At 34.2% G+C, this 72,089-nt stretch overlaps 7 protein-coding genes across 7 annotated transcripts; 6 read left to right on the forward strand and 1 right to left on the reverse strand.

Annotated features, from left to right (window-relative positions):
• The first annotated feature begins 14,172 nt into the window (after nucleotides 1–14,172).
• LOC132294350 (E3 ubiquitin-protein ligase RZF1-like) lies at nucleotides 14,173–16,092 on the forward strand. Its single transcript, XM_059792171.1, has 2 exons — nucleotides 14,173–15,061; nucleotides 15,345–16,092. Exons 1-2 carry the CDS (start codon nucleotides 14,203–14,205, stop codon nucleotides 15,377–15,379), a joined length of 894 nt encoding a protein of 297 aa, XP_059648154.1. The 5' UTR covers nucleotides 14,173–14,202; the 3' UTR covers nucleotides 15,380–16,092.
• A 680-nt stretch (nucleotides 16,093–16,772) lies between these two features.
• On the forward strand, nucleotides 16,773–22,370 carry LOC132294349 (RHOMBOID-like protein 10, chloroplastic). Its single transcript, XM_059792170.1, has 9 exons — nucleotides 16,773–17,010; nucleotides 19,263–19,519; nucleotides 19,779–19,833; nucleotides 19,941–20,021; nucleotides 20,102–20,198; nucleotides 20,303–20,370; nucleotides 21,160–21,258; nucleotides 21,541–21,582; nucleotides 22,132–22,370. The coding sequence occupies exons 1-9, from the start codon at nucleotides 16,828–16,830 to the stop codon at nucleotides 22,282–22,284; spliced, it is 1,035 nt and encodes a 344-aa protein (XP_059648153.1). The 5' UTR covers nucleotides 16,773–16,827; the 3' UTR covers nucleotides 22,285–22,370.
• Nucleotides 22,371–26,171: 3,801 nt separating this feature from the next.
• LOC132294352 (E3 ubiquitin-protein ligase CIP8-like) lies at nucleotides 26,172–27,525 on the forward strand. Its single transcript, XM_059792174.1, has one exon. It carries the CDS (start codon nucleotides 26,689–26,691, stop codon nucleotides 27,403–27,405), a length of 717 nt encoding a protein of 238 aa, XP_059648157.1. The 5' UTR covers nucleotides 26,172–26,688; the 3' UTR covers nucleotides 27,406–27,525.
• Nucleotides 27,526–27,811: 286 nt separating this feature from the next.
• LOC132294351 (uncharacterized) lies at nucleotides 27,812–38,517 on the reverse strand. Its single transcript, XM_059792173.1, has 5 exons — nucleotides 38,059–38,517; nucleotides 32,111–32,220; nucleotides 31,638–32,012; nucleotides 30,233–30,998; nucleotides 27,812–28,611 (listed from the first exon to the last, which is right to left on the reverse strand). Exons 1-5 carry the CDS (start codon nucleotides 38,300–38,302, stop codon nucleotides 28,532–28,534), a joined length of 1,575 nt encoding a protein of 524 aa, XP_059648156.1. The 5' UTR covers nucleotides 38,303–38,517; the 3' UTR covers nucleotides 27,812–28,531.
• Nucleotides 38,518–44,649: 6,132 nt separating this feature from the next.
• Nucleotides 44,650–48,107, forward strand: LOC132294353 (receptor-like protein EIX2). Its single transcript, XM_059792175.1, has 2 exons — nucleotides 44,650–47,743; nucleotides 47,885–48,107. The coding sequence occupies exon 1, from the start codon at nucleotides 44,711–44,713 to the stop codon at nucleotides 47,729–47,731; it is 3,021 nt and encodes a 1,006-aa protein (XP_059648158.1). The 5' UTR covers nucleotides 44,650–44,710; the 3' UTR covers nucleotides 47,732–47,743; nucleotides 47,885–48,107.
• A 4,116-nt stretch (nucleotides 48,108–52,223) lies between these two features.
• Nucleotides 52,224–54,860, forward strand: LOC132295880 (receptor-like protein EIX1). The gene has a single exon (XM_059794144.1). It carries the CDS (start codon nucleotides 52,224–52,226, stop codon nucleotides 54,858–54,860), a length of 2,637 nt encoding a protein of 878 aa, XP_059650127.1.
• Nucleotides 54,861–60,515: 5,655 nt separating this feature from the next.
• Nucleotides 60,516–64,825, forward strand: LOC132294354 (receptor-like protein EIX2). Its single transcript, XM_059792176.1, has 2 exons — nucleotides 60,516–63,841; nucleotides 64,470–64,825. The coding sequence occupies exon 1, from the start codon at nucleotides 60,995–60,997 to the stop codon at nucleotides 63,833–63,835; it is 2,841 nt and encodes a 946-aa protein (XP_059648159.1). The 5' UTR covers nucleotides 60,516–60,994; the 3' UTR covers nucleotides 63,836–63,841; nucleotides 64,470–64,825.
• The last annotated feature ends 7,264 nt before the right edge of the window (nucleotides 64,826–72,089 follow it).

Consider the following 72,089-nt stretch of genomic DNA (forward strand, 5'->3'; position numbering starts at 1 on the left):
GTGATACGAGCTTGAGTCTCCTGATCACGGTTAGGGTGCGTATATTGTAAAGGTTGAGTAGCTAGATATAGCTGATGTTCCCTGGTAGGTCTAGGTACTTGGCCGCTGAAAAGCGTGTTTTATATGTCACCTTCTACCCAGGCTGAACTATGTTATAGGCTAGTGAGCATCCTATAGTGTGTATTTATATATCTATGGACTATTGTAGCTATTATTGAGCTATCTAGGATGTATCTGCGTATCGGGTTTATGTACGGATTGTAGTAGGATGGAACTTGCATGTGGGCCTGACCCACCTTTATTTTTCAGGTGTTCGTGAGTACCAGGCTTAGGGTTTGATCGTGGTTATGCAGATACAGTCACTCACTCTTTCGACTAAATAGGATTTTTCTTTCTGGTTTTAGTTTTGGATTTTATTCTGTAAAGTTTTATCAGTTGAGATTATTAGGGGTCCACTAGTTGGATTCCCGAGTTGTACGGATTTAAATTATATTAATTTATTATTTAAGGTTCGAGGATTTTTATTTTAGAATTCTTTCAGCGTTTTGTTATTTTATTCTTAATTCAAATTTTATTCCTGCTTGTTTACATATTAATTGTCTGATATCCCTCGGATCTGTGCTCGGACTTGATCACCCGTGGCTCTAGAATCGAGGGATATCACAGTTGGTATCAGAGCACTCCAGGTTCTAGTATCCTTAAGAGTGTCTTTTGTTAGAAGTCTTCCGCGTTGCGTCACTTAAAAACTTAGAGCCATATTAGGATTCGTTGTACTCTTTTACGGTTCATTAGGAGGAGCTCCTGATGTCAATTATATTCCATAATTATGGAATGGTTGACACTAGAAGGAGGATGGGGTCTGGGGCGACAGCAAATTAGACCGAAGGAGTAGAGTAGTACGTTATCGAGTTCTCTATCAGAAGCAGAACTTGGGATTTAAGGTTTATTTCCGGTTGGCACTACTTTTAGAAGTATAAGCCAATGAGGGATGTAGGAGTGTGTTTTAGGTCCCCGTATAAAGGGACTAACACGATTTTAGTTATTCTCATAAAGGAGACAACCGAGGAATAGGAGTCCAAAGAGAATTCTAGTGGAGGAGATTTCAACAAACCCAAGATAGAGGGTATTAAATGTTGAAAATCAAGGATCACGTGAAAGTGATCTTGTTTGCTAATAGTATAGTGAACGATACTCATAGAGTTGAGGTGGATAGTTAACCTTGTGTATTACCTTTAAATGAGGTAGATAAAGGGAACTCTTCAGGGGTTTGGGAATCGGATGAAGTTCTTCTCAGAACGAAGCAAAGATTATATAGCACGTTCCGGGGAGTATGGGGATTAGGTTTTGACGTTCTAAGTTGCCTTATAAAGCTACATTAGACTGTTTATATTCCGTGTATAAGGAGGATGAAGGTTAAGCCTTTGGAATTTGCTGAGGCAAATGGATTTAGTTTGGAGCTGTGGTTGGAGCTTATGTTTTGAGGTTGGTTGATTACCTCCAAAACTTAAAAAGGAGATTATAAACCAATCAGGCACAGTTGATCTCTAAAAGAGATTTTCTTTGCAAGGAGGAACGATGTTTTACGTAGATTTTATTGTGTTCTATTGTGTGTGCATTATGTGTTTCCTTTTTGTTAAATGTTCAGGAGGGGGAATGTGGTTTAGTTAGGGACACGAGTATGTGATCAACCAACTATCATTTTGGAGGAATAGCGATAACTACGCTAGGATTGTAGGCATGTGATCATAGGATTTGGTTAGTATATCTAACTTTAGTCAATCAAATGAACCTAGACATGCGTGGTTGTAGTATGTGTTCAGGATGGGATAAGAAAAAAACCAGCAGTTTTGAGTCAAATGATATAGATTCATTGGATAAGCTGTAACGTCATGCTGGTTTATTGAAGGAACTGGCTTGACTGAATATCTTTTAGGAATATTTTAAACAGGTGTTCCTAAGTCAGTAAGAGGATTTTGGTACTGGTTTAAGTACTTGTTGGAATGACACCGACTGAGGATAGTAGACGAATTTACTAGTCACCAGTCAATTCTTAATCAAGAATTTTATTCTCATCAGGGGGTGTCATTAGGAGGAGGTGCTGGCGATGCATATCAAGGAGGAGGCAGAGTCACTCATTTGCACAAATAATATGGAAATTTTTTTTAGTTTACTGTTCGCAACAAATAGTTGTTGCTCAGAAATTGTTGACTATTTGGAGGATAAAAAGATTTCCATATGCAGTTACAGTTAGACAGGATATCTAATAGACACTTACTTATGTTAGAAAAGTAAGATGTCAAAGACTTGAAGATGAGACCGAACATCTAATATCCGTCTCAAAGTTTGATATCTGGTAAATAATCTAGATGGACCGTCAGAGATCATTCGATCCTTGCGGCCACTTCTCATGCTAGAGCGGGACTAACAGAGTAGTTTTCACGGATCTAGATGAGAGATTACTGATCTTACACAAGGGTCAGGATCCTGGTTGGGATATCGTTGACTGATAAAATTAAGTCAGCTTCACTTTGTCTATTTTGGAACTGGTAAGATATCAGTTCCTACAAATAGCACGGATCACGAGACAACTTAGATGGATAGATGTGGTGATTCACATTTGCATTAAGCTTCGTCTGGTGAAAGTAACAGGGAGGATGATGATCTTCTTAACCGATATGGAAATTGAACCTTCGGTGGTTATTGCGCAATCCGTTGTGGTTTAGCATGTGAAAATAATACCACTTGCTATTACCAGGGAAATAGAAGTAGTCAACTTAGAATGTTTGAGCTGACCCCACAGGAGGTAGTACCTTACTCAGATGAGTTTAAGGTACTGAAGGAAGATTGGTAGTTATCTTTCTGCTTCTAGGAAGGTTGGAGTGACTGAGCCGTAAAATTCATAAATTTTACGGTGCAGTCAACTGGTTATGGTTTGCATCCCGACATACAATGTTAGTTTTGGTGCGGTACGGGTAGGGACATGTACATAACTGTCTCCAAGAGTATCATCTATTAGTAAGGTGGAAAATTAATACTTGGATATCACTGGAGGTTTTAGTCCTTTCTTATATCGAAATAGGAGTAGGACTAATCAGGAGGGGATGGTTAGTAGAAATTACTAACATTTGTTGGAATTTTAATTCCATATGGTTTAAGAGTAGTGGATAGAGCAAGTTCGCTTGTGGACTACACTTTAGTGGAGTTTACTTTGGCATTTCTTATCAGTTGTACATTGCGCTGATAACGGAGTTATAGCAAGTGGTTATTCAATATAGAAGATAATCGGTGCTATGTCAAATGAGCTTTCTGAAGGTGTTGGAGCAACAACTATGCTTCGCATCTCTAGACGGGAAATGGGATCGTGATATTCTATTTAATCATGGCAAATATGCTTAGGATATATATCCTAGGTTGGCATGGGTAATTGAAAGCGTTACTTACCGTTTCAGATATTATCTGTGCTATTGTTGGCACAAGGAGTTTCGTGCGACAATGTTTGGGATTTTAGATAGTCGGGTTGTGTCGATCTCTTACTGGTTGGTCCGACATGGAAGCAAGGTTATCTAATAAGACCTTGACTTTATGTAAGGATACATTGGAGAACCATGCTCTCTTTTGGTAATGAGTGCTCACGGTTTGGAGGCGACAGTCGGATTTTGTAGCTAGTTGAACTCGTACATGGGAGTTTTCTATCAGGGAAGGGTTGTTTGAGCGGTTTTCCGTATCGGAAGCAATGTGTTTTGGAGGAAAGTCAGTTTTATGTATCGCACTGACTCTTCACGGGTTTTGGTTATTAGTTTCGGCAGTAGCCTATTGTTTAGCGTTACCAACTTGTTAAGCGCTGGATGCATAGGACTTTTATGTGTTAGTTCTATGGAATTAGAAGGACGAGGGATGGTTGCCCTTCATTAAATATTGGGTAGGATTGGATCGTTGCTAGATACAATCTAGGAGTTGCACATTTATGCTATTTCTTAAACATAGGAATCTTGTATATGGTTGGATGTGTTGGAATTTGGGTGGCGCTCATTTAAAGGGGCTGTGCCACACGAAAACGGAAATGAATTTTGCAAAGACATTAATTCAGATTTTTGTGAATTCCGAGGACGGAATTACTTTTGTTAGGGGGGTAGAATGTAATACCCTAATTTTTAAAAGGATATAACTGGAATTTCTTTATTTATTTTATGTGCATTTTATTGATTTATTGATTAGTTGATTTATGTGCATTTAAATATGATTTATCTGGTTATATGTTTAAGGGTTTTATTTGCTTAATTGATAATTGTGTTTGTTTAAATTCATTGTAATTGTTTTTAATTTAATTATTGGTTAATTTAAAGTTTTGATTATTAGTGACTTAATTGACGTGTAATTTTTGGTAGCTTATATAATTTAGGTGTGTTGTATTTATGGTTTAGATTTAGGGTTTTATTTTCGTGTAGTCGCCAACTTAAATTAGGTTTTACGTAAATCTTATAAATATACGGTTATATAATTTGACTTAAGGTTGGGACGTATATATATAAACCTTATACGTCTACTAGGGTGAGGAAATTAAAACTCAATTCACGTAAGGGTTTATGAGAGGAAAAACAGAGAGGTTTCTTGAGAAAGAAAAACAGAGGGAAATTGAGAGAATCAATTAGGATTGCAGCCATGGATTGAAGGTGGGATCAAGGAAGAAATAGTCGATGGCTTGTGGAATAAAACTGGAACAGTGGGAGAGTTGCAGGTAGTCTACATTCGTTGCAGAATTTAGCAACGGTGATGAAGGTTTCAAACCAGAATCTTAAGGCAAGTTCCATTCTCTCCTTCCTGTAAACTTGTGTTCTGTGCATTCTAAATAGACTCCAGGAATTTAATTAAAACTTTTAAAACAAATTTTATGCATACTAGTTTAGTCTGAAATTTGGTTAACGTATAATAACTGAAGATGGTTTTCCTTGCATAAATTGTTAGATTATGTATTAAACCTCTGTAAATTAATTCATAATGGAATATGAGGTCTTGTTAGGATGGTTAGGAAGTTAATTAACCTTTAAAATGGAATTATGACACATGTGATCAGACTTTAGATTGTTCATATGTTCAGTTAACTGTGATTGGCGTTTTTGGATACGGTTTTGTTTTTGTTTTAGATTTTTGTCAATTAATGCATGATGGATGGTGAGAAGTTTCTAGGGCTTTAAGAATTTAAATTGAACCCTAGGAATGTTAAAATACTTGGGACAAGAACGTCGGACTTCGCCGGAAACGCAGAAAATCGTCGGACGAAGTAGAGACGAGGCAGAGGGGCTCTCAGGGGGGAGAGCCGGCTCCCGAATGGTGGGAGCCGGCTCCCATGAAGAGAGAGCCGGCTCTAGAAGCCTAGGAGCCGGCTCCAATAAAGGGGAGCCAGCTCCCATGAAAAAAAAACCCCTACGGGTGTTTTCTGAAATTTTTCTGAAGTTCAGGGGCTTAAAGGTAATTACTGGAAAGTGATGGGGGGTTTTAAATGATTAAAATTAACTTGTTAAAGCCTTCAAATAGTTGGTTTATGCTAAGGTGCTAAACCTAAATGCATGTCATAAAACATAAGCTTATAATAGGCCTACTGTTAAGGAAGGAGGAATGCTTGTTTTGCTAAGTTGTTCTGACAACTTAATTTGGACTAACATTGTAATTATTGTTAGAATTTATATCAATGATATATTTAGCATAGTTCAGTTCCAGGAATGTTGGTTATGACATCATGTACTCGTATCTAATAAGTTGTATATTGTCGGGAGTAGTGAAAGGTTAGTTGCTAGTTTCGTGTTAGCAAATTAAATGAAACTGGTATAAAATACTTTTGAAGTTTCATATGATGTACTTAAACTTTGGAGTGTCATTATATCCGACACATAATTTATAATGGGGAATTACATAAATGCCATGAGATTTAATTATAAATTTGCATGCCGTAAAGGATATGGGAGGATTTAGATGCTAGTCATCATTTTAACATTTTAAACGAACTAGTATGGATGTGTTGTTTTGGAATTCTAGTATAATGTGCAGTTTAAAATTCTGATATTCATTATATTATGTTATAAAGGATAATTGCTGAACTGTCTTAATTTCTGTTCTGTCAATTACATGGAAATGGATGGTTTAAATTGTTTATTCTTATTTTAACAATTTAAAAGGAGGATCTATGAATATAATCATATACTGGATGCATGATAGGAGCTTATCTATATCTGATTTCTATTATGTTGGTTTTGGATATACTTGATGTTCATTTTGAGTGTGCATCATGTGTGGATCATATGCATTATATGTACCGGTATGGGACGGTGACATATCAGGGATGAATTAGATCAAAAAGCTAAGTCCTACCCCTTTCATACATACGGAATGGATTAACTAAAATAGTTAAATCCTACATGGATGCATGTCATGTCAACTAAAACAGTTGAACGACATAATGGATGGTTGCTTTACTTTTCTGTATTAGGAAGAGATTTAAATATATATTTATGGAACCGTGATACGAGCTTGAGTCTCCTGATCACGGTTAGGGTGCGTATATTGTAAAGGTTGAGTAGTTAGATATAGCTGATGTTCTCTGGTAGGTCTAGGTACTTGGCCGCTGAAAAGCGTATTTTATATGTCACCTTCTACCCAGGCTGAACTATGTTATAGGCTAGTGAGCATCCTATAGTGTGTATTTATATATCTATGGACTATTGTAGCTATTGTTGAGCTATCTAGGATGTATCTGCGTATCGGGTTTATGTACGGATTGTAGTAGGATGGAACTTACATGTGGGCCTGACCCACCTTTATTTTTCAGGTGTTCGTGAGTACCAGGCTTAGGGTTTGATCGTGGTGATGCAGATACAGTCACTCACTATTCCGACTAAATAGGATTTTTCTTTCTGGTTTTAGTTTTGGATTTTATTCTGTAAAGTTTTATCAGTTGAGATTATTAGGGGTCCACTAGTTGGATTCCCGAGTTGTACGGATTTAAATTATATTAATTTATTATTTAAGGTTCGAGGATTTTTATTTTAGAATTCTTTCAGCGTTTTGTTATTTTATTCTTAATTCAAATTTTATTTCCTGCTTGTTTACATATTAATTGTCTGATATCCCTCGGATCTGTGCTCGGACTTGATCACCCGTGGCTCTAGAATCGAGAGGTATCACATATATGCACTTTTATAAAGGCAGAGAGAGGACCAGTTTTCCTTATAGTAACATAATTATACTTTCCATCAAAGTAAGGAATACGAAAGGAAAACACTTCTCCAATAAGTAATTACCAAAAAGGTAATTATAAGTTGACCAAAAATAAATAATATTAATTGATATCTATTTACTTACCCACCAAGTAATATGTCACATGTCCAAATCATGTGGGCCACAATTAAATAAATAATCTTACATTCTCCCACTTGGCACATATGATAATTTCTGTAGTGGTTTAGTAAAATAGTCATTAATGTGCACCATAAATCAGATTAATTCATTAAATTGGTCATCATAAATACCATGGTAAATAAATTACCAATGCGAGTTATGGCGGTTATATATCCTTAAATGACACAGTCCCTTCCATGTACCACAACACTAGTAATCTATTCAACATAGTCTATAAATGAAAAGTATCAATAATGATCTAACAATAATGTCTTTTCCAAGACTATTCCTATTATCACTTATTAAAGCAATACGTACATGTACATTAATTAATAGGAAATATCAGAAATACATTTAATCAGCGCAAAATGTCAAATATATATAAGCACTATTTAAGCAATCCACAATTAAAAAATAATCATCATTGACTACATTTAAGACCCATTCTTTCAACATGTTCCATAAATGTCTTGGATAGTAGTCCATTCATTAATGGATTGCAATCATAAGTTGTGTGCTTATAATTTCAATAGACATTTGTTGTTTCTAAATATCTTCTTCAATGATATAGTATTTCAACTTTAGAATACCTATCATTTTTCATACAAGTAGATCAACAATTGCAGCATAAATTTTCAGCAATCTGAAAACGGTACCCATAACTCCAAGTCCTGAAATAAATTCTGCAACCATAAATTATAGCCTCAAAGCATGCTACAAATTAAAATTTCATAATAGAAAAAGTAATCATAAATTACTTTGCACTTTTTTATAATATTGTTCCTCCAACCAAATCTTCTAGAACTCTTTTAATATATGCTTTATGAGACAATTTTAAAAACAAATCAATGTGATCTATAATGAAATATTTCTATTCCTATCACATTGGATGCCTCATCCGTATATTTCATTTCAAAGTTCTTAGAGATAACTTTTAGTTTCATATAATAAACTAAGATCACTACTAACAAATAAAATATTATTAATATATAGAATCAGAAATATAAACTTACTCCCACTAACCTTCTAGTATATACACTGATCAACAGTGTTTTTCTTAAAACCAAAAGAAATAATGGTATCATTAAACTTAATATATCATTGTTAGGAAGCTTGTTTAAATCCATATATTGACATCTTAAATTTACGGATCATGAATTTTTTACCCTCTAATATGAAGTTTTCAAGTTGTTCCATATGGACTTCCTCTTATAAACTCCTATTCATAAAAATTGTATTCACATCCAATTGATGTAACTTTAAATCATAATAAGCTACTAATGCCATGATATTTTAAAAGATTCCTTCTTAAATACTAGAGAGAAGATTTCTTTATAATCTCTTCATTCATGACACTAATCCATTTAGGAAAATCATTACTGTTAATGGCTTGTGAATATGTAACCGGATCCGTATATATCTTACTATATATCAAAATCAGATTCTTGCAGATATATCACATGGTCATCTGGAATAACAGATCTTCTTTCTCTTTGAGATCGTCTTAATGTTATTCCTTATGATTTTTCTACAATCTATTCATTGGTGACAATCTCATTATAGAGTTGTTGATCATTTAATTATTCTTCGTTGTTATACGGTTCAACAACTGAAGGAGCAATTATTTCCTTATAAGTTATGGATAAAGATATTTGTACCCTAACTTCTGAAATGATCAAATTCTTATTTTTATCACTCCCACTGATTTCACCATTCTTAATGAATCTGACATTACCGGTTTCAATAATTATCGTACTATGTTTCGGATAGTAAAACTTGTACCATTTAGATTACTTAATATCCACAACATTATGGGTAACGAGGAATTACTTAACATACTCCTGACCAATTCCATAAGAGTACGATTACGCCTTACAGCTACACGCTTCTACTGTGGCATATATAACAAAGTATATTGAACACAAATGGCATACATTTCAAGGAGTTTAACAAACGGTTAGAGTATTAACCTGTTTTATCATACTTTACATAATATTCACCACCTCTATATGACCTTATGATTTTCACTTTCTATCTAGTTGTTTTTCAACCTCATTTATGTATACTTCAAGAGTACCCACTGCTTGAGATTTTTCATACAACAAATAGATATATCCATATCGTGAAAAATTAACTATAAAGGCGATAAAATACTTTTCTCCTCCAAAAGATGGAACATCAGAAGGTCTACAAATAATTTCAAGAAGCTATGTACTTATTGTGGCTCATTTCTTTGTGCGTTTAGTTTGTCTACCCTTAATACAATCTACACACACATCAAAATCAGTAAAGTTTAGATTCAGAAGAATCACATCCTTTACTAATTTTCCTAACCTTTCACTAGATATTGACTTAGTCTTTTATGCCAAAGATAAATTTTCTATTAATTGAGCTACGCTTAATTCTAAAATTATGATACAAGATTAAAAGGATTTTAATAAATAAACCATCAAATTTGAATTTACAGAAATCATCAACAATAATGCCATAACTCACAAATTATAATTTCTTAAATAAATATCATTACCAAATTTAAATGAAAAACCATTAACATAAAGTTTTTGAAATAAAATCAAATTATGGGAAATTGAATAAACATAAAAATTTTAAAATAATTTAAATAAAATCCATTGTCTAACATTAAACATAGTGTCACAATGGTTTTAACAAAACTTTTTCCTCATTATCATAAATAAGAAATTCTTATTTGAATTTGTGGTTTAGGCCATAAAAAATTCTTGCATCTATTAGAAACATAAATATTAGTACTTAAGTCAACCTATCATGTATTAAAAAGAATTTCAACAAGTAATTCGCAATATACAAAAACCAAAAGCGTACTTTTCTTTTTCGAATCATTCTTTATATGTCGTGTAATCTTTCTAAAAGTGTTCAATACATTAATGACATTTTTTCATTATTACATTACTTTCTTTTAGTAGATTGACCTAAATCTTTTAATTTTGGGTGTTGCTCACTTATTGCCTTTTCTGACTTATTCCCAAATTTCTTTCTAACTTCTTGAATCGTCAGATGAACATAATGATTACCTTGCTACTTAAGTTTTGTCTCCTCATAAATTAACATAATGGTCAATTAAATCACTTTCCACTTGTCTTAATAGTGTTAATTCGAAATGACCCATACTAAATAGACAAGAAATTGAGAATAAATTGAATAAGAAAATTCCCATTCACAATCATCCATAAGGTTCTCAATTTTGCAGCAACATTAGTCATCTAAAAATACGATCATACATGGTACGAGTACAACAAAAAATCCATAGTAGTTATATCAATTAATAATTTTCGTTTTAGATATTTATCTACAACACGAAAACATTCTTATAATCAAATATTCCTTAGCACTATCACTATGAGGAACAATTATTCGCATAACCATAATGCTTAATCTGTTCGATCTCTCCCAAGCTTTATGGAGAATCTTTTCTTCCTCACTGTTTTTATCAGTAATAACAGTAAGTTTCTCAATTTAAAATGTTAAATTAAGATTTAATATATTTAAATTTTGAACTCAACTTACTCATTTCATTATGAGAAGTTAGTCATATTGAGAATCAGAACAGATGTAGCATGCGCATTAAGGGATGTAATAAAACAAATATAATAAGATAAAATCTTAACAACAATAATGCTTTGAGTTAACAACACGTATGTATAACTTAAAAATATAAATACAATGTATAACTATAGTACCCCTTTGGGTGGCAACTATAAAATACTAATAATGATGCTTATATGTATTTATACGTATACCTTTATTGGTGATGCATTATTTAATTAAACAAATAAGTTACCTTTGGATATCCTATATTTACCTAATAAAAAAAAAATACATAGACCCTTTAATTTTTATTTAATCACTTGAAAATCAATTCCCTTTGAGGAATTATTTCTCATAATTAAATAAAATCAATATTCATAAATATCACAAAAAATTATAAGCATCATAATTCATGAAATATTGCAATTATGTTTACTACTAAAATTAATATTCATCAACTATTATGGTTAGGCCACTTTGGTAGCTACCAACCTTTACATAATATGAATATTAAATTAGATAGTAATTAATTTATGATTAATTATGTCTATTACAAAAATTAATATTCACCAATCATTATGATTGGGCCACTTTAGTAGCTATCAATCTTCACATAATATGAATATTAAATTAGACAGTAATTAATTCATCATTAAGTTATATTTACTACTAAAATCAATATTCATCGATTATTATGGTTAGGCCACTTTGGTAGCTACTAACCCACACATAATATGAATATTAAATTAAGTAGTAATTAATTAATTATTAATTTACCCATTTAACATTATACACACATACTCATAATTATCAATTAAAGTTTAAGCAACTTCGATCTCAAAAACTTAATAGTCCGAAATTTCATAGAAAATATCTTTTTATTTTATATACATAATAAAATATATTATTTTATTTTCGGACTTAAAGATCATAATTGAATCAATTTAAAATTGATTCTACAATATGTATGTATGTTTAGGTACGAAACAACAAGTTATTTGCATGTCTAATTTATTAGATTAAATTTCTAAACTCACAAATTATTCTAGAAATTCAAATTCCTAAAATAAATAAATCAATACATATATTTTATATATTCAATAACTTTAATTTTAATTTATTTTAAATTAAAATCAGAATCTTCAAATCATTGGACAAATACTTATAACAATAATTTAAACCTCTTTAATAAAATAAATAAATACACAAACTTTATGTATTTATTAATTTTTAAATAATAATAATAATGAGTTTTTGTAATCCTTTCACAACTGACTGTTTCTATAAAACAATAGCAAGACAAATGCTATTATTATTATTATTATTATTATTATTATTTTAATTCAATGTTCTTTATTAGTCATGCACGAAAATTAGTAACCTAAAGCATTGAAGTTGTTTGTCTTACACACATTATGCATACATTTGTACTATTACACATATGTAAACTATGTATCAGTAATCAACTTTCATAATTCAATTTTGGCTCGGAAATTGAGGTACCCAAACCCAAAAACCACACGGACTGATCTAAACATACGATTCTAAAATAATGGATTATACAATCATTTAATTTTAAACTTATACATATTATTTATGCAACTTTAATGAAAAATAATGAGTTCCTAAACCGTTAGCTCTGATACCACATGTAAACTATAATTATTCGTGTTAAACCATTCATCACAAATAAACATGAATCCCATAATCTTAGAACTTCATGATTTTCACATATCTATAATGCATAAATAAATAGTTAGATATAAATACCTCGATTCATGATGTCAAACCTTGTTGAGATTAAATCCAACTTCTAGATCCTTTAACCACGAACTAATCTGCAACTCTGATCAACAGACAAAGGTGGAAACTGGTTTCTCTCTCTTGGCCTTTTGTACACATAAAACTTTTACGTGTTGTATCATTAATTGTACATAATTGATGGAGTATATGCACTTTTATAAAGGCAGAGAGAGGACTAGTTTTCCTTATAGTAACATAATTATACTTTCCATTAAAGTAAGGAATAAGAAAGGAAAACACTTCTCCAATAAGTAATTACCAAAAAGGTAATTATAAGTTGACCAAAAATAAATAATATTAATTAATATCTATTTACTTACCCACCAAGTAATATGTCACATGTCCAAATCATGTGGGCCACAATTAAATAAATAATCTTATATGTTACTGTTAACTTTTTCAAATCCGGGACATTTTTGAAAAAATAAAAGAGCAAAATAAATATTATAGCACTAATTTATGTCAGATCTCATAAAATTTAATAAAATAGTAAAACGGATATTATAACACTAATTTATGTCAGGTCTTATAAAATTTATTAACCTATGGCACATGCAAGAATTGAGAAAAAAAAAATGTTACTTTCCTTTTTATCACCAAAAGTTGTAACTTATTATTTGGTTCGAAGTGAAAGATTAAAGGTTAAATAATTTGCTATAGCCAAACTCAATTATTGAGCTCAAACTTTAGGTCAAAATTAATAAAGAGCAATTCAATTATAAAACATATAAATTCTATTAAATGAATAATATTCACTAGTTTTGTCTGTTTTAATTCATGAATTTCGACCAATGAACATTTTTTCACGAGCTCTCATCCTTTCTGAAGTTTCGATGAAAAAAGATTCTTCTAACAACACAACTTAGTCAACTCCACATGTTAGAACAGCTTCCATTGAGTCTCTGCACCTATCCCTTTTTTGATTTTCGCTTTCCGAACCTTCGTTTGTTTTTGGAAAACAGGATTTGGCTCAGGATTGCCCATTTTTATTAATTCCAGGGTTTCTAGGAACGAAGCCATGAATTATTCAGTTTAACAAAGGAATGCCAATAGTTCCAATTTGTTTGCAACCCTAGTGAAGATTTTTTAAATTTTTTTATTTATTTAAAATATTCAGAAAATTAGGAAATAAATAGAAAGTGAAACATATTTCAATTAAAACTTCTAAACCTGCATTACCATCTGTATAACATAACTTTAGCATCTTCTCTCACTCATCCTTTTCTTTGTTAAAAGGAGATCGACATGATGGACTAAGCAAAGAAACCAAACAAGTCAGGCAACAGTTTTTCTAAAAAGATAGAATCTCAGTATACAACTCCTAAAAGCCATTCCTTTCTTTCTTCTATTCACAAACCCATACATATAAAACCTTCCATCATTTTCTTTCCTTTTCCACCTTAAATCAATCTCCAAAAACCCACTCAAATTCCAACCTCCATAGCCATGTCTCTGATCAATCGCCCTCGGGTTAGGGTCAATGGAGTCCAGAGAATGAGAACTCACCATTACTATTGGTGTAGGCAATGCCAAAGAACTGTCAGGATAGCCTCAACCAACCCATCTCAAACTTTGTGTCCCCATTGTTTAGGCCTACTCGGCTCTGAACTCGACATGTCAAGGCCAATGCTCTTGAGTGGCCTCGAACTATCCCCTGCATCGCGGTTACTTGATGCCATGGCTGCAATGTTTGATCCCCCCTCAGCAACAAGCCAAACTAGTGATGAAAACTGGCGTGCTCGCGAAGCTTGGATAGTCCTCCATTTGGCACGCCCTATTCGTCCCCCAGGAGCCCTCTCTCCACCTGAAAGCGCGGTTCCTGAGGCCATGGACTCGATGGAAGTCTCTCCCGGTAATGGGATTGAAGAGGTGATTCAGGAGCTGACACAGAATGATAGGCCCCGACCACCTCCTGCACTTGTTTCAGCCATTGAGGCTTTGCCTACGGTGATACTCACATCGGGACATTTGAGCACTGACTCCTACTGTCCAGTCTGCAAGGATGAGTTTGAGGTTGGAGTGGAAGTGAGAGAGCTGCCTTGCAAACATTTTTATCACCCTGATTGCATCATTCCTTGGTTGAGCATCCACAATACATGTCCAGTGTGTCGGTACCAGCTAAAAGTTGACGATGATTCGGATCAAATTGACAATATTGCTGAAAATTTTGGTGTGGAAGAGGTAGCAGATCAACTCAACAGGTGGTGGACTCAACTGCATTCTTTGTGGCCAATCAGTCTATTGTCAAATTGGAGGTCATGGTACCTCAATGTCAGAGGCAATAGAATAAACTCTTCCTCCGAAGGTACTTTATTTGTTTTGTTTAAAACTATGGTTTAATTCAAATTTCACACACAAAATTAACATTTCATATCCTACATTCTTGTTCATTCATATTATGCTAAAATGAAAGCTATCTAGCTAGTCCATCTCTATCATCATTAATATTGCGGTCATACTAATTTATCTGGTAACATTTTACAGACAGACATGGATTAAGCTGTAACATTCATTGTATAAACTCATAACTCTTGGAGCTGCTAACTCTCTTGAAGTAAAATGTAACAGAAATGTGTTATTTTCTACAGATGGTCCGTGGTGGCGCTCTTGGCTCATTTTCTAGATTTTTGTCCAAATTGCAGTCCTGTAGAAGCGAGAAGAAAGTGGTTTGTATAAACAATTTATGATTGAATCATCTCTTCGGTAGGTATGTGTTTATATATAATTTTTTTTAGAGATTGCTCTGATGCAAATGAAAAGGTATCAAGGGCTGGCAGGTATGTCTATTTCTTTGATGCATATGCTTCATTTAATTGTTCATCCAATGTATGAATTGAATGATCTCATTCACTTTTACATTGATTTAAAGGTAGAAATCCATCATCCAAAATAGACCTTTTCAGAAAAATGAGTCATTTTAGATATGATTTTTAAAATCATAAATTTGTTGTGGGAGAAAAATGGTATGCTCTAAGCTTTTAAGCTCCCCCTCCCTCCCTCCCTCTCTCTCCCTATATATATGTGTATATATATAATATGTAATTCCTTTATTTTTAACTCAAATCTTATTTTGCAGTTAACTTGATAAAAGGGGCAAAGTACTAATCAATTGTTGATCAGCTGGGTGGACTACAGGTTTTGGAAAGGTTTTTGATTTGAAGAAGCCTTGAAGAAAAAAAATGTTCATATTTTAACTATTTAGCACTATGATTACGATTTTATATGACAATACATATATATATATATATATATATATATATATATTATAATGATATTCGGGGTGTCAATAATATATGGTTGTGTACGTTTTTGTTTCATGGGATGTAGACATTGTTTTATTACCTAACCTCTTAATTTATTAAGTTGGATTACATGCTCCATTGTAACTATTTATTTTTAAATGAGTGGTTTCAGTTACACAAAATTTCTCTAGTTATTCTTAGCATTAGAAAATCTACCTTTCATTTTTCTTAGAGATATTGTGCATATTGAGATATTTTAAATAAATAATTTGCACTTGGGAGTTGAATATTAGTTATATGCGACACAAACCACGAGATCATTTGAGCCAACCAATTGGAATTAGATATTAGGTATAGATATAAATAATACTCTACAATTAATCAAAAGACTTATATCCAATTTTCAAAAATCTTTTTTTTTTATTATTTATTATCATATATTTATTTTGTTTTGCTTGTTTGGTTTTATTTTTAGATATGCGGGATGAAAAAATTATACATAAACCTTTTTTGTTTCAATTTTTTTTTAAATTATTTTCTAAGAACTCAATAAAAAAAATTAATTTTTCTATAATTGTCGTTTAGAATTTTCTCTAAATATTTTTATTTACTTTTTAAACTAAAGTTTAAATATTTTATTACCTTTTTGTAATTAATAAATATTAATTTTAAAGTTTAAATATTATTTCACCTTTTGTAATTAGTCATTATTACTTTTAATCACATGGACTAAATTGGTCGTCGAACAAGTGGTCCATTTCGAGTGGTTCAATAGGTAGACTCTCTCTCTCTCTCTCTCTCTCTCTCTCTCTCTTAGCGGAGCAGAGTGATGGTCGGTTCAGCAGTGCCTCGGCCTCACCCACCGGGGTTTCCCTTCCCAAATTTCAGAGTGGGTCCCACACCAAGCCACCTAGTCACCACCGCCACTGCACACCACCTCGGCCACTTCCTCCGCCGTCGCTTCCTCTGCCACCGTTTTCATCTAGGGTTTCTTCTTCCATCGTCTTTCAGGGTATTCCTCTCTCTATATATCTTGCCAAGAGACAAAAAAAAAAAAAAAAAAAAACATTTTATTACATTGAATACAGCGATTTTGTATGACTAAATTGGGTAATATGAGTTCTGATATAACTATTTTTTTGTTCATTTGATGAACTCTTATCATTTGTTCCATAATTTTTCCGCTACATGTAGAGTGTATTGGTATGAATTGGTCATGATGTTGATCAAATTTAGGCTTTCTGGTTGCATCTCAGTATGGCAGATAGGAATTTGGTTAAGCATATGGAAGTTAGATCAAAGCATTGGGATGATCAAGTACAATATCATGTGGTCCAACAATGTACATAAGTTGAACCTATTTTACTGCAAACTTGAGCTGTTGAATGAGTCATGGTCCATTTCCTATAAATGTTTACCTGAAAAGCCTATCTTATTAATTTTCAATTAGATTTTTGGAATTTTTTCTTTATTAAATTTATTTCTTACGAAGAAAAATAAGATTTTAAGTAAAGGAAAAAAATTAAGAAGAAATTATAGATCACTGAATTCAGTTCATGTTCGAAGCACGGATCTCGAACTGTAAATTGCTTGGATATCAACACTTTTGGTGAATTTGGAATCAATGGCTGTGTTTATCATTATATATTGTTGTTTTTGGGTAAATCCAATGTTCAACATGCATTATCAGTATTCTCTGTTACCTTTTTATTGAAAGCCTTGTAATACTTATTTTCTAATTCCATTAACTTGTGTGCTACTTATCCCAATATGCTTGTTTTGGGAAATCTTGAATTACCTAAATTCTCTTCACTTTTGGGTGACCTGCATAAGATCCTTGCAATAACTGAAACTTGGACGTATATGTGAACTTTCATGGATGCTTACATAATAAAATCAATGGCCATTATGATTTGTAAATTTTGAAGTATAAACTCCGTAAAGGGAGCAATGTGTGGGATATCAACTAGCATACATGTAGTATAATTTGCTTAAATACTGTAAAGGTATGTTGCTAATATTATAATTTGCTTGACATAAGCTGTATTGATTGTCATATCCAGATTCTAATAGGTTTATATTGGTTTTACTGGTTGAAGTCTCTTTGTTTCTAGATATAGAATCCAGGTCTCATTAGAATTGGCTATCTAGAAGTCTGATAATTATTTTCAATTTGAAAATTTTACAGCTTTTTGGTAGTAAGATGCAATAATGTTACCTAGGTGTGATGCCTAAGAAACTGAGAAATGATTCCTAGAGTCTTCTTCTCTTTGATTTATTTTTAATCACAATGAGTTCATAATTTTCACTGATTCTTCTAGCAAAAGCCTACCTCCAAAATACTAGTACTATCTTAATGCTTGATGTCTAGTTGATAGGAGTTGCCTAGATATTCTAGCAACCTTTTTCCTAAAAATCAAGCAACCTATCACCTTGATGAACAACCTCAATTCCAATCATTCAATTCTGGCACATTAAGCAATACCAGCTATCCTTAGTGACTTTTCGTGGATACTGTTGTAACAAAAAATAGGAGCGTAAAGAGCAGCCACAGTAAGACGGGGCTAAGCAAACTTCATTCCTTGACTAGTTAAAACAGCAAAACTTAGCCCTTTCCTACACACTTTACAAACTGTCAACCCGGATTTATTTACCAACCTTTTGCCACCAAAAATAATAATATAATCAACGTGAAGGAAACCCTTTTAATGCTACCTACATCAAGCTTTACACTAGAGCTTGTAGGAGAGTGTTCTTTGCACTTATCATACATCACTTTACGTGTATACCAACTCACTATGAGCTGATTATAATTATGGTACTATGTAGAAAGCTTTTCACTCCTCAAACTATCTATTTGGTACTTGTGCAATCAATAGTTGTTGCACTTTCAAATGAATCGTGTCACTGAAGTAATGGCAAATAAAAATTGCTTGGGCATTCTAATTTGTAATAATTTGGCAGCCCTCCAATTTGAGCCTTGGCTACCCATCTGATCCAATTGGTTTGAGGAGTAAACAGCAGTTCAATAATGCCATATCTTCGAAAAAAGGCAAGAAACGCTGAATGGCAAAACCCAAATCATAATCAGATGCCCAATAATAGAATCGCAATTGGGTGTTTGAAATTGATTCACCTAGAAAAGGAAGCTACATTTGAATCCTGCCATTACACTTAATAATTTATGTTATGCCGAAAGAAATTTTCTTCAGGCTGATTATATAATTTAGAAAAGACCTTAACTGTGATTTTCTTGTTCAACAGAAAATCTCTCGTCTGGGACACGTGCCTTCTTTTAAGGATGCATGGCATGAAAGAGCCCTTGATTTTAAAGGAATGAACATACTTCAATGGTCATGTGATGCTTTCTCAGCAACATGCTTGTCTTGCTTATATTTCTTTGATGGAGAAGAAAGAAGAAACGATTCTGGAGATGCAAGGAAGTCATACTTGGGGACATCAAGAGATGTCTCATTTAATGGAAGGCAATGGACCAATATCCTCCTTGCGATTAATGTGTTGTGAGTACCAGCTTCCCAAACAAGGACAAAATAAAATCATTATATCGCATTGTTTAAGGGTATCAACATCTCTTACGCAGTGTCTTCCATTCTTGTTTGGTTTCGTCATCTCATACGCAGTCTCTTCCATTCTTGTTTTCTTTTTCTTCCCCAACACATTCCCTTAAATCATAGTAGGTTCATTTTCTACTTCCCAGCTTTCTGAATTGTTTCTGTACAGACCAGTGAGAGTCTTTTATCCAGTAGTTTCTTTGTGCAGAGTCTATATTGCACAAACTGCAACACAAGGGAAGCTATTGCTATGGGGAGCTAAGGTTAGACATGAAAAAAATGAAAATAAAAATTGATACGGATGTGTATTATCTTTTATATCCGAAAATTTATGTTTTTGGCTCATCTCCCACTGGTTGATGTAGTGCAGATTAATAGTCTCATTGACAAAGGACAGCTATGGAGGCTTGCTACATCATCTTTCTTGCATGCAAATATTGGGCACCTAATGGTCTGGTTTGAATGTTACTTCTTGGAAATTCTTGACTGATTTTCAGTTTGGTTGTTTAAGCGCAGATTTGACCATTTCAGGTTAATTGTTACTCTTTGAACTCTGTTGGTCCTACTATGGAGAATATTAGTGGTCCTAGAAGATATATTGCAGTTTATTTCACCTCTGCAATTGCAAGTAACAGCTCATAATCCTACTACAATAGACAATGCAGTTCCTTATTTTCAAAGAAACAAGTGGCACTTCATTATTATTCTAATTTGATGGTTTCAAGAAATCAGGTTCCGCAATGAGTTATTGGCTCTGCAAAGCACCTGCGGTTGGTGCATCTGGTGCAATTTTTGGATTAGTAAGTTTTTTGAACTCTATGATCACAAAGTACTTACTTTCTTAAACTCACGTTTGAATAAAGAGAACCAAAAGTGAGGAAAAAAAGGGGCCTAGTATCCAGCATTCACATGTTCACAGAAGCTTCTAGAATAGTTGAATATGGAAGTCAACCCCTATATATATATATATGGTAGGTAGGCAACTCACACACAATTTTTTCCCCAATTGGAGCTTGACCCTCAACCTTCCCTTTAGGGAGGTGGAGATACGACCCAAGCTTGGTGGTGAATGCATAAGTTCTATGTACTTATTTTTCGCAAGGCTTAATATGTAATTCTCTTATTTTAATTTTTTACTCTCTCCTATTTTACTATGTCAATTATAGACATTCTTTACCACCCAGGCCTAGAGGTATTTCCTCTCATTTCAAAGTGAAAGGTGTTGTGTTTGAGTCTCCCCCAAGTGCATTATGGGAGTTAATTGCCAGCACCAAAAAAATAATAATAATTTTATAGACATTCTTTTTTGTTTTTTTCTGCCTGTAGTTGGTAAATGTTGATTTAAACACTGTTTAATGAAGGTTATAGATTTCAATCTTTAAAAATGAACTTTGGAATAAGCCTTGATCAATTCTCATATTTCTATATGCCATCCTGTTATAAAGCTCTGGGACTTGTATTTTGTCAATGTGTACATTGTCTCTAAAGTGAAAAAAGAAAAAAAAAAAAAAAAAGAAAAAAAAAATGCTTCTCTTTCCCTTTTTCTTGTGTTTTATATTTCTATATTTATAGAATCAGTTTGTGGTCAGGTTGGAGCCTTTGCAGTGTTTGTCTTGAGGCACAGGGACCTGGTTAAAGGTAGTAAGAGAGACTTGCAGCATATAGCGCGTGTGATTGTTCTAAATATGGTATGCCCTTCACAACCTTACTTAAATCCTTGCACTATATGGTGGAAAACTAGGGAAATCTTATTGAAGTTATTGTGATTCAGCTGAGTTATGCCATATATTAATTCTATTGAATGAAGTCTAGTGGTCTGTGGTAGTTTAAAAGTGCTCTCACTCACATAAATTATGTTTGCGTCTGAGTCTTTCTTCATCTTACTGCATTTTTCACAATGATCTTTGTTATTTTATGCTTTTTATAGCTTATAATGATTCAAATAATGGCAATTATCGTCTATCATGCAGGCTATTGGTATTTTGTCTAAAGGCATTGATAACTGGGGACATGTAAGTATAACAGTGTATTTGTTGCATTTTATGTTATAATTCATTTTTTTATTCAAGGGAGCTCTTTCGAGAAAGCCCTCCAATTGTAGAGCAGGGTATATGAATTTGTCTCCTTCAGTATAGGCTGTCCTGGCTCATAAGGTCCCAATGCAGCAACGGGATAAAAGCTGGATAGAGTAGAGCCTTTTTTTAGGACCCGAAACCCCAAAATTCTTTCCCAAAGATTCAAGCAAATGTATGAGCTATGGTAACCGCGACACTTAATAAAAGAGGAAAGAGTGGGGTTAGAAGAGTGTGTGAGGAAATGCAGATGCAGCAGCAGGTCTTTCCTATCCCGCCATACTCGCATCCTCTCATTCCCCGTTATTGTACTTCCAAACCGCTGGTGCCACTGACCCCTGAAAACCAACCCCCCCCCCCCCCCCCCCAACACACACACACCAAAACATCCCTATAAAGTGATTTTTCAAGTGTGCTGATAATGATTCTATTTGAATTTATTTATTTGGGTGGATTTTGATTGCTTTTATGTTATGTTGAAAACTTCAGGTAGGAGGCTTAGTAGGTGGAGCTGCCACTGCATGGCTTATTGGTCCTGCATGGAGGTACGAGTCCCCATCTAGTGATGGACGAAGAAGAGTTTTTGCTGACAAGGCGCCAATTTTCTCCATCATCAATACGAAAAGAACACCACCTCGGTAGCCCACTTTAATATGTTGATTTATGACAAATACTTCCCTTATTAACACATTTGTGTACATTCATTTAACAAAGTTATTTTTACATTTCATGTTTTTGTAATTTATTGTCTTCGAGTCTCTTTGTCCCCTGATACATGTTCGGGAGGAGGGTTTTATTATACACAAATTCTCTTGCAAGCATTATAACAAAAAGCAAGAAATGCCCATAAGAAAACGAAAAATAATAAGTACTTAGAAAATGAGACACGGGCCACATTTATTAGAATAGAATACACTGTCCGATTCTTGTTGGGTCCTTCTTGCTCACGGATTGTTTGGATTGGGTCCTTCTTGCTCAAGGATTGTTTGGATGGCGAAAGAAGTAAAAGCCTGATAAAAAAGAAGGAAGTAAAAATCAGTTGCTTGCGGATTGCTTGGACGACCAGTTCTTCTTCTCCTCGTTTGCCCGATCAAAAGAAAGAAGTAAAAGAAAGAAGTAAAAATCATTTGCTCGCGGATTCTTTGTTTTTCTCTGTCGACCCACCGTTTGATTATATTGCTTAAGAAGTAAAAGCCTGATAAAAAAGAAGGAAGTAAAAATCAGTTGCTTGCGGATTGTTTGGACGACGAGTTGTTCTTCTCCTCGTTTGCCCGATCAAAAGAAAGAAGTAAAAATCATTTGCTCGCGGATTCTTTGCTTTTCTCTGTCGACACACTGTTTGATTATATTGCTTAAATATAATTTATTATACATTGTTTTAATATACCCACGCTCCGCACAGTAGCTTGTGACTCTTACCTTATTTATAGATACCATGCATATTGTCTAGAACCGTCCAGATAAATGTTCTAGACATTTGCAACAATACAAAACTCCGGCACTTTTAGAATCTTCTCTACACGTCTAAAACCTCTCCAATAGCCTAAAATCTTCAACTCTTTCTAATATTTCACAAGATCTACACATGTAAAAGACCTTAGAACATCAGTCTTGTCATGTCCGCGTAGCATCTCTGCAGATAGATGGGGCGTGACATTAAGCATCAAGTTGATTACCAAAATTCGATGAGCAAAATTAGGGACCCCAAAATGTCTTATAGCTTCTTTCACTCTGTGAGGGATAAAGGAATACTCTTTAACTTGAGAGAGATGGTGGTGGCGGCACGGTTTAGAGCTAGTTTAGAATTACGGTTTAGAGCTCGTTTATATATATATATATATATATATATATATATATATATATTATACAAGTCGGAGCTGCCACTACATGGCTTATTTGTTCTGCATGGAGGTACGAGTCCCAGTCTAGTGATGGACGAAGAAGAGTTTTTGCTGACAGGGCGCCAATTTTCTCCATCATCAATACGAAAAGAACACCTCGATAGCCCACTTTAATATGTTGATTTATGACAAATACTACCCTTATTAACACATTTGTGTACATTCATTTAACAAAGTTATTTTTACATTACATGTTTTTTTTGTAATTTATTGTCTTTGAGTCTCTTTGTCCCGTGCATGTTCGGAAGGAGGGTTTTGTTATACACAAACTCTCTTGCGAGCGTGGAAAATGATAAGTAGTCCGAGAATGAGACACAGGCTACATTTATTAGAATAAAAGATAATGTTTTGAATGTAAGCGTGTTTTGAAACATCACAATCAATAGCCCCTCACTATTTATTTAGTATTTGTTTTTCTGCAATTTGCTCAATTTAAATATTGTATATCCTATATACACAATTAAGGCAAGAACACAATTTCATTAAATATTTGATTTTTATATATTTTTGTTTGTTTCTAGTGTTCCTAAATATTATTTCGGGATAAAATGAATTTCGCTGCTGGATCCGAAATTACACCGCATCTCCAAGAGATATATATCTATATATATATATATATATATAGTTAGTAAGACAAGAAGAGAGAGAGAGAGGGTTTAATTTTGGGACAATGAGTTATATAAGTAATTATGTCATTTTGTACCTAAAACACCATTTTTGCCCATATAAAATTTGACCTAATCTAAAGCGGTGTCAGTATAATTTGTTCTATTACTTTTACTTATTTTTAGAAGTAAAACTACTCTTTTTTTCTTTTTCTTTTTTTAATTACTTTTACTTGTTTTTAGAAGTAAAACCACTCTTTTTTTTTCTTTCTTTAAAAAAAAAAAAAAAAATCAAAGCCAGTGGAAGTCTCAATCTATCAAACCTTTTCTTAAAAAAGTTAGTTGCAAAATTTTTTGTTTATTTTTATTTATAAATATACCAAAATTTGGTCAAATATATTTTTGTCTGCAATCTAATAAATAATAAAATATTTTTTACTTATAAAAGTATATTTTAAATTGTTTTGAATTATTATTATTATTTTTTAAGAAGAATAATTACTAAATCACCTTACCATATTATGAAAGTATTCAAAAGGATGAAGATATTTTTGAACACGTGCGTCATACCGCCATGACATCTGGAAGAAAAAGTGTACCCGCTTCCAAAACGCATAACATCTTTTGTTTCCTTGTAAAAGGCCCATAACATTCACATGCTACTGAAAATAAAATTAAAAATTTAATAATAATAAAATAAAAAAAACCATCACAAAGATTTCTTAATTTCACAATGTCATATACTTGACGCTTCCAAGACCTTTTCATTCAATCACTGTCTCTATAAATGTAATATTGGAAGACTGTTAATAGTTTATCGCTAATACGAAGATAATTAACAATATATCATGTATGAATGATTTTCGAAAAAAACTAGTCAATAAAAGCCAAAGAATTTTCTATATTGAAAATTTTGACTACAATTCGATTCTTTGCAAAATCACCATGACAGATGTCATCTATATACCATTCTATTTTAAGGCTCCGAATGTAAAATATTTTTTGAAAAATATATTGAAAATTTGGACTAAAATTTTATTATGTGCAAAATCACTGTGACATATGTCATATGTATCACCATTCATTTTAAGGCTATGAGAGTAAAATATTTTTTGAAATTTTTTTTTTGTATTTTTCGGTGTTTGGTTATCGTAAAATATTTACAAATAAAAAAATATTAAAACCTAATAAAAATAATTTATTCATTAATTTTTAAAAGATATTTTTTTATGTTTTCTGTTATTTAGTTGTCCTAGAAAGATTTTTTTTAAATTTAGGATTACCAAATACCGAAAAACATAAATAAATAAATTTTAAAAAATATTTTACACTAAAGAGATTTAAGGCATAAATTTGAGCATACCCAATCACTTTTACATCCGGATCCGATCCGATGTGGGACAAATGACCCTTGTCCTAAAAAGCGTTGCTCAAGTCACTTGGGCTGCAAACTCGAACGCCCTTCGGAAGGGTAGTTTAGCGTGACGCTGGATCAAGGATTAAGTCTGGTTCAAATACTAATTGTAATGGGTGGGTACTTGCCCATTTACTAAAAAATTCAAGTTGTTGGGTAGTGTTGCATACCTACCTATTATCTGATGTGGGACAAATGACCCTCGTTACACTAGCCATGTTTGTATATGAAATTAAACTTTGGTCAAATCCTTTTCTAAAGAGTTGTGAAATAAGTTGTGAAATATTTGTTCACATCGTTTAAACATTTTTTACCGTAGAATTTGGCTATGAAAATCTGTGTTGTGAAACCCACTTGGATGACCTTTTCAAAAGGAGCTGTTATTTTATTTTAATCCATATTTTAAGAATGATGTCTTATTATGAAACTTTTATTACAGAAGTTAGCAATAATATGAAGGATTTAATACTATAATTTTATTACTAATTATACACTTTCTGGAATTTTTTTTAGGAATTTATTTGATTTATATTCATATTTTTGGAATATATATATATATATATATATACTGGTTATTTATATACACTGTTGCACTGTGTATCGGCGCATTCAATTAGGGGATTTTGTTTGAGTGATGAGGATCCAGTGTGGGCGTGTGCATAGGAGAACAGTGCACACGCTGATCTGGGCCGTGGGTGGAGGTGTGGATGGTGAGGATAATCTGGTGCGGCGCGGTCCATGGAGAGATGGTGCGCCTGCAGGATCTGACCGCTGGATGCAAATTTAATGGTGGGAGAAGATACGGTGTGGACGAGCTCACCATGACACTGAGGGACATCTAATGAAGAGCTGCAAAAAAAAAAAAAAAAGCTGTCTTCTATATAAATAAATAAACCAAAACCCCCCCATCCCGTGCAAGAAGCGTAATCGTAGTCGTTTGCTCTACTCACCCCGTTCAAGCAATTGGGTTGCTGTTTTGCTGTCCGATTCTGGTTGCTCGCAGATTGTTTGGACGGCGGGTTCTTTTTCTCCGCCCGATCATCTTCTCCGGCCTCGGTTGGCCGATCACCCATATATACCGTCTCTGGTCGTGATATTTGATTGTTCTTGTTCTCTCCGTTCAAGAATGGAGTGCGACACACCGTTTGACGATTCGTGCGCTGCTCGGTTTGGGGCCTTTTCAATCATTCCCATAGCCGACCCAAAACCATACACTCAATTCTACGCCGACTTTCAGGTCCGGTTCACATATCCTCCGTCGGATTTCATGGACGACGATGATGATTTGGAGGAGGACGACGACGATATTGGTTGCTTAGAGACAGAGTGCCGTTCTATGCAATTTTGGGTTCCATGTGACGGATTGACGTGTAACAACAATAATACATGGTCAACAATATCAGATATGCTGTGTGACCTAGGTGTCCCCTTACGTGTTCAGCCTTTCATGATTTCTCGGATCATTCCATCGGCCGAATCTATGGTGAAACAAAATCTTGATAAAAACTTAATGGTATTGCCTATGGAAGTGTCTATAGATGTAGTGGGCCGTCCAGAAGATGAAGATGAAGATGAAGAGGAAGACGAAGACGAAGATACAACAATGGTGCCAATGGAGTCGAGGCGAGTGCCGGCTAGCGAGGCATCCATTGAGGGCTTAGAGAAGGTGAAAGTCAAAAATTCAGATAGTAAGATGCAGTGTGTAATATGTTTGGAACAGCTTTTGGTTGGTTCGGAGGCAACCCGGATGCCTTGCTTGCATGATTTTCATAGGGATTGCATTGTTAAATGGCTCGGAGTTAGTAACTTGTGTCCACTGTGTCGCTTTCGGATGCCCACTTGAAGTTTTGATATTAGCACTGTGTGCCACGCCTGATGTTATTATCTGTATTTTATTTGTTTGAGAATTCTTTTTTGTTTTTGAACATCCATGTTCTTCCAAACTATACATATTCTTTTCTTCTTCTTCTTCTTCTTCTTCTTCTTCTTCTTCATATATATATATATATATATATATATATATATATTCCCATTCAAATATCGAGCAGTTTGGTTATGGCCAGCTTTTGACCTATGGAGGCATTGGCTAGGGTTTCGTTTCATTTTCGACCACACAAATTCTACTTGAAAACATTGATGAAAACATGTATCAATATTTGAATCCTGAGTAGCTTATATTATGAAGGGAGGTTTGGTGTGCTCCCGAGCCCAAAATGGAAAAAGGAAATCTAAGAGGGAAGATAAACATGTTCTATGGCACCTAAAGATAAAACATATTTTCTGAAATAACACAATTTTTTATATAATTTTTCCTCCATCTTTAGCAGTGAAATTTCAAAAGTCCACACTATGACGTTGCTGCATGTGATGTGCTAACCCTTTAGTTCAGCAAGGCTTGCTCTGTGGGCGATTACTGTATCTTTATACCAAAAAATCATAACTAAACAACAAAAATCAAATTATATCTCGACCATCCTCAGTTTCAAGCCTCCCAATGATTTTGATGTAAAATATATACCCATATCTTTCAATGTGTTTGTTAACACCAGTTAATCCCGTTTCTTTGTTACATACTTTGCTGTGCCTCCTCACATTGCAGATGCTCAAAAAGAACCTGTATATCTTACACTTGAACACTAAGATGGTTTCTCCTTGAAATACTGCACGAGAGCATTCAGTTCTTAACCAGTTACCGTCTCTAGGAGTTTATTCCCTTTGGGAAGAACACCCCATGTCTTCATGCGATGTTATAATGTAGAAAAGAGAGAGGCCCGCCATCTTTCGGCTTTGACCTGTAACTTTCTCCAGTTCATGTACATTATATATACCATACCGCTCGCATCAAAAGCGCCCAATAACTTTTTTCACCAAAGCTTCTACCATCCTATGCCAGACCAAAACTGTCAGCTGCTGTACTTAGCAAGCTTGGAAACTATATTTCTGTAGTATGATGCGCAAATTTATCACTATCACCAACATAGAAGATGGAATGTCAGGAGTCCAAGGAAGCCAAATAACCAGATCTCCTTGTAAGGACCTGTCGCAAAAGCTGCGAAAAAATAAAATAAATAAAGGATACCAGTATAAGTTGTTTTAATTAGCTATGAATGTCCAAAAAAAAAAAAAAAAAAAAAAAAGAAAAGAAAAATAAGTTCTACGTAGTTCTCAAAACCAAGCAAGCATAATATACCATAGAAAGGCCATGAAATGCATCTGGAAACAGATTGCTAACATAAGAAGAATTTAGTGAATTAGGCATCAGGTTTTGCAAAACATAAGCTTAAATTTGTGTCTGGTGGGGAAGTCAAATTTTCCTCCCCAGCCCCGAGGAGGAGACGGAAAAGATCACTCTTCTCCTAGCTATTAAACAAACATACTACGTTGAAAACCTGCTTCACCGTAACTTGTTCTCCTAGCTATTAAACAAACATACTACTTTGAAAACCTGCTTCACCATAAGTTGTCGTAACGTGTTGTTTCTCTGTAATCAATTTCCTTTCTATTACCAATGCGCTCTGCCTAGATGATATAAGCCCTCCTCCTCTGAGGAGGTTGAGTGTTCGAGCCCCGGTGGGGGCAAAAATATATAGCGAGTGTGTGTGTGTGTTTAGTTGAATTTTGGAGGGAAAAAAAAAATCCTTGCTATTGCTTTGTTCTGGCTCATCTGTTGAGGTTCTAGAAGTACATCCACACCTAACCTTGGCCTCCTGAGTGCATCAATAGCTCTATTGCTACCACCAAGTCCCTCCACACAAATGTTGAAGGGATCGAAATCAAGAAACATCCCATGACTACTATTTTTCTTGATGACTCTTCCACTATAGTCTACAGAACATTTATGCTTTCCAAGTGAACGTGCTTCCTCCAAGAAAACCTCAGACAAAGTACACACATACAAAGAGAGAATAAAAATAAATGTTATTTTACATTTGACACTTGAGCAATGCCTAGGGATCATTTGTGTTAGCTCCAGATAACCAGAATCATGATATTTGTCAGAAGGATAATCAGTCCAACCAGTGACATATGCTAGTTGCATGAGAGATGATTTACATAAGCATCATATTACTGTTGTGTCATTCCCTACTTAGGTGTTGTTCGATGACGCAATTCAATGCTTAATTCTGATTAGATTAAGTGATATCCAATTAAGTGTGTTTGACAAGGCATTTAAAATATCAATTAAATAAATAAGTGCCGCTTAACATAATATAATATCAAGTGAGTGATTTTACTCAACAATGAAATGAGGAAGACTTAAAATATCAAAAAAAATATATCAAAAACATCTCTCAATTTACATTTAACACTTAAAACTTCAGCACTTAAAATAGAGTTATTAAAATATTCAGTACTTAATTTTCAGATTTATCAACCAGCACATTAGTGTTCCTTGATACGGTAAGTCATGTTATTAACATACAATAACATGTAATTTCTACCACATATCTATGTAAAAACAATCATATGCATTTTAATCAAAACTTGATTCATAATTTTCCAAAATAATTTCCACAACATCTAGGCTTCAATTCCTAACCAAAACTAAACACTTGCAACTCAAACAAGCATCAAGTAATAACTTATATCAGAGATTAAAAAAAGTAATCAACTACTAAGATGAATGGGGATAAAGAAAACATTATTCACAGATTGCAGTACCAACTTACATGATGGCGATGGTGAGATTGACGGCGAGGCTGGTGGTGGAGATAATAACTCTTTCCCATTCCCCTTGTCCTGGCCTGGACTGGAACCATAGGATACAGCAGGTAAAGGAGAAAGATCTGGGGACAGCTGTGATGGGGGACCCATGGAAGGTGGATATGCAGCAGAAGCCAGAGGTGAAAATGTAGGTGCAGTTGGGTTAGAATGAGATGCTGGTGAGGGGCTTAGTGGAACTGTGGAACCACAATGTGGACTAGAGCGAGGGGAATGTGTATTTATAATTGAAGGTGCAGGAGAACTTGAAATCGGAGGTAAAGAGGGGCAGGGCCCATTTTCCGGTCTCGGTGCATATGGGAAGTCATCATCAGACGGCGAAGAAGCATCACAGTCTAAACAAGGTGGCGAGTGATGAAAATTAGGTGAGGGAACTGGCGAATAAGATGGAGAATGAGAAGGATATGGGGAAATAGAGGGTTCTGCATAGTCATTTTCCTCAGGAGATGGAGCAGGAGCTGGAGTAGGAGAAGGAGTTGGTGGGGTTGCATCAAGTGTACGATTGAGAAAGGAAGATAATCTGATTTCCTTAACTTTACCAAAAACAGAGTTACTGAGGCCAAGATTTTTTGCAGGAGACCCTGTGATTGTTTCAGCCAATTGCTTCAATCTTTGTGGCAGAAGAATTCCCAGGTCTGACGTAACCGAAGCCTGAACTGTGACTGGGGGAGCTCTTGTTGACCCATTTTTGTTTGTCACCTGCACATACACATTCTGCATGCAAAACAAAATCATTACCACACGATATAGAGAAATACATATTATGTAAGGGGTGTCAATAACTGATTAAATAAATAAACTGAAGCACACTCTAATATTAGGATCTCAAACCATCATATTGGTCCATAGAATAATTAGGAATTTGGGAAATCTGTACCGAAAATTATTTACCCAGTTATCATACCCACTATTCTGGTGGATGAACCATGAAGAAGACAACAAAAATAGCCACTATATAAAAATAAAAATAAATAAATAAATAAATAAAGCAGTACATATACTGAATTTGAAAAAAATACTCTGTATTAATGGTAATAAGGAAAAGAGGAGCAAGCGGGTAGAGTAATTATGTTTCTTAAGAAATTCTTTTTGCAGGTACCTTCTGCAATATAAAATATAAATGAAAGTTTCAATGCTAAGCTGTCTTCAAGAACTGTAAGTAAACAAATTCTTGAAAAGGATATGATATTTTGTGAATAATATTGGATCACTTAATTTATATTATAATTTTTTGAAGTGATGGCAATCACACATAAAAATTGTCCAGATTATGATATTGTGGAACATTTCCAGAAACCAAATTGATACTCTAAAGTGAAATGTACAAGAATGTTTCTTAAACATAAATTATACCTCATAAGGCCTCAGATGCAACCCCAACTTCAGCTGTTCCTTCAACTCAATAAAATTCTCCTTTATTTCATATATAGAATTATAAAGAGTAAAATTGAAAAGGATCTGGGGTATCTGCCAAATGGAAGCAGATTGCTCAGGAGGAATTACAGTAATTCCTCCAGGAAACTCCAAAATCTCAAATGAAGATGGCTGCCCAAAAATTGAAGTTGACAAAGTCAAATTAATTTGCTCAAGGAACAGCTCTATCAACGACGACTTCAGCACACTTAACGACACTGAATTTATTCGGGAATCCATTGGATCAGAAAGAACACCGAAAATAACATCAGTCAAGTTAGATGCACCTGCTCGGTGCATAGATAGGACAGCAACCTGCTTGAAAAAATTTGCTTATTAGGATGCTTTCATTCCACTCGGAAGTTAATGGAAACGAATATAAATATTATATAAAAGCAGGAATTTGAAATAACCTTTGTAAACGGGACACCTATTTCCCCATTGATATCATACTCTAATCTTGCAATGTGAGGAACAAGCACTGAAACTGGCTTTTGCAGTTTGAAATATGCCTGAACTGTAGCTGAGAAAATTAAAATAAACAAGTTAATAAAAATAATAAATTATAGAAAGTAACTAAGAAAAATAAATAAATAAATAAATAAAATAAAAAAAGAAGAAAAGTCCGAATATCAATACAGTACACAGAAGACCACTTCTGTAAGATCAAGTAAAATATCAATCCTCAAACAGTTCCAGAAAAGCCTTGAAGTGAAAATGCAAACTTCAGATAAAAAAAGACAATATGAATAATACTAGATCTGTACCAGCTTCACTATCAAATTTATTTCCTTCGCTGGTTTTGTTTAATGCATCTGATATTTTTATTATTCGGACAGTGAAATGCAACTCAAGTTCTGAAGCTAAAAGGTGAACTTGGTAACAAGTGTAGGGCCCCACAATCTGGGAATATATATAGAAACCTTGCAGGATTTTTTATTTTTTTAAGTTTTAACACACACTGGCGATGGATGTACATGTTTACAAATACCAAACTCTCACTTTTGAAGTAGCTGGATAAACTTGGACTGGGTCTAACCTTCAAAATATTTGCATTTACATCTGGGTCACTCTGTTTGAACTACAATGTAATATATCACTCATCAGTGAATCAGTATCAAACTGAAAAAGAGGAAACAGCCAAAAACAATAACTTCCTAAACATGTAAGTCAACAATTTTGAATTCTAATGCAATGTTAATATCAAAACAATAATGAATTAATACCGATATTTTTACCGAACAAGAAGAAACTACTGTTCAAAACAAGATTCACTCAGCACAGAACAGGAAAAAAAAAAATGGTTAACAATATCCCCTAAAGATTAAGCTATGCAGGAACATTAACATGACGGCAAATCTATTCACAAATAATTGGCTTAATTAATAAGCAGTTGGGATTTGGGAAATTGACAATCTTTATCGCAACTAGCCCACGCCAGTAAGTTAAGGAGTGTTTGGATATTCCATCAAACTAAATTCTCAATCTAAATTTATATACAATGCAAGTACAAATTAAGTTTCCTAAAGTGGCCCATTAAAGACATGACAGAAAATCATGCAAGAGATGGTAAAACTTGCATACTCGCATCAGCATTATTTCATGAAATACTAAAACTGATCCTATGCCATCAACAAATTTATTGACAGCTCAAGAAGCACTAAGATGCCAAAATCTCCAATAGCCTAAGCACATGGCATAACACAAGGTGTGGGCATGAGCAAATTAAGGCACACATGACATAGTTTCATATCAGATATATTGAAAAATATAAAAATTAAATATGCAACACAAACTAGTGAACATCGAAATAAGAAATTTTTTCCGCATATCAACTCAGTGGATTAGCAACTAGGAAGCATGGACACTCCTCTAGGGCATGAGTATGCATGGGGCACGCAGACGGACACGTCCAACATGGCTCAATTGAATTTATTTTTTTCCCTGGTAGGACACACAACAAGGACATTGTGGGGGCACATTTAAGACACTTCGGTGACATGGGCGTAGTTTTGCAATTTTTTTAAAAAAAAATAAAATATACCGATGCAATTTCAAAACATATTATAAGTTAACATAAAATTAATACAATATTTTAGAAAACAAGAACAACACCAGATTGTATACATGATAATGTGGATAAATGAGAACAATATAGATTTTTTGTATATATAATTATATATTATTTTATTGACGCATACCAATGTCCCTTTTTATTTTTATTTTTGAGATTTTCGTATCTGCGTGTCTGTATCTTGTCATACCCATGTCTATATCCGTTTCTCATATGTGTTGGTACATACATCTTTTCAAATTTCATATGCATTCAAGTAAATTAATGTAAAATTGAAATATTTTAAATTACACACTACAAAAATGGTCAAATTTTTTTCTAAAAAATAAAAATAAAATTCTACTAAATCAGGGCACATATATCCTTAAAAAAACATATGCATCAACTAGATCAATTACTATTGTAAATGTACAATTATAAAAGACTACAACTAGATCATAAATGTTTAATCAAGCACTAAATACATATACTGTTAGTAGTTAACCCAATAACTTCAAAAGCAAAATATATTATAGGATTAAAAGAAGTGACATATCAAACGCGACCGTCATATGACAAAGCATGTTTATTGATGGCTACTAAAGAAAAAGATAAAGATATGATTGAATGATTAGTCTACTAAAAAGAGTGCAACAAATAGCTCTATATTCACTCAACTAAAGGGTCGCATATGTGATAAGTTGAGAAGCTTCAACTAGAGCTAGCCAAGACCGGGCCTTTTTACAGCCTAAGCATGCCTTTGATAACCATGATCATCAGTAGTGATAGATGTCATGTTTTATTTTATTATTATTATTTTGTACTTTTTTTTTGTTTTTGCAATGGTCCAACTCTTAATAATGAACTTTTTTACCAAGGGCATAGCCTAATGGTATTTCCTCCTCCCAGAGATAGAGGATTAAAGTCTGCATTTGAGTAATAGTGGGTGTATGAGTGTGATGGTATACTTGTTTTCCTATCAAAAGAAAAGAAAAGGAAAAAAAATGGACATTTCTTCAAATTCCAATTAAAATGAATTTAGTGGATTGATAATAGTTGTGACAAATACCGCGAACCAAGAACACAATCAAGATGACACACAAAAAAATAAAGATTTACGTGGTTCGACATAAAGCGTACATCCACAGTGAAGATCTGGCAAAATATATCACTATGCGAAAATCAGAAGATTACAAGTTTCAGCCCCCAAACCCTAGCTCCCTCTCTCTCTCACACACACTCTCTTTATGCAGTTTTCAGTGTCCTCTCATGTCCCATTTCAAACCCTAAACATTCTTATGTGCTACAAGAGAGTCCTGAACAAAGTCCAAGACCCGCAAGAGAGAAATGTGTCAATTTTTATTTATTTTTTCATTTTCTGGTCACAACCGATCGCAAAAAGACCCAGACCGAAACAAAATTTGGGCCACATGATCTCAATAATCATATCCTCGTTGTAGTGTTCAATTTATCCTTTTGATCGAGCGATTATTTGTCTTTAAATGAAGGGGTAAAATTGTAGTACATAACTAGGAATGAAACTGCATAAGAGCATTTTCAATCAATAGTCCCTAAATTAAGCATTTTTTACAATCCAATAAGACAAAGTTTGGTTCCTTATTTTGATAAGGAAAAAAAAAAAATTAGAGGAAAAGCGAAGAGAGAGAAGGGAAAACTAAAGAAAGTTCATTTGTTTGTTGTGGAAAAGAAATGAATAGAAAGGAATGGAAGGGGAGGATGGAGATCATCAAAATTCTTCTATACGTGATGGTTTCTTAGGCTACAATGTTGAACTTCTCCCTACATAAACTCACTTATGATATTAAAGTTTTTGTGCACCTGCAGAGAGATTTTCTCTCCAAGTAGTTCAATTTCTCTACTTCTCTTTCGTTAGTGAACCAGTCTTTGGAACAAATAAGACTTCTAATATTTTTTTTTTCCCTTCCCTTAAACAAAACAGTTCGTTAATGTCTCAAAACAACAAGGTTCTAGCAACTGTGCCAATTCAATGCTCCAAACAACTGGCACAATCTTTACATGTTTGTCAGTATGTTGCGTGTATAAGAGCATAAACTGATATTACATACAATCTCACAACCTCAATATTTTATTATTAATGGAGGAAAATAATTACTTAATTGAGAAAAAGAAGGAAATGACTTAAGTGTTTGCAAATCAGAAGTCAAAGAGAACAAAAATATGCATTTGCTTAATTACCAAAAATTTATTAATTCAACTACATGAGAGAGATTCTCTCCCAGGAGCCACAAACTTGTTATATGACTTATCTTCCACAATGAGAACGTAACATGTGCTCCTAAATTAAAATTTAGAGATAGCACCACTGACACAATTGGTGAAAAACATAATCGGTGCAAAGATAATCCTCATCTCAACGAAGCGTTTTCCCAACTATCCGGTGCAAAGATAACAAAACTGTTTTCGAGAATTCGCATCCACTTCCAAGTTTCAACCATGCATGTCAAAATCACTATACCAGTATATTCCAAGCTAATTTACACCTGGCCATCGATTTTCCAGCTTTGAATTATATATGTATATTTATTAACATATTAGTTTTTGATTATTTATGTCACTCCCTATAGAGTTTTAGATCTGGATCTCCCTGTCACTGTTGAGCAGAATAGCCTCAGAGATGCAAAGAATATAGAATTTCTCGTCATATCTGACAGAGTAGTAAAAGATTTGGCTCATACAAATTACAATTCACTATCGATAATGAATCATAAACACATTGCTTACATATCAGAAGTCTAGAGAAGAAAAATTCCCGATTCTTTTACTCACTTTAACAAATGTCTACCTCTCACAAACTGGATGGTTGGCAGTCTACCTGACCAAATCGACCATAGAATTTCAATGCTGCTGTTTGCACCTGACAATAAACTTGTGATAGCATTATATTGTTGCCTACAATTGCATAACTTCAACATCACTGACCAATGTTCAATTCTTTTTTCAAAAAATTTAATGATTCTTGATTACTTACCTCCCTCCCGCGCACTTCCTCACAACCCCTTTCCTTTATTGGCAAGTATACAGCCAACATGCATATTGCCTTTAGCGAAATTCCATTATATGGAATTGCTCTCTGCCACCTAGACAAGCCCTATGCTCCCCACACTTTAGGAAAAGGTTGTTGACTGAAATTGCTATACGCAGGTCAAGGATAAGTTTTGCCTTCACATCCCTCAAATATCAGTTTTCTAACAGCCATACAAGCCTTGTACTTCCACGGTTTAGTAAAAATGTGTCCTCAAATGCTTACATAATTAATGAGGAAGCTGTGAGATATGGAATAAGAACCACAAGTCTAGCACTCAACACTCCACTATTAAAAATGTTTTGGATTGTAAAGAAGCAAGTTGTTCAACCAGTTCTACCAACCAACTTATTTAATTATTATCTGGACATTACAAAAAGCAATACCCCAAGTAACATTCGAATAAAAGTTCCCCTTTTATCAAATCTAAACATCCAACAAAAATAACAATTGTTATATAACAGAGCTGTCCTGGACACAACTGTTTCTATTTTGCATTCTCTCTCAACCATGCAAGCTCTAATCACAATCAATTGGTACCAAGAAACTCTGACAAATTGCTTCAGAGTTGAAGAAATGCCTATTTTTACTTTGTGACACTTGTAATGGGCCTTCTATGTTAAACTATAAATAAATCCCATATTTATTAAAGTACACTAAAATAATAAATTTAGCAAAATGAGAAAATCCCTCATTCAAACTCATTAAAAGGCTAAAAACTTGCACAAACTGAAAACTGATTACAGTAACAGTATTGAAGGAATAAAAAATAATAAAAAATTTGGGGAAAAAGAATATCATAAATGATCAACAAGAAGAGGAACAACCCTTCAAAAACCCATTACACGGTGAAAGTCAACATACTTATTTCTCAAAGCATCAGAAGTTTAAATCTAGCATCCGTCTGAAACATCAGAAACCCTAAATATGTAACAAGATTAACATTTGAAATACCACGGATCCATCTGCTAAATAAATTAGAAGACCCTAATTACACAACAAGAAGGCTAAACAGCATAAATATATTAACCATAAACATCAGAATTTTCAAAAAATAAAAAAGCAACAAACTGTAGAAATACCCAAAAGAAAAATCACATACCCACTTTCTCAAATCATCAGAAAACCCTAATTACAAAACAAAAGGGTGAAATAAGGTATCTTTAATCCCAAATCATCGATAAAAACTCTAATTGCATAACACGTAAATTTGAGACCATAAAAATCAAGGCAAATAAACTTACCACTAAGTTTGACTGCCTCTATGGCATCGAACCCGGACTGTCTCGAGTGACGAGGAAGGACCCAAAATATAGCAGACAGGAACGCACACACGCTGAAAATCAAAACGACGGCGCATTTGACATTGAACTGCCGACCGATTCTAGACAGACCCACCGAACAACTCTCGCAGCAGATTGTAGAGCGAGTTCGATTCCCCTCAATCTGCTGCCGCTGCAGATGTAGTTGTTCTTCGACTTTCCCCATTTCCAGAGCATCTGTAACTGCCCACCTCTCTCTCTCTCTCTCACACGCACACAGTGACTCTCTCTCTCTCTATAAAACAACAGAGACAACGGGGATTCAAATTTCTGTAGGTGATGCCGACGAAAGACAACTGTTCATGGTGGGCATACTCTCTCTCCCACTCTCTCTCTCTCTCTCTCTCCACACACTCTCTCTCTCTCTGCACTATAAGCTGTGAGTCTTGGAGATATATTTTACATTTTATTAATCCGTAAATAAAAATTAACTAATTATAAATTGATTAATTAATTAAAAATAAATTAAATAATTATTATTATTTAATTGATTAATTAATTGAAAATATGAAATTGGCTACCGAACGTTGAGAAGAAGCAAAGTTATAAATAAAAAGTGTATGAGAGAGAAAGTGTGTGTTGAAGAAGAATACGAGTGAGTGAGTGGTGGACCATAGTGAATGGATTAAAGAAGACTAAAGTGAAATTTTATGCACCACTCACATTTCAAAAATTCAAATGGCACTTGCTCACTTTTATACACTATTTATTACACTTTGATTCATTGTGCGTTCTCTCATTTTTTAGGGTTTACTCAAGGATTAAGGGTTTGATGATGAGCCAGTAATGAAGTTGACTATTCTCGGGCATGCATGTGTACTTACAATTATATAAAATAAATTGGAGTTGTAATTGGGAACACGTAGCGAAGGTATATAATTTACGGGTAATAATACTAATGTGATTGAGCAATAGTTTGTTGTGATTTTTAAGAAATTATTAGATGGTCCTAATATATTTGATATTTGGTGAACTAATTTAATGCAAATTTTCTCATCATGAAACTTTATAATTTATTAATACACTCTTATGAGGCCTTTTTTCAATCCGAAAGTCTGTATTTAACTGGTCCATCAAGTGTTAATGATGCGGGATCATCTAATAATTTCTCGTGATTTTTTTTATCTTAAAAAAATACTCCATACGTCTCAAAAAGAGTGTTTCTTTGGGAACCGTATCTCTTTAATTTGTGAGAGTCATGAATTCCCAAAAACAGAGAGAATTATTTGTGCAAGTAAATAAATTAACTCAATTAACTAAAATAAAAGGATAAGAGTAAAAGAGATCAGATGATATATCACATAAGTGCACACAAACATATTTAATGAATAATTATTTATTTAAGGTGCGGTGGTGAAGTTAAGTATCTCTAACTACTAACTATTGTCAAGAAAAAAAAAAAAAAATTATTTCTTTGACTTACAGATTATGGAGTACTTTCTTTTCTTTTTCAATTTATTTTTCTCGCTTTTGCAATAAAAGAAAATTCTGCACTTTATTCTTTGTTATTGTAAAAATAAAAAGATGTGAAATGGGAATCTAGGATAGTTTTTTCTTTTTCTTTTTCCCCCCTTTTTATTCAGTAGATTAAGCCTATTTTACTACCCAATAGTTTATTTAATTTGTAATGCTAACATTTGATTGATATCACCTTCAAAAATATTATTTGAAATGCTATCATTTGATTGGTATCTTTAAAAGTCTAACCAGATTAAATTTTCAGCTTATTAACTGGATTAATCTTCTTATTTTTATTTTATTTGGTTAAAGATTAGGTAATTAAATTAATATTGTCAAAGTTTTAAGCAATGCCTTGGTGGTTCTATGACTTCAATTTATATAATGTGGTTATGTAGGAGACTAATTAAATTAGTACGTCACAGCTGGTCCATGATTTTAACTGGCTTTGCTGGCTAACATGGAAATGTCTTATTCTACATTCTACCTTTGCCTTGATAGGGCTAAAGAGTTGGCATTGTTGGGATATATATGTATGCCACAACAGTTTTAGGTCCCAAATGCATATATATATATATATATATATATAATTGTATTTTTTTTTTCATTTTGCACAGTGTCTCAGAATTTTATTATTAATTTTTATCAACATTTTGCGTGTGAGTGTGTGAATATTTAAATTTGGTGCAACACCAGGCGAAAATGGCCAACCACCAAGAATTGGATGAAACCTTGAAGTGTCATGGTAGTTGGGACTGTTGAGCTATGCTTTTCTTCTCTTAACGGGTTAACAACAGCTTTACAGGTCTCTCTAAATTGTTTAATAACAACATGCTTAAACCACAGTAACACCAATTCTTTCAACTTAGACAAAAATAATTAGCACGCTACACATTTTGTTTGGCGGATGTGATTTCACTTTTGATAAATTATACATATAATCTTGTAAAACTATCATCTCACATCTTGAAGGTCAGAAGTTTGAATTTCGTTAGAATAATTTGTAAGAAATTATTTTAATAATTATTCGATATATGTGGGATGAAGGAACTACATATACTTGATAACGAATTATGAGATGCTGTAAGAGATTTGACATCCCTATACAACTATATATTTCACATTATTTCGATAACAACATGCTTAAATCAGAGTAAGCCACGATAGTCATTTTGTTAGCCCATATTATTTCACTTTGAATAAATTATATAATAGTGTAAAACTGTTACTTTACATCTTGAAGGTCAGGTTCGAATCTCGTTGAAGTCACTTTTACGGAATTATTTGGATAATTGTCTGATACACGTGGGACAAGGGAATTATGTGTACGTGATTGTAGATTTTACAGGTGCTCTAAGAGATTCGACATCCCATCTTAAAAAAAAAAAAAAAAAAAAAAAAAAAAAAAAAAAAAAACTCTATATAATGATATTTCACATTTTTCAATTTATGTAATAAATAAATAAATAAGTTATATTAGACTTGAAATTAGTACATTGGGCTTCTAACTTCCCTGGTCTCATCCTAATGTAGACAGATGTCTGAATGGGTTGGGCCACAGGAATAAATTTCAAGCAAGACAATGAGATCTGGCCTTGAACTGGTTCTACATTGGCTTGAAGGCTAGCCTGGTCCAATAATATGTCTGAATGGTTCGGAATGGGCTGGGCCATAGGATTAAATTTTTAAGCCAAATTTTTAAAAATTACGTTGAACTGGTCCTAAACTGGCTTGAAGACTAGCTTGGTCCAGTGATCCATTTATTCTATTGTATATGCAATTTTCTGATGTAAAATTGTAATGTGGTTGGAGAGAAATAAAAGGAAAAGGAAAAGAAAAGAAAGGTAACTAGGGAAATAGTATATTGTGTTTGGTTTTAAAAAAAAAAATTTAAAGAAAAAGAAAATGGTGGAACATAAATTAGATATGATAAGTAGTTTTGCTATCATTCCAAAAAAGAAAAAAAAAAAATGGAAGGAAAATGTTACAAAATTTAATGTCCTTATTTTTATAATAGACAAAATCAAAATACCATTTCTTGGGGGTAGAAACTCAGAATTAGAGAAGAGTATTTCTGAATTTGGTGTGATTTGCAAATGACTAATTGGTTTATAAATTTTAAACTTGGGTTATATAAACTTCAATTGGTTTCACTTTATTTTCAATGCGGCCGCTTCCCACATTTTACATACTCATTTAAGCTTATCAAATACCTTACTTTTGAGCTAATTTCTCATTCACCCGGAAACAAATTTGGAAAAATAAATATACCACATTTATCTCTTTACGGAGAGGAACATGTTCGTCTATAGATCCGCAAGAAATTCTTAACAAGACTTACTCACAATTTCACCCAAAATTTATATTTTGTATGCTCCGTTTCCAACATATATTTGTCTTTAAAATGTGAAAGGGTATATGAAAAAAAATGTGAAAAGTGTAACGACCCAAAAGGATACCAAAATAATAATAAAAATTTATAAAAATTTCGGCATGACCTTCGCAGAAAATGTCTCTAAACAACCTGTTGAAATACAAAAAAAAAAAATACAATGGCCTCACTGGGCCTTAAATCTAACATATCCTGTCCCAACACAATATACATATATTATATCACATCTCCAAAGTGACTACATACATACAAAATCCCATTCCTCCATCTCATCCAACAAGGAATATACTTTGGTTACATCAAGTTACAGTCCAAAAAGCGTAGTTAGAATTTAAAAGTTCATGGCTTACAACATTATACTAATTAAACAAAAGTTTTACGAGTTAGTTAATATTACATTTACAAAATATTAGAGAGTTTTAATACAAAAGATAGAAAAAAAAAAAAAAAAAAAAAAAAATAGCAAAAAATAAAAAACAAATAAATAAATAAAATAGGTCTCCGTGCTCGTCTAAAATCGTGGTGGATCGTCGTCCGCCACCTCTTTTTCATGTCTTGAAAAATGTTAGAAATAATGGGGTGAGCATAAGCTCAGTAGGAAGTGTCTAAGACACACTTCTTATATCCCCGTGAATCCATACAATGAATAGATAAAAAAGTGAAAGAGATCATGCTATAAGGAAACACACACTCTCAAATACAATAACAAGTATGTAACAAATACCACCCAATCACAAGTTTACCACAATGTCATGAAGTGCAATATGCAAATGTTACTCCCCATTTTCCGAAACATTTCCGTTTCAACTTCCAAAACCGTTAGTGTAATCCGACCCAAGGCACTTCCAAGGCGTCACGAATGGAGGGTTGACAAACTATCCACGACCACAAGGCACCTCCAAGGCGTCGCATCCGGCCCAGTTAGCTCGACCATGATCCCTTCTAGACTACACTAACACCACGGACCACTAAGCGCCTCCTAAGCGTCCGGTTTTCTCAAACTCCTTTTAAAAAAAAATATTTTTCCCAAAATAATTTCGTTTGTTAAAAAAAAAAAACATTTTTTCCCCCTTTTTCTTTCCCAATGAATGCATGAATGCGTATGCTTCAATTTATCAATTCAACCATAGGCTTTCATACATTTCATTTACATCATTATCACAATTTAATAGAAATTTATAAGCATTTATTTCTTTTATTTATTTATTTATTTATTGACCATAGCATCATTTTCTTTCAAAGTAATAAATAAATACATAATCTTAGGACATACAACATGTCAACACCAAACATGCTCAATCACCGCAATAAATCTAGTCATATATATGAATTCAAATAATACATGGAACACATTTAGCATTTTAGTTAAACATGCTTCAACCACAAACTAGATAACCAAAATTAGCATGCTTAGGATCAAATTTAAGGGGCAAAATTCACAAAAAGAGCTAAGAAGTTGTAGATTAGAACACCCCTACCTCAATGGAAGTGAAAACTCCTAAAATTCCCAAATTCAAGCCCAAGAACCCTAGAATTTTGAACTCCCTAGAGTGCACCAAGTGATGACTGGCTCCTATCAAATTAACGGGCTCGACGAGCTCAACAACTTTGCTTCACAATGTTCTACCAAAATCTAATTGGTGAAGATGAGATCAAAGCTTAAAATTACAAAAAGAGAAAAAGAAAAGAGACGCCGAGAGAAGGCCGGAAGCATAGAGAGAAATATATGTATGCGTAATGGCCTTATGGCCTTAAGTCATGTTTTTAAGTTATTGGTGGAGCCCACCTACTTTTGAAAAAAATCATAACTTTAATATATATCTACATATACATATATATATAAGCATAACTATTACAAAAAGACTATAAACTAATTTCATTTCCACCCTTCTTTCCAAACACAATTAAGTGGTAACAATTAAGTGGTAAAGCCATCGTTTTCTTTCTGTTCACACATCAATCAACTAAAAGTTAACAATATCCTTCTATTTCTTTTCTTTTCTCTTTTGATTAATGGCATCTCTTTTGATTAATGGTAAAGAAAAAGTATGATACTGTATTGCTTTAGGAAGACAAATAAATTGATTTCTACATTATCATGAATAAATTAAGAAAAATTATTGCCTTAGCAAGACTAATAAATTGATTGCTGGACAATCATGAAGAAATGAAGACAAAATAATGCGTGACCAAGACTTTTTGGTGACTAGCAAAGCTAAAAGCCACCTTTTAAATAGCTAAAGTTGTGCCTGTTAATAACTGTTCCTTGTGTGATGAAAAATTCCTAAAGTTTAATTCAAGAATGCCAATGATAAAAGTGTTGATGGTCTCGTGTTTCACTATCAGTACTGTCCACTATAAACTTGTGAGACACCTGACTATTGTCAAGTCTTCGTCAATTCTTTAATTTATCTAGAATAATTTATTGTCGTAAACCGATCCAAGCCGCTTAAGCTAATCTGACTTTCAGCGCAGCTTGTGATCTAGACAAAAGATTCAATTGTAAACATATTTTGATTGGCTTCGTTAGATGCTCAGTTAGTCAGCTTGAGAGATATGGGAATGCAAAGTTAATCACACTTGGATTTTTATTTTGTTTTTAGCCAGCCACCTTTATAGTTCTATTTATACGTTTGCATCATAAGTTGCAGACTCTAAATCATTTTCTCACTCTATACCTTCTCCATCACAAATTGTAATTTTTGATAGTAGATCATCATCATCATGGTGATCATGGCAAATAGATCGAGTCTTCCACTTGTAGCTACGTACTTCATTGGATTTCTCTGCTTGGGAAGCATTGGATACATCATGGGTGGTTCTCTTCCGAGTGTTCAATGCATGGAGAGCGAGCAGGAAGCTCTTCTGAGGTTCAAAGAAGGCTTGGTTGATCGTTCGGATCGCTTATCTTCTTGGGTGGTTGAAGAAGAAGCTGATTGTTGCAAATGGAGAGGAGTTGAGTGCAACCACACCACTGGTCATGTCATGGCTCTTGATTTACACAGCCAAACCCCAAATGAGTCCTTGCAAGGTGAGTTGACTTATTCTGCTTTGCTTGACTTGCCATATCTAACTTACCTAGACTTGAGTCTCAATCATTTTGACAGAAATGAAATTCCCCAATCCATTGGCTCTCTTAGGAATCTAAAATATCTCAATCTATCTGATGCTAATTGCAGAGGAAATATTCCCAGTGACCTTGGAAATCTATCGCGGTTACATTCTCTTGATTTGAGTAGTAGTACTTACCACTCTCTTAGAGCAAACAGCCTTGACTGGCTTCAAGGTCTTTCTTCCTTGAAGGTCCTTGATTTGGGCGGGGTTGATCTTAGTAATGCAGTGAATTGGCTCAATGCCATCAATATGCTACCTTCTTTGGTAGAACTGCACTTGTTCGCTTGTAACCTCAACAATCTTCCTTCATCTTTGCCTCATGTGAACTTCACGTCGCTTGAAATTCTTGACCTCTCCCTTAACAGCTTCAATTCTCCGATACCCCTTTGGTTGTTCGACATCAGCCATAGTCTTGTTCATCTAAACCTCACAAGAAATCAGTTACAAGGCCCCATTCCTGATGCTTTTGTGAACATGACTTCTCTCGCTGTTCTAGATTTGTCACAGAATAATCTTGAAGGTGGAGTGCCCACGAGTTTGGGACTGATTCAGGAAGGCAACCAACTCAAAGGACCTTCATCCTTGAGAGAATTGCATCTTTCCAAGAATCGATTAAATGGGACTTTAGTACAAAGTCTTGGTCTGCTTTCAAAACTAGTTGTCTTTGATGTTGCGGAAAATTCCTTGTCTGGTGTAATCACTGAGGCTCATTTTTCGAATTTAAGTAGCTTACGAGTATTAGATTTGTCTCTCAACTCGTTCGTTTTCAACATGAGCTCAACTTGGATCCCTACTTTTAGACTTGATATAATCCGCCTAAAGTCTTGCCATTTGGGATCACTATTTCCAAAGTGGCTTCAGACACAAAATGACTTCTCTTACATTGATATTTCTGAAGCTGGTATTTCTGACACCATGCCTAATTGGTTTTGGAATCTATCTACACTGGTGGAGCACATGAATGTTTCTCTCAACCAACTCAAAGGAAAAGTGCCCAATTTATCATCAAAACTCAATCTTTCCCATCTAGATTTGAGTTACAACATATTTGATGGTCCCCTGCCTTCTTTTTCTGCCAAAATGGTGTCATTGGTTCTGGCTCAAAATTCATTTTTCGGACCTATTTCTGGTATATGTGAATCATTGATGGTTACAAAAAGTTCCCTTAGTACTCTGGATTTGTCTGAAAATAATTTATCAGGCAAGTTACCAGACTGTTGGGCATATGGGCAAAATTTGTTCTTTATGGATTTATCATTCAACCAGATATATGGTAGAATCCCGGACTCTATTGGCGGTCTTCCTCTCATGGCGTTGCATTTGAGGAACAATAGTTTATATGGGAAACTGCCTTTGTCTTTGAAGAATTGCACAACTCTGGTCTCTTTAGATCTTTCAGTTAATAGATTATTTGGAAGCATACCAGCATGGGTTGGGGAAAGTTTACCATACTTGTCATTTCTTAGCTTGAGCTCGAACAATTTCAGTGGAAGCATTCCATTGCAGCTGTGCCAACTTTCGTCGCTGAAAATATTGGATCTTTCAGCAAACTACCTATCAGGGGAAATTCCGCGGTGCATCAACAACATTAGGGGTATGGCGATGACTGAATATGATCCTTATACTGCCCAAGGGGAGGACATGCTCAAGCTATTTGAAAGAAGAAGATTTGAGCAGTTTTATAATTGGTCATGCGTAATTGATCTTTCGTCCAATAATTTATCCGGAGAGATCCCAAAAGAAGTCACGAGCCTTATTGGATTAGAAGTCTTGCGTCTCTCCAAAAATAATCTGAAAGGTGTTATTCCTGTGCAGTTGTGCCAACTCCAGTCTCTCAAAGTCTTGGATCTTTCTTGGAATCATATATCAGGAACAATTCCACCGTGCATCAACAATATTATGGGTATGACTAGGTTCGGAAATGATGAATTTATAGACCTAAGGGAGGGGACATTCTGTGATCGGACCAGAATGATATCAGTTTACTACCTATATGAAATTGATCTTTCATCCAATAATTTATCAGGAGTGATCCCAAGAGGAGTCACAAGCCTCACTATGTTGCGTGCCTTGAATCTGTCAAATAACCATTTGACAGGTGCTATTCCGCGCAACATTGGTGCCATGAGTGGCATACAACTGCTAGATTTATCCAGGAATAAGCTTTCATGCTCCATACCCACTAGCATAACCGAATTATCTTTTCTTGCTCTACTGGATGTGTCACATAACAATTTGTCAGGGAAAATTCCATCGGGAAGTAGGATGAACACTTTTGATGAAACATCCTTCTTGGAAAACCCCAACCTCTGCGGGCATCCATCTACGAATGATTGCTTGCACAATGAGACATACGAGGATGCACTTTGTACAAGTCTTGAGGAAGGAGGTAAAGAAAATGAAGTCAATCAAGATGACGATGATGACTGGCTTGACACAACTTCATTCTACATTAGCATGGCTGTTGGATTCGTTACGTCGTATTGTGGGTTTTGGGGTGCCTTACTGTGCAACAGTTCATGGAGGCATGCATATTTCAAATTCTTGGGCAATCTCTATGACAAGATATACGTGACGGTTGCAGTTAGTGTGAACAAATTGCGCAGGAAGTATCAGAGCAAGCATGCATAATAATATTACTGAGTAAGAAATCTTGGTGTAGAATCTTAATGAGTATTAGTTGTTACATCTTCAGCTATTGTTTTCTTATTTGTTCTTCTAACATTTCTCTGTTCTTGCTTTTCTGTTTGTCCGCACCTTATCTTTATTTTGCTCGATTTGCAGGCATTGTTTGCTCATGAATTAGGGCAGTTAGTGTGCAGTGAACCGGTCATTTTCAAAAGAGATTCCCATATTGTATTCAAGGCTGCCTCAAGGACGATGAGAGGGTTCCCAGATTGTAGAAAACAAAAATGTCTAAAATTCCGGAGTTTTTGGCTTATCAGTGGTTGCTCTGTTTCAGTCATCTTGTTTATAAATATGTTCTTAAAGTTGAATGCTTTTGTTATGGGCACTGCTGGTTAGGCTATTTTGCTCTGTAGATTTGTTTTGGCTTTTGTTTTGAGCTGTGGTTGATGGCTATTGGAGTTAGTTTATTGAGTTTGGGTTTGTGTCACTAAAAAAAAAAAAACTTGAAACCAGATCCATATATTTAAGTTGTTGCAGTTAAAAAGCTTGGTCCGCCTTCCAGTGTGCATCGGCGTCTCGTCCCTTCTTACCTGTTGATCCTGCCAATAGTCATATGCTTGTCTCAACTCTCAAAGATTAATGAAGTATGAACTAATTCAAACTGTGGAATTGCGAATGGCTCTAATACCATATAAACTTGAAAGAAAAGAAATATGGAATAAACCTTTTTATATGTATTAACACACAATTCACAAGTTTATACGAGTTCTCATTTATAGGAGAGAATACACATACATAATTAGCTGGTCTAATTAATAATTTCCTAATTTACAGTATTTGACCAATATTTTATTTACAGCAAATATTCTCCAAATATTATATTTACAGCTAATAATATTTGGTAGTATACCAAATCTTTCCTTTTCAACAGTCACTTTATCATTTGTACATTGTTATTCCATATTAATAAATTAATCTTACTTAGCCAGTCATTTGGCTTTTGTACATAATTCATCTTCTTTCGCCCTAATACAGTTGTACAGCAATCCTTTTTTTATTGCAGATTTTCAGTTCTTGATATATACTGTTAGATGATGATTATTGGTCCTTAATAGAATTGAGAATATGATTGAACCTCAGCAAGAAGGGATAAGTGGAATGTTTCAATTGATCTTTCAGTTAGTTAATTTAGGTAATATGTATTATCTTATTTCTTGATGTTATTGTAATAGAATTAAGAATTTGATTGAATGAATGAAAAGTTAAGAATTTTGATGGTTAATACTCAATTCAAAAAGATTATTGGTAATTGATATCTAATTAAAAAAGATCATTTTAGAGTCTAGAAACATATTGTTATTAAGAAAGACCATTATATTTGTTAATTGTTAATATCATGTCTTGTGTGTAAAACTGCAAGGAAATTTGGTTAACAAATTTCACTAAAAGCCGGCCTGTGATTAGAAAATCATAATTATATCACCTGATTGAGAATTTGTGGGTGATCATTGCAACCCACGATTGCCCTTAACTCACCAGATTGATTATAGACATCCATTGCTAACTGCTTAGGAGCAGTTATCAACGGCTATCTGTTTACTGAAAACTGGTATTTGAGTTTTGGGGGTGCCTTTGAATTGTGTTCATGGCCTTGGGCCTTGTTTGTTTATTAAACTGTAATCTTTTGGGCTGCTTGGGCCAAACTGGCTTTGTAAATTCCTTATATATATATATACACACCCATTTGAACCGAAAAAAAAAAAAAAAAAACCCGAGCAGTCTCACGTAAATTTGTATCCTAAATGATTTGAGATTAAAAGATTGAGAGGGTATCCTTTATCTATTTGGAAAAGTAAATTCGGACCTACTTCCTTTATCTGTTTTTTCATGCCTTGATATTTAAGGCCCTGTTTGGTAAGCGTTTTGTTTTTACTCTTTTTGTTTTTGGAATGCTACAGTGTTGATTTTGGCAACAAAAGTATGTTTGGTGCCTTGTTTTATTTTACCGAATGCTAAAACACTTCGTGAACAATGGCCCAAAATCAAAATACAAAAAAAATTATTTTTTCTTGTCTGTTTCCGACATTTCAACAGCAAAATATTATTCTCAAATGTGCTTTTAATTTTTTTTCAAAACACTCCTATAATGAAAATATTATTTATGTTTTAACCAAAAACAATACTCCTAAAATAAAGGGCATGTCAAACTGCCCTTGGTGTGATGGTAAATACAGTAGAATAAATTTAACTAATTTGATGTGACGCATAATATGATAATTCATTGATTCAAATCATTATCCCAAACACTCTTAATCTAAGACATAGACTTAAAATTAATAGTATCGACTCCTCTACCATGAAGCAAGTAGAATCATTGGTAGGCGGCTTTGAGTTCCTTGATCATGATATGTTCTAAGTGGGACCTGGGATGATATTTTAGTCAGCAAACAACATTTGATTGGTTAGCCAAAATTTTCCAAAACTAACATTCACCACACAATTTAGTCATTGGTGAGACTGGGGCATGTACAATCAATTGGCTCCAATGCTTGATAAGGAGATAGGAAGGTAACACTGTTTCTTCCAAGAATATGTTAAGCAAAATTGATTCGTTATGTCACAAGTTAACACGGTGGATTAAATTTAGTTCAAAATTAGATTATTTAAGCTGCACTTTCTCAACCATGCGTTGAAAAATGTAAAGAGAAAAAAGTAAAAATATTTCTAGAAAGTATAGATATTTCTTGTTAGGTTTGAAGAATGCAACGCCGTAAACTAGCAATCAAGCTGCGTGATGCAACTTTTTTTGTGGTTCTATTTAAGCATTTACATCTTAAGCTGCAAACTCAATTTGTTTTGCCTTACTTGTATACCTTGTTTGTCACAAATTGATTCGTTACGTCATAATTCAATAGTTGATTAAAGTTAGATCAAGACTAAATTATTTAAGGTGCAATTTCTCAACCACGTGTTGAAAAATGTTGATAAAGAAAATAAGAGATATTTCTAGAGAGCTTAGATATTTCTCGTTAAGGTTGAAGAATGCAAGGCCATGAACTGATGATCCAAATTGCGTGATGTAACCTTTTTTTGTAATTCTATTTAAACATTTACATCATAATTAAGTTGCAGACTCAATTTGGCTTGCCTCACTTGTATACCCTGTCTGTCACAAATTGTAATTTTTCATAGTCCATCATCATCATCTATCATGGTGATCATGGAATATTATAGATTGAGGCTTCAAGTACTTGTAGCTATGTACTTCATTGGATTTCTTTGCTTGGGAAGCATTGGATCCATCATGGGTGGTTCCCTTCCAAATGTTCAATGCATGGAGAGCGAGCAGAAAGCTCTTCTGAGGTCAAAGAAGGCTTGGTTGAAGAAGAAGCTTCTTGGGTGGTTGAAGAAGAAGCTGATTGTTGCAAATGGAGGGGAGTTGAATGCAACCACACCGCTGGTCATGTCATGGCTCTTGATTTACATAGCCAAACCCTAAATGAGTCCTTGCCAGGTGAGTTGACTTATTCTGCTTTGCTTGACTTGCCATATCAAGCAAAGCAGAATAAGTACATGGTGATTCATGGAATATTATAGACATAGACTTAAAATTAATAGTATTGACTCCTCTACCATAAAGCAAGTAGAATCATTGGTTCGCGGCTTTGAGTACTTTGATCATGATATGTTCTAAGTGGGACCCTGGCATGATATTTTAGTTAGTAAACAACATTTGATTGGTTAGCCAAAATTTTCCAAAACTAACATTCTCCACACATTTAGTCATTGGTTAGACTCTGGCATGTACAATTAGTTGGCTCTAATGCTTGATAAGGAGTTAGGAAGCTAACACTGTTTCTTTCACGAATCTGTTAAGCAAAATTGATTTGTTGTGTTACAATTAAAGTTAGATCAAGATTAAATTATTTAAGGTGCAATTTTTCAACCACGTATTGAAAAATATATAGAGAGAGAATGAGAGATATTTCTAAAGAGCTTAGATATTTTTCGTAAAGTTTGAAGAATGCAAGACTGTGAATTGATGATCCAAGCCTTGTGATACATCATTTTTTGTAGTTCTATTTAAGTGTTTATATCGTAAGTTGCAGACTCAATTTGTCTTGCCTTACTTGTATACCTTGTTTGTCACAAATTGATTCGTTACGTCACAAATTGATTCGTTACGTCAAAATTCAACAGTAGATTAAAGTTAGATCGAGACTAAATTATTTAAGGTGCAATTTCTCAACCACATGTTGGAAAATGTAGAGAGAGAAAATGAGAGATATTTCTAGGGAGTTTAAATATTTCTTGTAAAGTTTGAAGAATGCAAAGCCATAAACAGATGATCCAAGCCGCGTGATGGAACTTTTTTTTTTGTAGTTCTATTTAAACGTTTACATCATAATTAAGTTGCAAACTCAATTTGGCTTGCCTCACTTGTATACCTTGTTTGTCACAAATTGCAAATTTTCATAGTCCATCATCATCTATCATGGTGATCATGGAATATTATAGATTGAGTAGTCTTCAAGTACTTGTAGCTTTGTACTTCATCGGATACATCATGGGTGGTTCCCTTCCAAATGTTCAATGCATGGAGAGCGAGCAGAAAGCTCTTCTGAGGTTCAAGGAAAGCTTGGTTGATCATTCGGACCGTTTATCTTCTTGGGTGGCTGAAGAAGAAGCTGATTGTTGCAAATGGAGAGGAGTTGAATGCAACCACACCACAGGTCATGTCATGGCTCTTGATTTACCAAATGAGTCCTTGCAAGGTGAGTTAAATTCTGCTTTGCTTGACTTGCCATATCTAAGTTACCTAGACTTGAGTCTCAATCATTTTGACACAAATGAAATTCCCAAGTTCATTGGCTCTCTTAGTAATCTAGAATATCTCAATCTCTCTCAAGCCAATTTCAGGGGACATATTCCCAGAGAACTTGGAAATCTTTCACGGTTACATTTTCTTGATTTGAGTAGTAGGTACCACCCTCTTACAGCAAGCAACCTTGACTGGCTCCAAGGTCTTTCTTCTTTGAAGGTCCTTAACTTGGGCGGGGTTGATCTTAGGAATGCAGTGAATTGGCTCAATCAAATCAATGTGCTGCCTTCTCTAGTAGAACTGCACTTGTTTGATTCTAACCTTAACAAGCTTCCTTCATCTTTGCCTCATGCAAACTTCACGTCGCTTCAAATTCTTGACCTCTCACTTAACAACTTCAGTTCTTCAATACCTCGTTGGTTGTTCAACATTAGCCATAGTCTTGTTCATATAAACTTCACAGGAAGTCACTTACAAGGCCCCATTCCGGATGCTTTTGAGAACATGACTTCTCTTGCTATTCTTGATTTGTCCTCGAATAATCTTGAAGGTGAAATACCCAAAAGTCTGGGTTTGATTCGGGAAGGAAACCAACTCAAAGGACCTTCATCCTTGAGAGAATTGGATCTCTCCTACAATCAATTAAATGGGAAATTATTGCAAAGTCTCGGTCTACTTTCAAAACTAGTAGTCTTGGATGTTGAATTGAATCGCTTGGCAGGTGTTATCACTGAGGCTCATTTTTCGAATTTAAGTAGCTTACGAGTATTACGTTTGGATGGCAACTCGTTTGTTTTAAACATGAGCTCAAGTTGGGTCCCTGTTTTTCGACTTGATATAATAAGCTTGTGGGATTGCCATTTGGGACCACTATTTCCCTATTGGTTACGTACACAAAATGACTTCTCCTACATTTCTATCGATCATGCTGGTATTTCAGATTCCGTGCCCGATTGGTTTTGGAATCTCTCTACAATGGCAGATCAGGTGACTCTCTATAGCAATCAGCTCAAAGGAAAAGTGCCGGATTTGTCGTCGTTAGTCAATCTTTCACATCTAGATTTGGGGAGCAACAGTTTTCATGGTCCCCTGCCACGTTTCTCTGCCAAAATGAAGACATTGTATCTGGATGACAATTTGTTTTCCGGACATATTTCTCATATATGTGAGTCGTTGGTTGTAAATAGTTCCTTAAGTGTTTTGTATTTGTCTGGAAATAACTTCTCTGGACAGCTACCAGACTGCTGGACAAATGGGCAAAATTTGGACACACTATACTTGGGAAACAATCAGTTTTATGGCAAAATTCCAGACTCAATTGGCCATCTTCCTCTCTTTATTTTGAGTTTGTGGGGGAATAGGTTATATGGGGAAATCCCTTTGTCCTTGAAGAATTGCGCAAGTTTAGCGCATTTAAATCTCAAGCATAATAAATTATCGGGGAGCATAGCTTGGATTGAGGGAAGTCTCCCAAATTTGGCAATTCTATACTTGGATTCTAACAATTTCAGTGGAACTATTCCCTCGCATCTGTGCCAACTTAAGCATCTAAAACTTTTGAATCTTTCTTCAAATCATATATCAGGAACAATTCCACTGTGCATCAACAATATTATGGGTATGACTAGGACTGATTATAATCCTTTAACGGGTGAAGAAGATCGCAATCCTATGGCTCCATGTAGCATTGATCTTTCGTCAAATAATTTATCAGGAGAGATCCCCATAATAGTCACGAGCCTTATTGGATTGGTTTACTTGAATCTTTCAAATAATCATTTGACAGGTTCTATTCCACACGACATTGGTTCCATGAAACTTTTAGAACAGCTTGATTTATCCCGGAACGAGCTTTCATGCTCCATACCCACCAGCATATCTGATTTAGCTTCTCTTGAATTTTTGGATGCGTCACAAAATAACTTATCAGGAAAAATTCCATCAAGCATGCAGAAATTCGATAAAGCATCCGTCATGGGAAATCCCAACCTCTGCGGGCTTCCAACTGCGAATGATTGCTTGAGCAATGTGACATATGAGGATGCACTTTGTAGAGGCGAGGAAGCAAGCAAAGGAAGTGAAAGCAGGCAAGTTGAGAATGGGGATGGGATTGAAACAACTTCATTCTACATTAGAATGGCAGCCGGATTCATTACTGGATATTGTGGGTTTTGGAGCGCTTTATTGTTCAACACTTCATGGAGGAATGCCTATTACCGATTCTTGGGCAATCTTTGTGAAAAGATATACGTAATGGTTGTTGTTAACATGAACAGAGTGAGCAAGAAGTTTCAGAGCAAGCAGGCATGATATTACTGAGTAAGAAAGCTTGGTGCATGGAGAATTTCAGGAATGGTAGGTGGGTGTTCCATCTTTGGCTTTTGTTATTTATTTCTTGTTCTACCTTTTATTTATTTATTTATTTAATTGTGATTAATTTATTTTATTTTCTTCAGTACTGTAAATTTGGATCTTTGTGAGATTTATTAAAGGGTGATTAATATGATTATAGATGAATTTTAGTGCAATTTTGTTTTTAGGTTCGGAGGTGAATGTGATTTTTGGAGATTTGTTTTTGGTGGATATAACATATATTTTAAGGATAGTAAGTAGTAATAATATTAGTGATTCAACTTAGTGGTGGGATACTTGTCATCTACTAAGGTTATGTGGGAATAAATGAGGCTGCCATATGTACTGATGCATGGAAGAGGAATGTGTCATTTAAGACACAACACATTTGCATGTAAGAACGTGCATGGCTGCCATGTGTTGGTTAGGCTTTGGATTTGTAATTGGGATTATTTTTGGTAATTTTACAATTTCCTAATCATGTTTTGTGATTGCTCCTAATTCTAGGTCGTTACATTTACTGTTCAACAGTTCATGGAGGAATGCCTATTACTGATTCTTGGGTAATCTTTGTGACAAGATATGCGTGATTGTCGTTGTTAATATGAACAGATTGTACAGGAAGTTTCAGAGCAACCATGCATTATAATATTAATTTGTGGCTATATTTGTTTCATTCTTAGTCTACCATTTTTATGTTTATTATGCAAACCTTCTCTATTCAACTTCTGCATATTTCTCTCTCTAATCATTCTGAAAGTAGTCTAGCTACTTGTATTTATATCCATATATTATGTAGCATAACTATTTGATTAAAGAGGGGCTAGCTAGCTTTATCCTTATTATGCCCCTTTCTTTCAAGAGTTCTTAATTTTTGTGATGCCCATATATACACCATTTAAAGCTGGATTTTTGTATCTTATTAATGACATCCTTTTCCATTTCTAGCACTAACATGTTTCCCTTTTCTCTAGAATTCTCTCACTTTAACATTAATTTTGTAGTTTTCTTTCCTCGAACTGCCATTAGCTTATTCTTTGCTACTTGTTAATTGTTATGAACTTATGATTATAACCACTCTATTTCTTTTCTTTCTTTCTTTCTTTCTTCTTCTTCCCATCCTCCACAATCTCCTCCTCTCACACTATATCTCCTTCTCTCACACTATGAATTTTTTTACCCAAGCACAGCTTCAGCTTGATGACATGGATGGCCCTTAGAAACAAGCCCCTTCATGCCATTCCCGCATTAATCTAACTGTTGTTCTCTGCAATTCTTCTAATGTATCCATCTCTGACCTTTTATTTCGCTGCCCTTTCTCCTCTCAAATTTGGAACTCTATTTTTGCTCTATTTTTGCTCTATGTGACCTTTTATTTCGCTGCCCTTAGGCTAAGTTGAAATCAAAGGGATGTCTAACAAGAAAGCCTTCAATTTCAAACCCCAAACAATCAGGAATTAAACTCATTTCAGCAAGTCCACTGATAAAAAAGAACAGATTACTGCTCAAGAAGATTACAATTTAGGGCTGTAAATACAAAGTGAATAACAACTATTCCCATATACATACATACAAAATTTAGGGCTGGAATTTTGTGAATAATATACATATATACATACATACATGTGGAAACCATTAATTCATGAAATCTTAGAACAAATAAGATAAGTATATGAGAAGATGGTGAAAGAAGGACCATTTTTCTACGGATCGGAGATGCTGGTGTTGTTGCCCTTCAGGTTGGCTTTGCAAGTGCAATCTTTGGGTAGAGTTTTTGATGATTTTGTGAAACCAAGCAATCGTATTAAATAATTTATAAACAATTGATGAATAAATTATTTTTGTTATATTTTAATTTTTTTTTGTAAATATTTTACAATAATTAAATAATAAAAAATATTTACATTCAACCAAATAGAACCTTAAAATTTAAACTTTTTTCCACTATTACACTTAGTTATCAATCATGTCTTTAACTTTTCAATTTTAAACTTTTAATTAATTCTCTGTACATTAATAAAATACATAGATGCATAAAACAAATAATAAAAAAAAAAAATTACTCTAATCAATCCTCTTTCATATTATTATACTTTAATAATATACTTTAATTCTAAGTGGACATATTTTAACATTCCTAGAATCAGCCAAACACAGAAAAAGAATATGTAAGTTGTATTGTAAACTTAATAATAATAGCATAATTTTAAGAAGAAGAAAAAAAATAAAAAATTTATGCAAAAAGGCCGATTTGTTTTGGTGAACATAGATCTAAAAATTGAATGTGTCTATTTTTTTTTTTTTTTTTTGGAATTTTAAGCAACTGACAAGTAAGTAATAATTACAGTGTGGGCCAATTGGCCAAACAGCCCTAAAAGGGGGAAAGAAAGCCCAATTTGGGCAAACAAGGGCAGCAAGCCCAACCCTAGAACCAACCCAATTGAAATTGAAAAGGTCCAACCCAAAGCAATAACTGATAACCATTGTTAACAGATTGTTTATCCGTTAATGGAGGTTGACAGCCAATCAATCCGGTGAATGAGCCTTAGGTACAAAAGATGCCGGCGCTAGATCCGTCGTCGGTAACATCAATCTGGAGGACGAGGAGGAGGCCGAAAGCAAGAAGGGGAGATGTTCCATTCTGTTAGGATTCTTCTGGTTGTAACACAGTCTTGAAGGAAACCAAGCTTTAGGATGGCAGTGATGGTTGAACAAATTCTAGCAAGCACAGCTGGTACGAGACTTTGAGTTCAACAATTTCATATTTTTTTGAAAAGGTTTGATGAAACAAAAAGTATGGTTTACAGTAATAAATGAAAAGGGTAAAAGAGATATTTTAATTTTCATATAATTTTATTGAAAATAAATTTCAAAAATAGGATTTAGTGCTTAACCATTTGAACTCGAAAAATAGAAGAAAAAAAACACTAAGTATTCTCACATACATTTATATAAGATTAAAATACTGAGAGGGTATTCTTTATCTATTTGGAAAAGTAAATTCGGAATAGCTTTCTTTATTATATTTTTCATGCTGTAAAATTTAAGTGTAATAGTAGGGGCAGTTGAAGAAATTTAACTAATTTTATGTGAAGTATGATATTTTAATCCTCATACATACAAATCAATCAGAATTGTTAGGCTCTCATATTTCAAATCATGCTTAATGGCACCCTGGCGTGATATTTTAGTCAAGCAAATATCATTTGATTGGTTATTCAAATTTTCCACACCAACGTTGACCAAACATTTTCTCGTTAGTCCGTAAATAGCATTGACTAGACCATGGCATGTGGTACAATCAATTGGCTCTAATCTTAATAAGAGTTAGGAAGCAACATTGGTTCTTCCATGAATACGTTGTTTATTGCTAGACTATGAATAAAGAAAAGTATTGGTTGACCAAGACGTCCTTTTTTTTTCGGTTTTTTTTTTTTTTTATTCTTAAAATTATAGAACATGGTTTAGATAAATGCAACAAATAAAAAAAAAAAAATAAAAAAAAAAATAAATAAATAAAAAAACCACCAGTATCCTAAATGATTTAAGATTTAAAAGATTGAGAGGTATCCTTAATTTATCTGTTTGGAAAAGTAAATTCCTTCCTCCTTTTATCTGTTTTTTCATTACTTAAAACTTAAGTGTAATAATACGTACCGTAAAATAAGTTTAACTAAAACATAATATAATAATTCATTAACTTTTAGATTTCAAATCGTTATCTTAAACACTCTTTCTTAATGTAAGACATAGACTTAAAATTAAGGGAAAATTATATATAAATGGAATCAAAGTTCCATATTTACTTAGAGGCGGAGTCAAAGTTCCATATTTCTCTAAAATGGATTGCTGAGGTGGCATATGGTTTTTTACTGTTTAGAAATTTTGATGCCTAAAATATCCTTCTGCGAAGGTATTACTTTTTCTTCAAAGGTACTACTTTTTTGAACTGAAGGTACTACTTTTTGGCGTCCAGGTACCATATTTTTTAAACACCCGCGAAGGTACTACTTTTTCTCCGAAGGTACTACTTTTTTGAACTGAAGGTACTACTTTTTTGAACTGAAGGTACTACTTTTTTGTTAGGGAAGGGTATTTTAGGCACCACAATTTTCTAAACAGTAAAAAACCATATGCCACCTCAGCAATCCATTTTAGAGAAATATGAAACTTTGACTCCGCCTCTAAGTAAATATGAAACTTTGACTCCATTTATATGTAATTTTTCCTAAAATTTTAATAGTATTGACTCATCTACCATAAAGCAAGTAGAATCATTGGTAGGAAGCTTTGAGTACTTTGATCATGATATGTTCTAAGTGGGACCCTGGCATGGGTATTTTAGTCAGCAAACAACATTTAATTGGTTAGCCAAAATTTTCCAAAACTAACATTCTCCACACATTTAGTCATTGGTGAGACTCTGGCGTGTACGATCAATTGGCTCTAATGCTTGATAAGGAGTTAAGAAGCTAACATTGTTTCTTCCATGAAACTGTGAAGCAAAGTTGATTTAAAGTTACATCAAAACTAAATTATTTAAGGTGTAATTTCGTGTTGAATTGAAAAATATATAGAGAGAAAATAAGAGATATTTCTAAAGAGCTTAGATATTTTTCATAAAGTTTGAAGAATACAAGATTGTAATGATAATCCAAGTCACGTGATGCAACCTTTTTTATAGTTTTATTTAAGCATTTACGTCGTAAATTACAGACTCAGTTTGTCTTGCCTTACTTGTATACCTTGTTTGTCACAAATTGATTCATTTCGTCATAATTCAACAATGAATTAAAGTTAGATCAAGACTAATTTATTTAAGGTGCAATTTCTCAACCTAGTGTTGTAAAATGTAGAGAGAGAAAATGAGAGATATTTCAAGGAAGCTTAGATATTTCTCGTAAAATTTGAAGATTGCAAGGCTATTCAAGCCGTGTGATTAAACCTTTTTTTGTATTTCTATTTAAACGTTTACATTATAATTAAGTTGCAGACTCAATTTGGTTTACCTCACTTGTATACTTTGTCCGTCACAAATTATAATTTTTCATGATCCATTATCATCATCTATAGTGGTGATCATGGAATATCATAGATTGAGTCTTCAAGTACTTGTAGCTATGTACTTCATTGGATTTCTCTGCTTGGGAAGCATTGGATACATTATAATAATACATTCACTTTCAGATTTTAAATCATTATCCCAAACACTCTTAACCTAAGACATAGACTTAAAATTAATAGTGTTGACTCCTCTACCATAAAGCAAGTAGAATCATTGGTAGGTGGCTTTGTTGATCATAATATGTTCTGAGTGGGACCCTGGCATGGTATTTTAGTCGGTAAACAACATTTGATTGGTTAGCCAAAATTTTCCAAAACTAACATTCACCACACATTTAGTCATTGGTGAGACTCTGGCATGTACAATCAATTGGCTCTAATGCTTGATAAGGAGTTAGGAAGCTAACATTGTTTCTTCCAGGAATTTGTTAAGCAAAATTGATTCTTTATGTCACAATTAAAGTTAAATCAAGACTAAATTATTTAAGGTACAATTTCTTAACCACGTGTTGGAAGTTATAAAGAGAGAAAATGAGAAATATTTCTAAAGAGCCTAGATATTTCTTGTAAACTTTGAAGAATGCAATGTCGTGAACTGATGATCCAAACCGCATGATGCAACTTTTTTTATAGTTCTATTTAAGCATTTACATCGTAAGTTGCATACTCAATTTGTCTTGCCTTGTATACCTTGTTTGTTACAAATTGATTCGTTACGTCACAAATCAACAGTGAATTAAAGTTAGATCGAGACTAAATTATTTAAGGTGCAATTTCTCAACTACGTGTTGGAAAATGTAGAGAGAGGAAATGAGAGATATTTCAAGGGAGCTTAGATATTTCTCGTAAAATTTGAAGAATGCAAGGTTGTGAACTGATGATTCAAGCCGCATGATGGAAATTTTTTTTGTATTTCTATTTAAATGTTTACATCATAATTAAGTTACAGACTTAATTTGGCTTGCCTCACTTGTATACCTTGTCTATCACAAATTGTAATTTTTCGTAGTCCATCATCATCATCTATCATGGTGATCATGAAATATTATAGATCGAGTCTTCAAGTACTTGTAGCTATGTACTTCATTGGATTTCTCTGCTTGGGAAGCATTGGATACATCATGGGCGGTTCCCTTCCAAACGTTCAATGCATGGAGAGCGAGCAAAAAGCCCTTCTGAGGTTCAAAAAAGGCTTGGTTGATTTTTCAGATCGTTTATCTTCTTGGGTGGTTGAAGAAGCTGATTGTTGTAAATGGAGAGGAGTTCAATGCAATCACACCACTGGTCATGTCATGGCTCTTGATTTGCACAGCGAAAGCCCAAGTGAGTCCTTGCAAGGTGAGTTGACTCATTCTGCTTTGCTTGACTTGCCATATCTAAGCTACCTAGACTTGAGTCTCAATCATTTTGACACAAATGAAATTCCTCAATCCATTGGCTCTCTTAGTAATCTAGAATATCTCAATCTGTCTGATGCTAATTTCAGAGGAAATATTCCCAGTGACCTTGGAAATCTTTCACGTTTACATTCTCTTGATTTGAGTAGTACTCCTAGTACTTACCGCTTTCTTATAGCAAACAACCTTGACTGGCTTCAAGGTCTTTCTTCCTTGAAGGTCCTTGATTTGGGTGGTGTTGATCTTGGTAATGCAATGAATTGGCTCAATAAAATCAACATGCTACCTTCTCTAGTAGAATTGCACTTGTTTGCTTGTAACCTTAACAAGCCTCCTTCATCTTTGCTTCATCTGAATTTCACATCGCTTAAAATTCTTGACCTCTCGCTTAACAACTTCAATTCTCCAATACCTTTTTGGTTGTTCAACATTAGCCATAGTCTTGTTTATCTGAACTTGACAAGAAATCAGTTACGAGGTCCCATTCCCAATTCTTTTGGGAACATGACTTCTCTAACTGTTCTTGATCTCTCTGGAAATAATCTGGAAGGTGGAGTACCCACGAGTTTGGGATTGATTGAAAAAGGAAAACAACTCGAAGGACCTTCATCCTTGAGAGAGTTGCATCTTTCAAAGAATCAATTAAAAGGGCCTTTACCGCAAAGTCTCGGTCTACTTTCAACACTAGTTGTATTGGATGTTGCAGAGAATCGGTTGGCTGGTGTTATCACTGGGGCTCATTTCTTGAATTTAAGTAGCTTACGAGTCTTAGATTTGTCTTCAAACTCATTTGTTATAAGAATGAGGTCAAGTTGGATCCCTACCTTTCAACTGGATAAAATAAAGCTGAGGTCTTGCGATTTGGGACCAGAATTTCCAAAGTGGCTTCGGACACAAAAGAATTTCTTGCACATTGATCTCTCTAATGCGAATATCATAGACACCATGCCATATTGGTTCTGGAATCTATCAACACTGGTGGAGCACATTATTGTTTCTTTCAACCAGCTCGAAGGAAAAGTGCCTAATTTGTCATCCAAACTCGATCTTTCACATCTAGATTTGAGTTACAACGGATTTGATGGTCCCCTGCCTTATTTCTCAGCCAAAATGGTGTCATTGGTTCTGGCTGGAAATTCATTTTCGGGATCTGTTTCCCGTATATGTGAATCCATGGTTACAAAAAGTTCCCTTGGTACTTTGGATTTGTCCGAAAATAATTTAACAGGCAAGTTACCAGACTGTTGGGCATATGGGCAAAATTTGTCCTTTATGGATTTATCATACAATCAGATATATGGTAAAATCCCTGACTCCATTTGCAGTCTTCCTCTCATGGTGTTGCATTTGAGGAGTAATAGGTTATATGGGAAACTGCCTTTGTCTTTGAAGAATTTCACAACTCTGGTGTCTATGGATCTTGCGTATAATAGATTATCCGGAAGCATACCGGCATTGGTTGGGGAAAGTTTATCATCTTTGTCATTTCTGGTCTTAAGCTTTAACAATTTCAGTGGAAGTATTCCATCGCAGCTGTGCCGACTTAGGTCTCTAAAAATATTGGATCTTTCTGCAAATTACATATCAGGGGAAATTCCACGGTGCATCAGCAACATTATGGGTATGGCGATGGCTGAATATGATCCTTATACTGCCCAAGGGGAGGACACGCTCAGGTTATTTGAAAGAAGATTTCAGCAATTTTACAACTTTATTGGTATGATTCATAGGTCTGAATCTGATAATCTTTTTATACAAGAACGTCTACCTAATGGCATGCTTAGCTTCTTAAATGGTCGGACCGCAAGGGTATCAGGTTACTTCCGATATCAAATTGATCTTTCTTCAAATAATTTATCAGGAACGATCCCAAAAGAAGTCTACAGCCTTACTGGATTGTCTGCCTTGAATTTGTCAAACAATCATTTGGCAGGTGCTATTCCTTACGGCATTAGTGCCATGGCACTTTTAGAATTGCTAGATTTATCCAGTAATAATCTTTCATGCTCCATACCCACCAGCATGACTGAATTACATTTTCTTATTCTATTGAATGTGTCACATAACAACTTGTCCGGTAAAATTCCACAAGGAAATCAATTTGCTACATTTGATAATTCATCCTACGAGGGAAACCCCAACCTCTGTGGGTATGCATTGTCGAATGATTGCTTATTGAGCAATGAGACTTATGAGGATGAACTTTGCAGAAGTGAGGAAGAAAGTAAAGAAAATGAAGTCAATCAAGATGACAAAGACGATGACGATGGGCTTGAAACAACTTCATTCTACATTAGCATGGCAGTTGGATTTGTTACATCGTATTGTGGGTTTTGGAGTGCCTTACTGTTCAACAGTTCATGGAGGCATACCTATTACAGATTCTTCGGCAATCTCTATGACAAGATATACGTGATGGTCGCAGTTAATGTGAACATATTGCGCAGGAGGTTTCAGAGCAAGAATGCATAATATTAGGTATTACATCCGTAGCTATTGTTCTCTTATTTCTTCATCAACCATTTTTATGCTTATTATGCAATGCAACATTTCTGTTTTCTACTTATCCATATTTCTTACTTCATTCTTTCCACAAGTAGTCTACTTTTATTGAACACTTCTATTATTTATCACTATTTGACGGAAGATTACTGGCTTCACCATATCTTCGATCATGCCTTTTCTGGCTTAAATATTTATTTCCCTAATTATGCTTCTTTCTTTCTTTGAGTTCTTCAACTTTGTATAATGCCCATACAGTAATTAACGCCAAGAAAAATATTTATATTATCTGATGGAGTTGTTTTTTATCTCTTACTTAAGCGTCTTTTTTTAAGTTCTTTACGGGTGTCCTTATTCAAAACTTGTAACTTTGCAAGTTAAATTAGTATTTGGGTGTCTTATTTTGGGCAAAAAAACATACAGTAGTATTTCTTTAGTTACAGTATATATTCTAAAAGTAAGAACAAAAAATCAACAGGAGCTCCTCCATTTTTATTTTTTCAAATTGCTTTATCCATTGTTGATTACTTGATTAATTTTGCTTCAACCTCATCTAATTTTATCTTAATTTTTCTGTTTGTCCACACCTTTTCTTAATTTGCAGCCATTGTTTGTTGATGAATTGGGGGAGCTAGTGTGCAGTGAACATGTCATTTTTCAAAGAGATTCCCAGATTGTATGCAAGGCTGCCTCAAGGAAGATGAGAGATTCCCAGACTGTAGAAATCCAAAATTTGGTTGTCCATGTCTAAAATTCCGGAGTTTTTGGTGGTTGCTCTGTTTATGCTGTCTTTTATATATGTGTGTGTGTGTGTGTGTGTGTGTTCTTAAAGTTGAATGCCCGTTGCAGTTAGTTTATTGACTTTAGGTTGGTGTTCGCCTTGTAGTCATGTGATTTTGTTCTGGGGGTTATGTATGTAGTTGTTCCAACTTAATAAATTAATCTTATTTTATTTAGTCACTCATTTGGCTTTTGTACATAAATTATTCTTTAGCCCTAATACTATAGCTATCCTCTTCACTTTTTTTTTTTTTTTTCTTTTTTTTTTTGGCACAGTAACAAAGCAAATTATTGTGTTTAGAGAAGTTAATATAATCACCGTAAAATGCATCATCTGATCCTCTGTGAAACATTGGAAGGCACTGTAGTGACATAAACTTCCTCCAAAAATTTCAGCTGGTTTGCGTACCGGAATCATAAATTACCTCTTATTATTCTTTTTATAGTTATAGAATTACTATTCTTTTCCTATGAATGTATTGTTATCTCTGATTGATCTTACTTACTCTTCATTTATGTACTATGAAGCACGGATACAATACGGTACGAACTCGATAAATCTATAAAAAAAAAAAGGGGATATAGGTAAAGCATGAAAACGTCAAAAAAATATAATATAATCTAAAAAAAAAAAAAAAGAGATAGGTAAAGCATGATTATGCCACATTTTTTGCTAGACTATAAATCAAAGAAAAAGTACTATTTAACCAATACTAAATTTTCTGATAAACTATAAATAAATAGATAAAAATAACTGCTTGATCAAGACTTGTTGCTGGCAAATGAAGGTCACTGTAATAACGTGTTTAGTGTGTACAAATTCATGAAGTTTGAATAATGCAAGATCATAAAATGATTCGAACTATTTGAAATAAGCTCGTAATCGGGTCTACTAGAACTAAAAGTTCATTGATATCAAGCCTTAATGATTATATAGAAAAACATAATACTTGAATGATGTATGTGAATTTTTTTGTTAATGACAAATTAATTATTTTACAGTAAATGCAAAGTGATTAAAATATTTTTTATATCATATTTTGACGTTGACCAAAAGTCAATTTAGACCCAACATTGGATGCTGCCTTTCACCACTTTGACCATGATATTTTCTAGGTTCAGTTTTGATGGGACCCTGGCATGGTCCAATAAATGGGCTCTAATCCCCTTAATAAGGAAGGAAGCAACGTATAGTTTCTTCCAGGAATCTATCAAAATTGATTGATTAGTTCACAACTCAGCGGTGGACTAAATTGAATAAGAATAATATTGTAAATTGATCTCGCTAGTCACAAATGCACACAAGAGCATTTTTAGCTGTGTTAAAATATTATTTATGTAAAATATACATTGTTACTTAAAATGTATAATTTTTTTTTTATTTTTAATAATCTGTTAAGATACATTGTCATATCACCGATAAGTAAAAAGGTTGTGTATTTTACACAATATTTTTACATTATTAGATCAACATATTTTCCATACTTGATTGTGATTGGGAGATATATTTTTACACAAAAGGTATAAAACAACTGTTAGAGTTAAAATTAAAATTACACAAAAAAAAATATATACACAAGTATTGGAGATATTGTAAAATTAATAATTTTTTTCACATTCACATGATATTAGTTCCATGAAAAGTTTAGAATCGCTCAATTTATCCAAGAACAAGCTTTTATATTCCATACCCACTCACAAATCTAATTTAACTTCTCTTAAATTTTTGAATGTGTCACAAAATAACTTAAGGGTAAAGTACATTGACACTCCCTGAGGTTTGAGGAAAGGACAAACAGAGGAAAGTTAGCCTGTTTTTGGACAATGACACCCCTTCAAGTTTGAAAAATGGACAAAAAGACCCTGAAGATGGTGAATTGACCTTATTACCCTTTCAAATAAAATTAACATTTTAATTGACTTAAATACCCTTTGATTGAACCCAAACCCAAACCCGAACCCGAACCCGCCTTATACAGTTCACCAGAGGAGAGAGAAGGGAGATCAGATGGATGGTGGTTGTGGCTGCGGTTGTAGTGGTGGGTGTAGAGAGAGGGGGAAGAGAGGGGCGGCCTTAGTTGAAGAGATGAGGTGAAGAGGAGAGAGAGGAAGAAGATAGGAAAGAGATTGTGGTGATGGCTGCGACAGTGGGGGTGGCGGCGGCGATGACTGCGACAGTGGCGGCGAAACCCAGAAGCATCGACGAAAGAAATTGCCGGCGAAACCCAGAAGCATCTGTATGTGTATATACACACATTACATATACTGCCACTGCCATCAACATCACCCCTCCGCCGTCGCCAACATCACACCTCAAACTCCGCCACCGCCGCCACATCATCACACCTCAGCCGTCGGGGTTCACCCTTCACGCTCATCATCATCACACCTTCACGCGCTCCTTCTTCAACAATGTTTTTTCGAAGCTCACTATCTATCGCTGGGGTTCACCACCTCCTTCATGAAACCCTTGTAAGTTACAAACGAGGTTGTGGTGCTCACCATCTGCCGCCGGTGCTAACCACCTCAATTTCTCGGCCTTAGAAACTGACCGAAGCCACCTTTGCTAACCCTTGCTCCGGCTTCACCTCCTACCAACAACGGCCACATCTACAAGCTTTCTCTCACATACAGAGCTCACAGCAACCCTTATCGGTGGTGAAACCACCGATTTCATCCTCAACTGTCCACATCATCCAGATCTAAAGATGACGGAACCAATTGTAGAGTCAAGCCAAACGTCCCTCCTTCAACAATCACTCCATACTCAAAGCTTCGCTCTACACTCAAACATCAACTCTCTGCTGCCGTCAAGAATCAAAGACGCCGGCGTAGGGAATATGTCTCTGTCAATCCTTGATCTGTCCGCTTCACGCCAGAAACTTACGGCGGCGGCTGAGGAGTTATTTGAGGGGTTCTTGGAGGATGAAGGTGTCGGTGAAAGGAGTAACCAACATGTGAACGAAGGAGATGGTGAACCACTCGTCGACCGGTGGTTGGAAGGTGTGGAAGTGGTGTCATGACCGGTCTGGGTTTGATAAGTTTACAATATACATATAGATATATAAATATACATATAGATATATAAATATATATATATATATATATATATGTATTGGTGTAATAAATGTATAAGGGTAAAAGAGTCATTTAAAAGTTTTGATATTTTATAATTTAAATTAATAAAATATTAAAGGACAATCTTGACTTTTTACAAAATTTAAGGGGCTGTTTGGATCAAGTTTTTGACCAGGGGGTGTGATTGTCCAAAAATAGACTAATTTGTATCTACTTGTCCTTATGCCAAACATCAGGAGGTATTTGTGTACTTTACCCATAACTTAATTAGGAAAAATTCCATCAAACATGCACCGATTTCATAACCTGGGTGGGCCTCCACCCACGAATGATTGATTGAGCAATGTGGACATATGTGGATGCATTTCGTAGAGGCGAGTACGGAAGCAAAGGAAATGAAAGCAGTAGTACTCAAGGAAATGAAACGATCAAATCATGAAATCGTATAATCTTAGAACATGTGTATATATATATATATATATGTATGTATGAGAAAATGGTGAAAGAATGACCATTTCTACAGTGATGCTGGTGCTGTTGCCCTTCAGGGTGGCTTTGAAAGTGCAATCTGGGTAAATTTAGTTGTTGATGACTTGTACAACTAAATTTGAGTAAGAATGCTATGATCTCTAATCTTCAAAAATGAAGGTGAAGTGTTCAAGTCTTGCTTAGGACAATATTATGAGTATATTGATTTAAAAAAAAAAAAAAAAAAAAAAAATTTGAGGTGGAATTTCTAGATTGCTGATTTCTCTATGGTAAGAATGATATTGTAATATAACTAAAGATTTGATTGAATGAATGAAAAGTTAAGAATTTTGGTGATTAATTCTCAATTCAAAAAGATTATTTGTGATTGATATCTAATCAAAAGATCACTTTACCGTCTAGAAACCATTTGTTATTTAGAAAGACCATTATATTTGTTAATTGTTAATATCATATCTTCTGGATAAACTTTAAGGAAAATTGGTCTAACAAATTTCACTAAAAGTTAGCCTATGATTAGAAAATCATAATCATATCACAAATTCGAAAGTAATATTGAAAATTAAAATTAGAAGCCAGTTGTGAATCATAATTTTATTCTCGCAGAGGGGTTCTACCACCTCTACAATCAGCTGATTGAGAATTTGCGGGTGATCATCACAACCACCTATTGCCCTTGCCTCGTCGGATTGATTGCAGACATCTATTGCTAACTGCCATGGATCTGTTATCAACAGCTATCTCATTGCTTAGATTTAATTGTGTTCATGACCTTGGCCTTGTTTTTGATTTAACTGTAATCTTTTGTGTTGGCTGCTGTTGGGCTAATCGGGCAAAGTGTCGCCAAACTGGCTTTGTAAATTCCTTTATATATATAATACTACTTAACCATTCGAACTCGAAAAAAAAAAAAAAAAAAAAAAATTATTCTCAAGTAAATTCGTATCCTAAACGATTTAAGATTAAAAGATTGAGATAATATCCTTTATCTATTTGGAAAAGTAACGTCGGATCTGCTTTCTTTTCTCATGCCTAAAAATTTAAGAGTAATGATTGGTTCAGTTGAAGAATTTTATATAAAGCATATGACATCATGACGATATTAAGCCTCACACACACAAATAAATGACACGGACTAAATAAATCTAAATAAAAAATAGGATATAGGTAAAGCATGAATAAGTATAATATATTTTTTACCATTTTATCCATATAATCATAAATAAATAACTAATCAATGATATTTATCTAAACAATAAAATTGGTTAGGCCACATTTCTTGCTGGACTAGAAATCAAAGAAAAAGTAGTGCTTAACCAATACTAAATTTCTTGATAAACTATAAATAAATAGATAAAAAGTACTGCTTGACCAAGATTTCTTGTTGGCAAATTAAGATCACTAGAATAACATGTTTAGTGTGTACAAATTTATGAAGTTTGAATAATGCAGGACCATGAAATGATAATAAGCTGGCAATCGTGTCTAGGGATGGCAAATTTCCCATCTCCGCCGGATCCCCGCCCCGCCCTATTTATAGCGGGGATGGGGACTCTTTTATGTAAACGGAGATAGAGATGGGGTTAACTTTTGAAAACCCGTCGGGGCCGGGAATGGGGATTAGGTAAACCCGTCCCTCCCCGATTAAGTATTAAATTACTTATATACCCTTACATTTAATAATTTATTACTAAATTAGATTTATTATATATATATATATATGAAAATAAGAAAAATTATGCTTTTTTAAAAAAAATAATATATGTTAATGGGGATAAGAGGTTGGGGGCGGGGGCGGGTGCGGGGGCGGGGGCGGGTATGGGGGTGGTGGTGAAATTTTAAGCTGGGATGGGGATGGAGAATGCGATCCCTGCCCCGCCCCGCCCCATTGCCATCCCTAATCGTGTCTGCTAGAAGTAGATGTTCATTGATATCAGGTTGTAAGGATTACATAGAAAAACATGATACTTGAGCTTGGTCCATGATTGGCTCTGTTAATCAAGACTTAATTCTCTTAGGTTTGGGACTATAAACACGAAGGGTTTGTGAGTGATGTGTGTAAGTTTCACAAAATCGACTATTTTATAGCTGTGAATACAAAATGAATAAAATATTTCTCTTTCTTTTCAGGAGTTTTTTTCACTGAAAGATGGATTTTTGCATCCTATATAATGACACCCTTTTTCCATCTCTAAGCTCTAACCTGTTTCCTTTTTCTCTAGAATGCTATCACTTGAACATTTTAACTCTGTTTCTTTTCTTTTCCCTTCTTTCTATTGTGTGTGTGTGTGTGTGTGTGTAATTTTTTTTTTACTTTTTTTTTTTAAACAAGGGAAGCTTTATAATGTAGTTAAATAAAAAAACTACAACCTCAGGATAATCTTGGCTTCAACTTCCCGCATTATATGTATATGTGATTCTCCAGCTGGTAAGTTGAAATCAGGGGATTATATAATAAGACATCTAACAAGAAAGCCTACCACTTTCAAACCCCAAACAACCAGAAATTAAACTAATTTCATCAAGTCCACTGATTAAAAAAAGAATATTACAAATTAGGGCTATAAATATTGATGGAAGCAACTAAGAAAAAGAGGAAAGGGTTGTGATTTGGTGATTAATTGTTGGGGATTGGGCTCTCACGATTTTAGGGAATAAAACGGACTATTTTACTATGGATCTGTTATCAACAGCTATCTCATTGCAAAAGCCTTGTTTTTTGATTGAACTGTAATCGTTTGGGCTGGCTGCTGTTGGGCTACTTGGGCCAAACTGGCTTTGTAAATTCCTTATATATTTGGAAAAGTAACTTTCGACCTACTTCCTTTTATCTATTTTCTCATGCCTTAAAGTAATTGTTGGTACTGTTGAAGAAATTTAACTAATTTTGTGTGAAGTCACGATCTTAAGTACCACACACAAATCAATTAGAATTGTTGACTTTTAACTTTCAAATTTCAAATTATTATTCAAAACACTTTGATCAATTTAAAAAATAGACTTTAAATAAATTTGATCATGATATGTTTCAAGTAGGACCCTGACAAGATATTTAAGTGGATAAACAACATTTGATTGGCTAGCCAAATTTTCCAAACTAACATTGACCGAATATTTAGTCATTGGTGAAACTCTGGCATGTACAATCAATTGGCTCTAACCCTTAATAAGGAGTTCCAGGAATCTGTCAAGTAAAATTGATTCGATAGGTCATAATTTAATAATGGATTAAAGTTACATCAACATTAAATTATTTAAGGTGCAATTTCTCAATCATGTGTTGAAAAATGTAGAGTGAGGAATGAAAGATATTTCTCAAGAGTTTAGATATTTCTCGTTAAGTTTAAAGAATGCAAGTCTGTGAACTAATGATTCAAACCGCATGATGCAACTTTTTTTGTAATTCTATTTAAGTGTTTACATCGTAAGTTGCAGACTTAATTTGTCTTGCCTTACTTGTATACTTTGTTTGTCACGAGTTGAAAAATGGAGAGAGAGAGAGAGAATAAATCAGCTTTTATGCATTTTCTTATTTCTCTGTATATAATTAAAGATTTGATTAAATGAATGAAAAGTTAAGAATTTTGGTGACTAATTGTCAATTCAAAAGGATTATTTGTGATTGATATCTAATCAACAGATTACTTTACGGTCTAGTAACATATTGTTATTAAGAAAGACTGTTATATTTGTTAATTGTTAATATCATATCTTCGGTGTAAACTTTAAGGAAAATTGGTCTAACAAATTTCACTAAAAGTCAGCCTATGATTAGAAAATCATAATCGTATCACACGGAGGTGTTCTACCACCTCTACAATCAGCTGATTAAGAATTTGTGGGTGATCATCGCAACCACCGATCTCGCCGGATTGAT

Source organism: Cornus florida, unplaced genomic scaffold (genome assembly GCF_030987335.1).
Source record: "Cornus florida cultivar Cherokee Brave unplaced genomic scaffold, ASM3098733v1 CherokeeBrave_3.0.0_Hap2_Chr02, whole genome shotgun sequence".
In the NCBI taxonomy this organism is placed as follows: domain Eukaryota; kingdom Viridiplantae; phylum Streptophyta; class Magnoliopsida; order Cornales; family Cornaceae; genus Cornus; species Cornus florida.

Bases quoted from the DNA above. Each gene is read 5' to 3' on its own strand.
- LOC132294349 (XM_059792170.1), top strand. From the start codon at position 16,828: ATGGTCGGTTCAGCAGTGCCTCGGCCTCACCCACCGGGGTTTCCCTTC. The intron at 20,371-21,159 runs GTAAGTTTTTTG...GTTTGTGGTCAG, and splicing joins CTGGTGCAATTTTTGGATTA to GTTGGAGCCTTTGCAGTGTT. The intron at 21,259-21,540 runs GTATGCCCTTCA...TCTATCATGCAG, and splicing joins GTGTGATTGTTCTAAATATG to GCTATTGGTATTTTGTCTAA.
- LOC132294352 (XM_059792174.1), top strand. From the start codon at position 26,689: ATGGAGTGCGACACACCGTTTGACGATTCGTGCGCTGCTCGGTTTGGG.
- LOC132294353 (XM_059792175.1), top strand. From the start codon at position 44,711: ATGGTGATCATGGCAAATAGATCGAGTCTTCCACTTGTAGCTACGTAC.
- LOC132294350 (XM_059792171.1), top strand. From the start codon at position 14,203: ATGTCTCTGATCAATCGCCCTCGGGTTAGGGTCAATGGAGTCCAGAGA. The intron at 15,062-15,344 runs GTACTTTATTTG...TATTTTCTACAG, and splicing joins AATAAACTCTTCCTCCGAAG to ATGGTCCGTGGTGGCGCTCT.
- LOC132294354 (XM_059792176.1), top strand. From the start codon at position 60,995: ATGGTGATCATGAAATATTATAGATCGAGTCTTCAAGTACTTGTAGCT.
- LOC132294351 (XM_059792173.1), bottom strand. From the start codon at position 38,302: ATGGGGAAAGTCGAAGAACAACTACATCTGCAGCGGCAGCAGATTGAG. The intron at 32,221-38,058 runs GTAAGTTTATTT...TAATTTTCTCAG, and splicing joins AGAGGCAGTCAAACTTAGTG to CTACAGTTCAGGCATATTTC. The intron at 32,013-32,110 runs GTTATTTCAAAT...TTTTTCAAGCAG, and splicing joins TAGGTGTCCCGTTTACAAAG to GTTGCTGTCCTATCTATGCA.
- LOC132295880 (XM_059794144.1), top strand. From the start codon at position 52,224: ATGGTGATCATGGAATATTATAGATTGAGTAGTCTTCAAGTACTTGTA.